This window comes from Triturus cristatus, chromosome 11 (assembly GCF_964204655.1).
Source record: "Triturus cristatus chromosome 11, aTriCri1.1, whole genome shotgun sequence".
NCBI lineage: Eukaryota > Metazoa > Chordata > Amphibia > Caudata > Salamandridae > Triturus > Triturus cristatus.
In genome coordinates, this window is record NC_140594.1 from 664,481,187 (window position 1) to 664,553,275 (window position 72,089).

Consider the following 72,089-nt stretch of genomic DNA (forward strand, 5'->3'; position numbering starts at 1 on the left):
AGTAATTTGTTAAGGGTTCTCCTTCATCCCTCTGCAGCTTGTATGTAGTAAAGATGTTTATTGATAAACATCAAAGACAAGCTTTTGCAATGCAACAGGTCTAACATTTGCGAGAGTTTAAGCTATTGGCATTGTAAATGACAATGCCTTTTATTTATGTTTTAAAAAACAACATATAAATATAAGGCATAGTCTCTTACAATGCCAATAGCTTATACTCTCACAAATAGGAGAACTATTGCTTTGCAAATGCTTGTAAAAGCACCTATGCCGCGCCTTCAGTTTAATGGTGGCCACGCCCCTTTGTTTAGACGCGGCTCATTAAAAGAAAGGTGCGCGGCCTCCATTAAAGTGAAAACGCGGTATGGGGCTCTTTTACAAAAAAAACATTTGTTTGTTAAGTTGACAAACAAATGCTTTTTTTTGTAAAAGCGCCCCATGCGGCGCTTTCATATTAATGGCAGCCACACCCCTTTATTTAGACGTGGCTTGTCTAAAGAAAGGTGCACGACCGCTATTAAAGTTAAAGCGCGTATGGGACACTTTTACAAAAAAAGCATTTGTTTGTGAAGTTGGCCCAATAAAAATGTAAAAGCGGGAACTCTTGCAGCAAAGCACTTCGTGCCTTCAATAGGGGAAAATCATTAAAGAAAATAGTGCTCACAGACTGTAGATAAAGCAGACTGTGTAACAACACAAGTAAAAAGTCCATTCCTTATGAGAGGTTACAAATGCAGACAAGGCAGTACTAAGGAGGGACTACTAAGCCTATTCATGAATCAAAAGCAACCATTTAGAAACAACAGTAACAGGAGCCAATTGAAAAGATGGGCGGAAAATTGACAGAGCTTCAAGCCCATACCTCAATACAGCATGCCTTGCAGAGGAGCACATGCACAGCCCAGGCGCGACCTGAAAAACCATCAAGAAAATCGACTGCTTTCTCCAACTCCTTTGAGCTTTTTCTCCTCAGAGATTCTTTGCCCATATTGTAGAACACAGCTTTTTGACACAACAGTGTTCTAGAGATAAATTAAACACATAACATCATCCCCCTATCACAGACTACCGAAGAAAACAAAAAAACCCAAATAAAATAAAGACGCACAAAGAAATTTGCATAAGATTGTGTACAGTAGGAATGTCGGAGTTGACAATTTAAACCATATGTGCAGCAAAACATGTTTGATTTAACAATATGGTGTAAATAACAACAATCATGAAAAATACAATCTTTCATCCAGGCAGGTTGCCTTCCGTTTGTTCTAGGATAAAAACATGGTTGAACATTTCATTGAGATACATCCTTCAACGATTTCTTGTCAGACACTGGTGCAGTTGAAGGGTTATCACAAAGTGACAAATACTCCTTGGATTCAGATGTGTTTAAAGCTCTTGCAAGACGTGTCATGCTCCAAACATCACTGAGTCTAAAATCACAACATTTCTTTTTACCTCTTTGACTCAATGAGGACACATGAAATGCAAGGTGCCTGTGGTGTCTTGACTTTAATACTTGTGTGTAAATAAGAAATGGGCCCCCTGCTAATAATAGGGAGTTCATATAGGCAAGGAAATGAATCACAATGCAAATTCCTAGGGCAACTCAAACATAATATATAACAGAACTATAATCTTTCTCTGACATAAGGAGGGACAGAAACAAACTGTGTATATTGCAAAGTACAACATTTATTTTTAATCAAAAATAGATAATAAATATATGTACAAATCAAATATGAAACAATCCACAAGCACACCACAACCATATCATCATTCACTCTTGTTGCACACTATTAATTCCCGACAATCAAATTGTATACATAAAAGGCAGATTATGTATAGGACAGATATCTATGAATTTGTCATATTTGTAATCATATCGTCTCTTTGATGATTTGTGATTAGGTCATTGATAACTGTAGGCCATAGATTCAAATTAATAGATAGACTATAAACTTGTGTCTGTGTCAATGAGTGGCTGCAACCCAGATGGTATCCTACATGTGTTTCGGCACAGCAGTGCCTTCTTCAGGAAAAGCCAAAGCAGATTAATTCTAATATTCTCAAAACGAAGTATGTCCCCCCAATTGATGGAGGGCTGAGTAATTCACAGGACTCCTAGAGGAAATAATGTTCTATAAAATCATGGAAGCTCACTGCAGAGGTGTTCGATGTGCAGTGATGAATATTTAAAGACAATCCCAAGATGTATGTGTAGCACAGACGGCATTTGGCTGCTTGTGCTTCTTTGACCCGTAGCATTTTAATCTTATAACGCCCAGACTCTGATTTCCGCTGATCAGTAGATCTTCTGCATCCAGCAGACAAGGAACTTTACAGACAGCCCTCATCTTGGGATTGTCTTTATAGGCGCCCATATCAAAGCAGCGGCCAACCACACTAAGGATCTCTTCAAAATGGACAAGGAATTCTCCAACCCAACATTCACAGAGAACACCATCCAATCATCATAAGAAATCTGCGACATCCTCTCAGACTACTTTTACAGCAAGATTGCAGCCATATGCGACAATTTCGACCCCCCCCCCAGCCTGCTACCCTCAACAAACCAGCCAACACCAGCCAAATGATCACCGGCTGGTCTCCACTCACCACCCAGACCACCAAAGCCATCATGCCCTCCATCCACTACAGGGGGCCCACCGACCCCTGCCCCACCTGCAATTCTCACCTAAGATTTTCGCAGGAGCGAGATGCAAGTTATGAAGTGAGTTCCCAACTTCCCTCAATCACCAAGAATGCCCAACAAGGTCACAGCCATAAATGGTGAAATGCGGGAAGAGGGGTAAAACAACAAAGAGAAAAGACACATGTCCACAGCGCATTCAGAGTTATCTGGTAAGCTTCGGAGTCTTTTATGTGATTACTGCAAGAAGGAAAAGAGTAAACTTGTTAGTGTATGTATATATTTTAGATCTAATATCACGCGCTCCTCTTCTAAAAGTATTCACAAATAGTAAATAACTACCTGTAAAAATCCCCGCTTCCACTTATGTTTAATGGTGATAGATGCAGAATCAGATTACCATCTATGTAAGTAAAAAGAAGATTAGAAGTGTATATACTTAGAACAGGATACGTATATATGTACTATAATATTAATGTACTAACCTCTGATAATCCCACAGTATCAATTCAGCTGAAAGCCTAAAAAATAAATATCCATGCCAAATAAAACCAGAAAGGAAAAAAGAACCATGAACTCCCAACAGGGAAATATGTCTTAGAGAACTAGAGTATGAATAAATACACAAAAAAAGGTGCAGGGCTAGTAATAGGGATTAGATCCTTAACTTCAGGATTCCCGAATTCTCTGTTTGTTATTCTCTTTCTTTTCAGGTTTCAAGTACACCACTTAAGAAAAACTGGGATCCCCAAGCGCCGCAGAGAAAAGTTCAGATAAGTAAAGCACACTGAATATTATGTGCAGAGCGTGTTACTGACTTGCTGGGAAGCGACAATACTTAATGACACTGTTTTCTCTTTCTTTTTTTTTGGCAAATATTTTTATTAAACCTTGACATGTTCATACATACAAAGAGCAAATCAATAGTCACTTCAATCTTTTTTACATTTAAATGCACTATACATCTTGGCCATTGAAGCCCCCATTCTTAAACCATACAAACTTTCCCCACCTCCCTTTCAGAGACCCTGGTGTACCCTCCCAGATGTTCTCTCCTTTCTTGGGGCACCCTCTACTTTGTAGATCACTGTCTCGGCTTGCCAGCACCAATCAAGGTCATTTTCCCATTCCTCCAATGTGGGGGTGGATGTAGCCCCCCACTTCCTAGCTATATTACGATTGGCTACCATTGCTGCCAATCCCAGCCAAGTTCTCACATGTCTAGGCCAGTCCTCATTCGCCTCCGAAATCAGGAGGAACCATTTGGGGTCCAGCGGAACCTCCAGTCCCACCACCTCTGACATTACCCGAGCAACCCTTCTCCAAAATTCACGAATATTCGGGCACTCCCACAGGAGCTGATAAAAGGATCCCTCCAACCCACATTCTCTATGGCAACTCGTGTCAGTACACCTGCCCATTCTTGAAAGCACTGACCTGGGGTAATACACTCTATGTAAAACTTTTAATTGGATGAGTCTAAATCTGACCCATTGGTCATCCTCAAAAGTGCCAACATCTTGTTCCCATGTTAGTCTGAGAACGGCCGTGGGGTCTGGAGCATTGTTGATGAATTTTATAAAATATGGAAATTGTCTTGTCTCGTATCTGCTCTGTGAGTACTCGGTCTTCTAACGGGCTGGCCTCTATTACTGTTTCTCCTTCCCTGATATGTTTCCTAAGTACATGGCCTAGTCGCAAGTATCGTAGCCATTCTCCTTGACCCATCAAATAATCCTGCTGTAGCTCTTTGAAAGTGACATACCCTCCCCCTCTCCAGACTTCTCCTAACGTCTCTATTCCTAGCAGTTCCCATTTAGAAAAACCCTTTAAATTGCCTACATTCTTCAGAAAGTCTCCAGTCCAAAGAGGAGTCATCCCCAAAATTTCTTGTCTCACCCCAGGTATTTTGTGGCGGCCTTCCAAACTTTCACCACCGTCCACGTGTGGGAGAGGAAGGAGTCTATCCACTCGCGTTGCATACAGAACTGCTTGTGGTCCTCGGGAACCCTTGGCCACTCTGTCTACTCTGTAGGCAGGCTCTGAACGCTCCCCAAACATCCAGCCATTCACCAGTTACGCAGCCCAGTAATAGCCTTGGATATCCGGCACCTCCAAACCTCCATCAAAAACTCCCCTCTGAAGTTTCCACAAAGCAATTCGTGGGGCTGCCCCACACCACATCAACGCCCTGATTTCTGACTTCACTCTCTTGAAGAACCCTGGGGACACCTCGAACGGCGTATTCTGTAACACATATAACAGGCGGGGAAGCGCCATCATTTTAAACAGGGCTGCGCGACCCAGCAATGTCAGCGGTAGCTTTCGCCAGTGCTTGGCGTCAGTAATAAGCCTATCCAATTGTCGCCCCAGATTTTGTTTGTAAACTCCCTCGGATCTCGTGTTACATAAATTCCTAAATACTTGAGACAGCTTTCGGTCAATGGAACCGAGCATCTAGAGGACAGGGCTGGAGGTCCCCCAGTCAAGGGGAATGAATATACGATGTTACATCGTGGTGTTTAAACCGTGTTACTTTTACGACGCAGGCATTACAACGCAAGTCGTTACAACGACTTGCGCTGGAGGGCGCTGGACTTAGGAATAGTATGATTTACTATTCCAACTCAAGTCTACGTACAGTAGGGAAGGGGTTGGAATAGTAAATCACACTATTCCTTAGGTTAGAGTGCCATCCAGCGCAAGTCATTGTAATGACTTGCGTTGTAATACCCGCGTTGTAAAGGTATTGCGGTGTAAACACTGCGATGTAACTGATGTTTCCCAAGGCAAATAGTACAGATTTATCCCAATTTATATGGTACCCCGAGTATTCTCCAAATATGTGAAAGCTCTGCAATATGCGGTCCACTGACTGTCTCGGCCTCCTCACAAATAACAATATGTCATCCGCATAGAGAGATATGCGATCTTCCCACTCTCCCCCAATTGGAATTCCCCGTATCAGTGGGTCTTGCCGGACCCACGCTGCAAGTGGCTCAAGGGCTAAAGCAAACAAAATAGGGGAGAGCAGGCCGCCCTGTCTGGTACCCCTATGTAAAGCAAAGACCGGGAGACCGTAGCGTTTACCCGCACTCTGGCTAAGGGTTTATTATACAAGAGTTTGACCCAAGCGATAAATTTGGGGCCCATGCCACAGTGCCTGTTTTCTCCTTCTTGTGTCCACAGGAGTGTCAGGAGATTCTTGCCGACTACTGGTGAAGCAAACACATTTTCAATCGAGGAAGCAAGAAGAGACGCGGAACTGCCGCCGATGAAGGAACGGTGACTCCGGTGTGGAGTGACCCGGAAGTAGCAAGCAGGTGAAAGTGCAGGGTGGAAGACATGGTCGTGGCATCTAGAATGTGAAGCGCTTATCCACCTGTGCCTGCCGTTTTGATGCTGTGCTTGCTCTGCCCTATCTACACACTCGATCGAGTGCGGAGCAAACCTGACAGTACACTTTCCCCCCCAGGGCTCCCCCACAGGTTTGGGCTTTCCAGGATTAGGTCTAGGGAAAAGACGTAACAATCTAGGAGCATGGACATGGCCAGCACGTTCCAATGTCCGGTCCCCTGAACCATACCCTTTCCAATGGATCAGGTATTGTAGCCTACGTTTCACTTGTCGGGAAAACACAATAACCTCCACTTCATATTCAGGCTCATTGTCAACCACAACAGCGGGGGTTGGACAGGTGATCTTGTCCCAGCTACTACAGGCTTCAATAGAGAAACGTGAAACACTGGATGGATCTTTAGAGTGGAAGTAAGCGCCAATTTCATGGCCACAGGATTAACCACTTTAATGATCTTGTAGGGACCAATGAAGTGGGGTTTGAACTTGTGTGTCCCTTTCATCGCAATATTATGTGTTGACAAACATACTTTGTACCCATTCACATAGTCAGGGGATGGGCGACTATGGAGATCCACATTTTTGTGTACACACCCTTTACTTTATCCAAACTTACCTGAGCTGTCTTTTGTGTGTTATGTATGCGATCAATTAATACCAGAGCAGCAGGAGTAGAGGTAGAAACAGGAGTCAGAAACAGTATGAAATGAGGATAGAATACATAGTTACAGAAAAAAGGAGAAAGACCTATGGAAGAATGCATTCCATTGTTGAAAAGCAAATTCTGCAGCTCATGTAAAGGTGTCCCAATCTAAAGAAGTGTGTAGCAATTGACATCTTGAATATTGCTCCAAACACTGGTTCAGTCTCTCCGTCTGACCATCTGGCCTGATGAAAGATGAACATCAACCTGTAACAAGGAACCCAAGCCCTTCCAAAATGTAGATACAAATTGGGGATCCCGATCTGATACAGTCACAGAGGGAAGGCCATGCGATCTTACAATGTGTTGTAAAAATAAAATATCTAAGTCTTTAGATGTAGGCACAGCTTTCAATGGAATGAAGTGAGACATGTCTACCATGACCAGAATTAGATCAAAACCTTGGGTGGTTTTTGGTAGTTCCTCGATGAAGTCCAAGGAAATGGAATAACACGGGCTAGAGGGTGTAGGCATTGGTTTTAATAGACCAACTGGAACTTGGTGAGAACTTTTACTTTGAGCTCATATATGACATCTTTAAATGTACTGTTTTGTATCCTCAGCAATAGTAGGCCAGCAAAAGGTCCTTTTAAGGATTTTGAAGGATTTTTGTACGCAGGATGCCCAGATAGCATGGTTGTGTGACACAATTCTAAAGCTGGTTTTTGTAGAGGTGTTGTAAGAATGACTAAACCTCCCTGAATGTAAAGAATGTTTTGTATTCTCACAATGTTATGTTTCTGTTCTAGATCTTCTATGTACTTACATTTTTGTGCCTGCAAATCCTGATTGATAAAAGTCTCTTCGGAACATAAAGACCCTAAAATGCGTTCCCTGGCTATGATAGGAGGATGATCACCAATGGTTTCCACCTCTTCATAACCAATGCGAGAGAAGACATCTGCTTTCCCATGCTTTTTTCCTGTTTGGAATTGTATCACAAAATCAAAATCTCTGCAATATTGGGTCCAGTGCAATAGTCTCATTGAAAGAGCTCTGGTTGCTTTAAAAAAAAACAAATTCCGGTGATTGTTAAGGACGGTAACTGTGTGTAATGCGCCGCAGAGAAATGCTCAGATAAGAAAAGTGCACTGAATATTATGTGCAGAGCGTGTTACTGACTTGCTGGGAAGCGACAATACTTTAATGACACAGTTTTCTCTTTCTTGTGTCCACAGGAGTGTCAGGAGATTCTTGTAGACTACTGCTGAAGCAAACACAGATTCAATCGAGGAAGCAAGCAATGCTGTGGAACTGCAGCTGATGAAGGAATGCCGACTGCAGCGTGAAGAGACCCGAAAATAGCAGGTAGGTGAAGTGGCAGGGCAGAAGACACACACATGACAACTAGAACGTGAAGCACTCTTCTGCCCGTGCCTGCCGTTTTTATGCTGTGCTTGCTCTGACCTATCTACACACGCGATTGGGCGCGGAGCAAGCCTGACACCACCTCCTCTTCAACCTTGTAGCAAACCCATCAGCACGGAACTCACCAACATCCTCAACACCTCGATCAACACAGCAACCTTCCTTGACAGATGGAAACATGCAGAAGTCAGATCTTTTCGAAAGTAACCCTCCCCTGACCCCAGCAACTTCAAAAAATTATCGACCGATTTCCCTGCTCCCGTACCTGACCAAAGCACTCGAGAAGGCCATCAACCATCAACTCACAAATTCCTTGAACATAACCAACTACTGGATGCCTCACAACTTGGATTCCGCGTTAACAACACCACAGAGACCGCACTGATTGCGGCCACAGACGACATCAGATCTTTCCTCGACTGCTGAGAAACTGTGGCCCTGATCCTACTCCCAAACAGTCTCCCACAACACCCTCATTACCAGACACTACAACATCGGCATACAGCAGGGCAGCCTCAGGTGGATCACTTCCTTCCTTACAGGACGCACACAGAGTATCCGGCTGCCTCTACTTACGTCCGCACCCAAGTACATCATCTGCGGCGTACCACAAGGCTTATCACTCAGCCCCACCTACATGACCCTCCTCACAGACGTCATCAGATCCCACGGCCTCAACATAATCTCCTATGCAGAAGACACTCAACTTATCCTCTTACTCATCGAGGACCCCACCAACATCAAAGTCAACTTCTCCAGTGCCATGACCAACGTAGCCAACTGGATGAGAGACAGCTGCCTCAAAGTGAACTCCGACAAGACAGGAGAACTGATTTTCAGAAACAAATCTTAGGCCTGGGACCATAGCTGGTGGCCGGCTCAACTCTTGGACCAACCCCTACACCAACAGACCATGCACACAACCGGGGAACATCATCGACAGCCAACTGACCATGAAACTACAAGTCAACGCAGTCGCCTCTTCCTGCTTCCACACTCTTTGGATGCTCCGCTGAATCTTTAGAAGGATCTCTATCAACACAAGAAAGACAGTCACCCAGGGCCTCATCACCAGTCGTCTCACCTACTGCATCGCTCTCTACACCAGCATCCCCACTAAGCTCCTCAGAGGAGTCCAGACCATACAGAACACCGCAGCCAGACTCAACCTTGGACCTTCCCAAATGGTCTTACTTCACCCCCCACCTCTGAGACCTCCACTGGCTCCCAATCCAGAAAAGATGGAAGTTCAGGATCCTCACACACTTTTACAAAGCCCTTCATGATCAAGGACCTTCCTATATCAACCATCGACTGAATTTCCATCAACTCGCCAGATACCTAAGTTCCTCCTCACTCGCCATCGCCCTCACTCCCTGCATTTGTCGCAGCTGTAGCGGCAGCCGCTTCTTCTCCCACATCGCCTCCAAGACCTGGAACAACCTGCCCCTCCACCTCTTGACAGCACCCTCCCTGGTGGACTGCAGCAAGAAACTCAAGACCTGGCTCTTTGACGGAGGCACGGCATACTCAGCGCCTAGATACCCCTAGGGGTGACAGTGCTGTGCTTTACAAATGACTGATTGATTGAGTGCACAGTTTCTTCAAAGCAGTCACATTTTTCCACAATTTTAAGTGACGCCAAGAGAATGTGTCTAGAAGAGAGTCAAGGATTCAATAGAGAAATCCAACACAGGTCTAACTTTGGAAAAACTTTCCTACAATTATCTGCACTTCTAAATATACACAAAAATTACACAGGTGCTTGAGCTGAGAGAAAGTGCACTGTGTTCTCACCTTTCGACGGTTTACGGGGGGAAGGGAACACTTCCCACGAAAAAGGTTTTCCATCTGTAGCAAAGGGTAAAAATAGTAATTGACCATTGTAAGTTATTTGATATTATAAGAACATTTGTGGGGTAAAGAAGAATGATTTAGTTAAAAATAAAGAGAAGATAAACCAGACTGTAAAGAGGTAAACTATGTAATTGAGAATCTCAGATGGAAGAAGCAAGACTATACTCATGTAAGAGAAATAGATGTTAATAAGAAGTAGAACATTTTCTTACACTTTTTAATATTTTTAAAGAGACTCTCAGGACTTCATCGTGGCAGTTTGTGTGACAACTAAAGCCTGTTGCCCATGGATATCTAGTAATTAAATACTACAATATATGCCAAGTACACCTTTTTAGACTTTAGCTTTCAGGATCCTGGTGGGTGAAACAGGCATGATTTACACTTGTAGGGGCAATTCTGACTCACTCTTGCGTTTTTCATTCAGCACTTCACATCGCGCACACATCTGGATGCACGAAACAGCCAATGGGATTTATTTGTCTATGCAGTAAATTGAAAAAGGTCTGCAACTGCATTGTTTCAGGCTTGCCTGTTCGGCTCAGCGTGCAGCGGCTCTCTAGACTCCGATTTGACTGGAGAGTATTTTCACAATGGCACTTTGAGAATGTGTAGTAGTACTCCTGTAGTACTCTGTTACGTACTCTTAAATGCCTTTGTGAATTGGACCCAAGACATCTGAAATGAGATGGGACTATAAGGACAATAGGACTGGCTTTTGTCCTCTTTGCACTTTTACTAATAGAAGATGGACAAAGTAGTACTGTTTCCTATACTCTTGCTTTTGAATCAGTCCCTATGTGTGCAAGTTTGTCACGCTGGTAGAGTAGGAGGATGCTAGACCCTGGCACATGCCCCAGAACATTTGTGACTGAGCCTTAGGGCATAAACAGAACAGAGACCAAAAAGCAAATGGCACCAGGTCTGTGAGGTAGGCTATAGGAGTGAGTTACCTTCATGGTCAGCTTCACAATGCAGCCAGTAGTGTGGAAAGAGCTGAAAGGCCTGTAACACCACATCCATGGGGACAACAAGAGAATAGGCCTGAGGACGAGAAGTGCAACACAGGGAGGCAATCCATCTAAATGTAGTGCGTTACTCAGGTGCGTCTTGAGCTCTACCCTCATCATTGGTAGTATTAGCTCATCGATGATTATTCACTTATCAAAGGGGTGTGTCAGAAAGTTGTGGAAATGTGATCTCAGACTTTGATGTAATGGATCTTGGCTTGGGCTAGCCAGGGGAAGCAGTACTCCGATCTGCCTCTCAGGCTGTGGATCCTCTGAGCAGGGCGTAAAATGGCAGAGACTTCTCAGTTACTGTCATAGTGTTTGGATGGGCACATTCTCAACCCAGAGGGAAGGCTTCATCTTTGTCCTAGTGCTCAAGCAACAACAGGCTTTCTTTCTCAGTCCTAGAATTGATTCCTGTCCATTAAAGTTGGGCAGCAACAGAGCCCTGCTCTTGGTCCAGTCTGTTCCTCTGTTCTTATGCACAGAGTTCTGCTGAATTACTATGGTGAATTGATCAGAGCAGAGGCATAACACAGACCCCTGCAGCCCCTCGGGGGGGCCATTCAGCACAAGGCCAATAAATATCTGTGAGATTTTGGAAACTCGAGGGCCCCGCTTCACATTCTTTAGGGGTGGGCATCATGTTGCTTGCACCACTGGAATTGCTATTCAGATCCAATTTATAATCCAGGGTTAATAACAGTGGAAGACTAGTTAATCAGATCTTATGCAACATATACAGATATGAAAGAAACTATGCAAAGTCAAATGCATCTTTCAACATACAGAGTCTGGTCTCATCGTAAACAATATATGCCCTAATGATGTGTTTTACTGAGGAACCATCCTTCAGCCCGCAGTCTCAAAAAAGACCAGCCTTTACAATGCAGTCACTACCCCGACTTTACCACGCCTTGCTGTAGGAGGCATGTTGTTTGACTGGTGGTGGATTTTTAAGTCCAACACCTTCCATTCTGTTGCACAGACTGGAGTTGGAATAGTAATTTATACTATTCCAAAGTCTAGCACCCCCTGAAGCAAGTCGTTGTAGCCACTTGTGTGGTAAAGTAACTTGTGGTAACGTCGCAGTCGGGGTAGTGACTGTGTTGTAAAGGCATGCAGGGTAAATGCGCCTGAGAATCCCTCATACAACTCTTGTACTAACGACACTACTCAGTTATGGCTGCTGCTAGGGGTGCAGCTCTTTTTTTTTTTACTTAAACTAAAATCCTCTTTCTTTGCTTAACCACAACATCACTTTAATCTTTCATTTTTTTAGAGAGTTTCTAAGTTTTTTTGTGTGATGTTAGATCGTATTATCATACCAAACTACAACTTCACTCTAACCCTTGTTTCTTAAGTGAATTTTTGGAGTGATTTGATCATATTCACCCATCTCCCTCACAGAGCAAAGATTTAGGCCATGTGTGGCGTGGGTTTGACTGGAGACGGCCATCTCACGTTGCAATTGGCCTTTTTCCGTGCACAGTGCAAGGTTAGCCAAAGGGCCTATTCAGCAACCAGGCCTTGTGTCCAACTCCACACCAGCAGCCACCACGTACAGGCGGGCAATCCACAATTGACCACCCTCCACAATTTTCTGATTCATTTTTCAATAATTTTTGGAGTACCACTGCTCTCCTATTGTACCACAGATTAATTGTCACCCGGTAGTACAACAAGACCTTGCAAGCTTCACTCAGCTTTTTGTATGTGTTGAAGACAGCATGTGTGCAGGACTGTATGGGTGGATGAGTGTGTGCATGGGTGTGTTAGTGAGTGATAGACTGTCTCAATAGTGTCTTTATGAGTAACTACATATGTTTTAAACTAGTATATGTGACTATTGGTGTATATAAGTGAGTATATGTGAGAGTGAGAGATTGAAAGAGTTCCTGTATGAATAAGTATGTGTTTCTATAAGTGATTGTTTAAAAGACTGTGGGGCAGATTCATGTTAACTGGCGCATCCCTGCATATCAGCAGGGATGCGCCAATTATTATGCGCCACAGCTGCGCCACCATGGATGCGCCGCATTTATAATGCGGCGCACCATGGGGCAAAAACGGCACAGATGCGTGACGCATCTGTGCCGTAAAAGTGACACATTGCTGGAGTTGCGTCGCAAGCGCGACGCAGCTCCAACAATGTTCTGGGGGGCCCTATCTGTACAATGCTGCGTCAATCCTTACGCCTGCTTCAAGCAGGCGCAGGGTTTTGACGCAGCATGGGCCTAAAAGTGACTGAGTGAAATCTTGTAGATTTCACTCAGCCACTTTTAGGAGGAATGCCCCCACCTGCCCTGGAACGCCTACATGTGGCGCAGGGCTGTACAACGTGACGCATCTCCCAGATGCGTCACGTTGTAAATACCCCGCACCATGGCGCAGGATTTGCGCCGCCGCTGCGTCACAAAAGTGACGCAACGGCGGCGCAAAAGTGGCGCAAGTGCAACATAAATCTGCCCCTAAGTATGTGTAAGTTTCTGTAGAAGTAAGTGTGGTGGTGTGTGTATAACTGTATATGCAAGTAAATGGATGTTTGATTCTTTATTAGCATGAGTGACTATGTGTGTGAGTAACTCTATGGATGAGTGGCGTTGTGTAACAGGATATATAGGTGTGTGAGTACATATGATGAGTGAGTACATGTATGAGAGACTGTATAGGACTGTTGGTGAATGAGCGGATGTGTATGTGGATCTTAGAATTACTGAATAGGTTGTTGTAACTGGTTTTGGTATGTCCATTGTTTTGAACATTGTAGTTTATATTTTTGAATGTGTGTATCAAAGGCTATATTAGGGGAAGAGGAGGTCTGCCACTCTATCACAAGGATGATGTCATCAGTGATGTCATTAGTGATGTCATTTGAGATGTCATCAGTGATGTCATGAGTGATGTCACTGACCATGTCATGAGTGATGTAATATGTGACGTCATCAGCAGTGCATTGCGGGCGCGCGAGTTATAGTTAGCTGAACTAACTATAACGGGGGAATTTCAATGGTTTTGTACGAGTGAAAAGTCCAGCTAACTATAACGCCCCTGAAACCTATGGTTTTTTCAGTGAATTTCTAAGGTTTTTTAAATGCCCACTTTACGCAGTTAGTGCACGCACGGTGGGCACGCGGTGCGCTACGCGCACCGCGTGCCCACGTTACGCTAGATGGGCCATGTACGCACGATGCGCTTCGCGCACCGTGCACACATGGAGGACATATGATGCACTTCGTTTTGAAAGGTAATATTTTAATTTTTCGTATATTTTATAAGCCTTGCACAAATGGTGCCCTTCGGGCACCATTTGCACACGGGGTGGAGAGAGTGTGGATAATTTTTTTTTTTTATTATTTTTTTGTTAAATATTTTAATATAACTTATCTGTAATACACCATGCACAATTGGTGCCCTTCGGGCACCAATTGCACACGGGGTGGAGAGAGTGTGAATAATTATTTTTTTAAAAATATTTTTTACCGTACGCGTACGGTAAGCGTAATCGGCGAAATTACCGAAAAAATAAAATTTCCGTTTTTGGCCTTGGGGGATCTCTGGGGACTCCCTCAACATGGCTATGTGTGTGGGAGTTGTCTAAACAGCCCCTTTACATGTTTTTGGGCTTTATATTTTAAAAATCACTCTCAGTGCGAGAGAGAAAATGGCGGCCGCCGCTTCCTGGTTTCGGCCGATTCGAATGTTTACTAAGATCTAAGAGCCAATGAGAATCGCGCTCGCGCACGCCACCGTACGCGTACGGTAAGCGTACCGGAAGCGCACCGTAAGCTGGCTCAGATATATATATTGATTTAAAGGCTATTTTCTCAGAATCTACTGAACAGATTTACACCAAACCTACAAAAGGCACTTCCTTGACCTGAGGACTACCTCTCTGCCAAATTTCTAGTAATTCTGTTCAGCCGTTCGGGCTGTAGCCCTGTCTAAAGGTCCTATGGAAAAATGCATGGGAAAAACGCGTTTTGGGACCCCCCTTTTATCTCAGCCCCCGCTTGACGAATCCCCCCGAGACTTTCAGGGTAGGAGCGGAGCGTAGCGCCCCACCTATTTTGAAAAATTCGCGAGGATTCGTCCACCGGCGCCAAAGTTATTCAAAATAGAATGTTGCGGATTTCCTATGGAAACGTGGTCCTAACTATAACTACCTACTGGCGACCGCCAGTAGGTAATATATATATATATACATGCATAAAATGTAAACCCAATGCATTTTGAGCAAGTCTGCCCTCCCTCAGGGGAAACTACAATCAAAAAACATCCCATAAATATCAACAGTCACCAACTTCAAGATAAACATAATGTCTAATAATGTGGTTCACATAACATTCAATCATTTGATCGAAAAATCAATGTCACACACATATGCTAACATATTCCAGTGCAAGTGTTAAACAAACATAACCAAACTGAAAATATTCAAAATAATGCTTTAAAGTTTCTACCGACTGCAAAACAAACATGCTCTATTTTCCGTTTGGTTATGTTCATGTAACACTTGCATTGGAATACGTTTCTATATGTATTTGACTTATTGATTTTTTGATCTATGGATTGAATATTATGTGTAGATATTTATGGGATTTTTTTAATTGTATTTCCCCTGAGGAAGGGCAGACTTACCTGAAATGCACTGGGTTTATATTTTCCATTGTATACTATGAAGAACAGTGAACTGATGAGTGGTTTGAGGAAAGCCCAATTGGCACCTTTGAAATTGTTGCTGAACCTTGTGAATGAACATATAGATGATATTGGATTACTGATGGCTTAAACTTGACTGACGAAGGAAATAAACTGTTTGAATTTGACAGGCAATCTCTTGTCAGTGCATTCTGTGCTCACTGAGCCTGAGGAGGTTTGAGCATTTTCCCAAGTGCACCTGCTTGCCAAGCCCCAACCTTCCCTTGTACTACATGTAAGGCACCCCTAAGGAAGACCCATGGGAAGGGTGCAGTGTATGTGAAAGGTAGGACCTGTGCTGGTATATTTTACATGTCCTTATAGTGAAATACTGCCAATTTCGTTTTTCACTATAGTAAGGATTAGCACTCCCATAGGTTATAATTGGAGCTGCCTTGTAACATCTTACAAGTGTAACTTTCAATTGGGAAAAACTAGAAATTTGGAGTTTGGGCTCTTTGTGCTCAGAATTAAGAAAAGCATATTTTAGTGAGGTTGGTTTTAAAATTGTGTGTTTGAAAATGCAGCTTTTAGAAAGTGAACATTTTCTTGCTTTACCATCCTGAGCCTCTGCCTGCCCATGGAATCAACATCTAGTTTAGACTGACAGGGGCCTGTTTGTGCGTTCACTCTAGACAGCCACACAAAGGGAGTTGAGGTGTGCCCTGCATATCATGATTGCCCATAACCAGGCTGATGGGCCTTCCTGAGCTAGAGTGGTGGAAGGAGTTGTCACTTACACCTGAATAGGGCTGTGCTTGGCCTCTCACACTGCTGTCTCCACCCCCCTGGAGTGTGTCTGGCGACTAGACCAGGCAGGACAAGAACTTTTGCACTGGGAAGACAATACTTTGAAGAATTCCTACTTTAAAGGCCAAAAGGGGTATAATTATAGGACCTAAAACCCAGACCTTCAGAACACTTCTGGAACAAGAAGAGACTTTGCCAAAGAGAAGAGCTGAAGAGCTGAAAGGAAGAGTACTGCCCCTTTGCTGAGTGTTGCTTTACTGGGTTAGCCTGCGGTTGCTGCTTCTACTTTGGAGAGGAAAAGGACTGGACTTTGCTGGGTATCCTGCTTGTGATGTTTCTCTAAGGGCTTGTGTGTTTACCTCCTATTGGAAGTCTCAGGTTAATCAAAGACTTATAATAAAGCAACTGTACTCCATTGCTGGGAGTCTTGAACCTGCCAAGTTGTGCTAATTCCAGATCTGGGCCACTGGAGGTGTTTGCTGGGCTGTATGCGTGATCCTTCTTCGTAATTTGTCCATGCAACCCTCTGAAAGCGAAAGCCTGAGGAGGAAATACCTAGTTATTTAGGCAACTTTCAGTAGTACCTGGTTCCTGAGTTTTCAATATCATCCTCATTGCTTTTTACAAGGATTGTCTTAGTTCTCTTGAGTCACACACGCTCTGGAGAACAGACCTGACAACACTTATTGCACCCTTCTACAGTTAGTCAAGAGAGGATAGGCATAACTTCCAATATTTTTCAGTGGGGTATAAAGCATCCCCCCCAGTCCAGGAGCATGCAAATTAATACGCCACACTTGGAGCTCTGAAACAGACATCCTTATTCCTCAGCATACAATCTCACACTGCACTCTCATTACGTCATAACCGTTAAAAACCACCCCTTAACACCTCCCAGCAAGTTACATAATTTCTCTTTTGAGTCCGCCCAGAACTAGAAGTGTCCTAAAGCAAATAGTCTCACGACACTACAGGATACATTTGAACTCTATCTGGAAAATCTATCACAGCCCGACTCAATGCAGCTGGGTAAAGGCAGTCAACAATTGTCTGTTTACTCATAGAGGCATATTCTCAAGGATCTATCGCCGAGTTATCAGCACATTAGCGCAGCCAAAGTCGCAAAAAATATATCGCCCCATTCACAAGCTGGTGTCAACAGCCGATCTCACCAGTTTTCAGGCGATAGCATCCTCAAAAAACATCCCCACGGATGACCCCGTCAACTATCGCTAATGAGATGCAGCGTAGGCCTTCCTGAGCAAAAAGCTGCGACAACACCACACCTCAACATTCTCAACGACCAGCCAGATCTGCGATAAGAACACAAAACAAGTGATAAGGCGCGTTAGCAGCAAGAAATTAACACCTGCTCTGACCTGGTGCAAAGTCGGACGACAACCTGCACCAGACAAGGGAGCCCAGACCACAGCCACACCTGGAGACCAGCAGACGCCATGGAGCCACTGATCCTGCAGCACAGAGCCCCAACAGGGCCACAACATCCACCACCACCACCCCCAGGACCGCCCCCCCCCCGGACCACCACAGAGGCAGCACAGACTAAGACAGCGGCCCTTCAGAAAATGCACCAACCTCACAGACCTAGCACCAGAGAATGTCATTGCCCACTACAGGCTCAAAAGGACAACCATCCTACGCATCCTGGACCACCAATGCCCACAGGCTGATCGTACCAACACACCGGACAACCAACATCTCTCCGCAGACAAATCTGCTGGCTGTGCTGCACATGTTGGCCTCTGGGACCTCCCAACCAACAACTGCCAGAGTCGGAGGAGTCTCACAGCCAGCCCTATCAAGGTTCATCACAACTGTCTTGGATGCCATCATCAGCTTGGTACCCCAGTACCCATACTCCCCCCACACTGCGCATGAACAGCTGGAGACCAAGCAAGGTGTCTATGCCATAGCTGGCTTCCCACACGTGTTAGGGGGCAATTGACTGCACACATGTCCTACTTGTGCCCCCTGGTGACACTGCACACAATTACCTCAACAGAAAGCACACGCATTCCATCACTGTGCAGGCAAAAGTGGACCACCTGGGAATCGCCACCAACTTCGTCGCCAACTACCCAGGCAGTGTGCATGATTCCTACTTCTACCAACAGTCCATCATCAACCAGCGCTAACAGGATGGCACCCATGGAAAGGCACTGCTCGTTGGTAAGTACCAAATAAACACACCACACCCCCCAACTCCACAATCAGACAAATCACAACTCTGGGAATGCACACGTCACAGACTCACATTCAACATGCCAAACAACATAGCCACCCACCAGACACAACAGCATAACTTACTGCGGCAACCTGGGCTAACCATGTACATGAGCCATCAATGGCATGGCACCTCAGCCACACAATGGCGGAATGTGGGGAAAGGTGGGAACCAGGCATGTGCCACGGAGGCAAGTGACCCATGAATGAGAAGGTACACAATGCCAAGTGTGGCGGAGATGTGGTCAACAGACTGCAGTATTCAGATCACAGACATATCCATGTCCACATGCACTGCTGGTGTATGGAGTATAGTGGACAGTGGACGCAACCATGTCACCCCAGGCAGTGGGGAAGATCCCGGAAATGTAGCTTGTGACGTCCCCCCGTGAGCGTTTTCAGAGTGGGCTGGCCCAGCGTACGCCAGGCCAGCGTAGGGGTGTGACTAAAAAGCACATAGCTCTGGGCGTGGTTCTCTTCCGGAATGCCCAACGTGTCTGCCAGGGCGGCGCCTCCCAGCCCTCCATGATGCCGACGCCGTCACCGTGAGCGGTGTTGCCTGCGAACCTGTGCGCCTGCTGCACCCCGGGCCACTGGTCCCTGACCCGTCATGCCCGCCCCTAAGCAATCAGGCCTCACTGCTCACCTGCCGACACCGGCGTGTGTCAAGGAGGGTTCACCACGTGCCGGCGCAAGCCCCAAGCCCGAGGCCCGCGAGCTTAGCCGCCTCCTCAGTCCATCACGGCCTCCGCGACACAGGCCCGCAGTACTCCTTTCTCGTTGACATACTCCACCGGCCTACACAGCTGCGAGGTCGGTCACACATTTGGAACCGAGTCTTGATTACACAATGGTAGAGTACACACGTTATGGCAGAGTTTATAACACTGTGCTCCCTTCGATGTGGTGCCACCAACTCTGTGCCTAGCATCCGAACGACACCTGTCTGTGGTCCCTTTCTGACTACTGACTTCGGCCTACACTGCGGTCAAGTAGGTCACACAGTTGGAACTGAGTCTTGATTTGTGTATGGCAGAGTTCATATCATTGAACGCATGGAGAGGAGTTAGAGGAAGACGTGGTGCAGTCTGGAGGAAAAAAGGATCCTCTTTACGGAGGTGATCGAACACTGCCAACAACTGCTCTGGTGTCACTAACTCTGTGCATTGCGAGCCAACGAAACGTGGCTGTGGGCCCCTGCTGACCGCTGCCTCGGGCCTACACTGCAGTCGAGTAGGTCACACATTGGGAACTCAGTCTTGATTTATTTATGGCAGCCTTTATATCATTGTACTGGCCTCATCGCAGACTGCATACCCCTACAGCTCCGGTGCCACTAAGTCTGTTCCCCGACAGCCATGGACACTTTTTGGTTGAACTTTGGTGGCGACTGAGTCTATGAACTGGGGGTGGTCTTCATCATCATGTCGGTGATACTGATTTTGGGGCGAAATGAGGCTGTAGCATTCCACTCCTCAAGTTGCAGCTTCCGGATAGCTTCTACCCTCTGCATCATGTCCTGGAGGACACCTTCCACTGTCACCCGCAACCCACCGCCACATTCACCTCTTACATTGATGAGGACCCGCTCAGCTTGCGTGGCCCATCTCACTGCACCACAAGTCACGTCCCGTGGCGGTGTGCCTGTGCCGGCAGCAGTGCATTCAGGGCCACTAACTCTGTGCAGCTCAAGTCAGGGACCCTGTCCGGTAAGAAATTGGATGGCCTCTGAGACGATGGCCTTGGGGTCCTCAACGCCATGTGTCTGTAGCCCTGCCCTGTCCGCTGCCTCTGGCCTCAACTGTGGTCCACTAGGGCTCACACATCAAATTGAGTTCTGACCGGCCCAGACGTCGCATCACCGCAGGAGCCACACGCCACCACTGCCAGTACCACTTCCAAACGCCAACTGCCAGAGTCGAAACAGCCGTACTGGCAGACTAACGGAGTGGCTCACACCTGTTGGGGATGCCATCAACTGCCTGATACCCTGCTCAGCACTCCAGGTGCCACTAACTCAGCGCACCATGACTCATGGACCATTTCTGAATGAGTTGTGTGCTGTGGTGAGGTCACTCAGCAATGTCACCTCAGGCAGTGTGGGAGACCTGGGACGATGATGAGGAAGATGATGCATGTGCAACACACCCCACTGCAGTTGCATCAGGAATAACCCGAAGGGACACAGTCCTAGACATTTTTTAGGTCTCGCTTACGTAGCGCGCATGCGCTACATAGGAGACCTTTAGCCGTCGTTCAGCTCTTTTTTGAAGCACATACTCGTGCTTGTGGCGGCATACACCTTGCGGGAGCGCGCAGCGGCATGCCACAAGCACAAGTATGTGCTTCGAAAAAGAGCAGACTGCGCGCGCGCGCACGCACCACTCCCGGGCCAGCAAACACATGATTGCAGTGCCAGCAGTATGTTTTTCTTTTACTGTGACAATCACAAGTGTGGCGTGTGCTTTAAAATATCCGCATTGCTTTAAAATATCACCATTAGTGAATGTGCTTTAAAATAGCCGCATTGCTTTCAAATATCAGCCTTATATCCACATCGCTTTAAAATATCAGCATTAGTGACTGGGCTTTAAAATATCCGCATTGCTTTCAAATATCAGCCTTAGTTATTCACTCGTGCACTCGCGGGCTCACCTCCTGCTCTCTACCTCATCTCCCTCTCTCTCCTCGCCCACTCGCTCCACCCTCTCCGTCTCCTTTTTGAAGACCGCTTGTCTTTCATTTTTTCTAATTTTTTCATTGCCTCTCTTGGGCAGCATGTGTTTATTTATGTTCGATCAGACTACCAGCAGCATGTTGTGTACGGCAATGACGTACGCTCTCGCTAGCAGCACGTGCACAACAGTGAGGGTGTATGTTTCTTCTGGCAGCATGAGGAGTGCATCAGCTTTGATGTATTCTCTCTGACAGCATAGCGGCGCGCGCTTCTGATATATATTATCGTTGACTGTTTGCACTGACGTGTATCGTGCACATACATTGTGGATGTAGGCTCCGAATACTGACCTGCGTTTTGTGTCCGTGTTGTTTTTGTAGCCCTCTGATGTGTGCACATTTTCTGACAGTGACTGCAAGGGGCTGCATGTTCTTTCTAGTTGCCTGGGTTGTTTGTTCATCAGGAATGTTTGTCCTTTATGGCTCCTCGCTGTGCGCATCAGTGATGCACATTATGTGGGACGTCGTGGGCTCTGCATTGTCAATGCGTTTCCCGCCTGCCTGCATTGCTGTGCCTTGGAGATGTGTATTTTCCTCAGCCGCCTGAGGGTGGGTAGGATAGAAATGTGTTATTTCTGGCAGTGTGACCTTTGACGTGTGCGATCATTGGACGCTGGTTACATCGCAGACAGTGTATCGGAGATCTATGATCTCCGGCAGCGCGGACTTGCACCGGAGATGGGTGCCCTGCGCTGTAACAACAGATGGTGTGCAGTGTTTTATTTGTATTCTCTCTAGCATGTCATGTGCACAGAAGACGCGTGTGCTCTCTACCAGCATCATGCACGTTTTCTTCTGCCACAGCGGCCGTGTAGTGAATTCTCTGTCCATAGGGTCCCAACTCCTTGTGAGATCTGGGTGATGGTCGGGAGATGATGTCACTCTTGACTTGGGTACCGCCAGAATATTGTTGTGTACTTCAAGCAGCGGCACATCGATTTTTTTTTACCATGCCGTCCCTGGTGCAGATTGCAGCTCTGTGGCAGTGGACGCCTTTATCTTGCTGTGCTAGGGACCAGGAGCAAGGTTAACACTTCCCTGACACTGTGCCGGGTGCGTCCGTGTCTTACTGTGTGGCCATGATGCATCACCCCACATCAATCCTATAGCCAAAACTGGGGGTGGGAAGCTGTTTCGGCTGGTGTCGCACAAAGCTATTTGTCTTGCTGAGCTAGGGATCATCTAAAATGAGGTGTGTGTGTAAAGGTGCACAGCTCAGATATGAGAGGAGATGCAGTGTGGTAGTAGTGTGCATTTTTTCCTGCATCATATGGCTTGAATCCCATTTGGCAGCGCACTGTATGCACACGCATTCTTTGTAACTGCTTCCTGCAAAGGTGTGTCTGTCCACATGTAGCTAATTGGTTGTTTTTCTATTTCCGTTTTAATGGTGTTCACTGTTCAAGTTGTTGCCAGCACCAACCACTCCGTGCGTGCTGGCTTACACTCACCCCACACCCATCCAGCACAGGCATCACTGTGCATGTGACCCTGCCAATAAAGGGGCCGGGCGCACGTGCCCATAGCTGGTTCCACAAACTATCTGCGTGTGTCCGTGTGGTCTTGATGTATGCATGAAGGCCCCGGGGCCTGCAACATTACATTGCCACCTCCTGTCGCCGTTGCTGCCTTCCTGTTGGCAGCGGGTTTGTGCTTGGTTTGGCTTTTCTCATCATGCCAGCGCCTTTTGTCCTCCTCCATAGACTGCCTCGACACTCCGACTGCATTCACGTTGTCATTTTGACGTTCAGTGGGTGGTAGTGTTCTGTCACCTCCGTGACGCTGATCTGGTCTTCCTGTGGACTGCACCCCGTCTGCCTCTTCCTCTTCTCCTTGGCCTTCTCCGACCACGAGGTTCCTTGCTGGTGGTCTGTGGGGCTTGTGGGGTTCGCGTTGGACTCTGCACTCGGTCCAGGTGCATCCATGGTGCTACGCAGTTTCTTTTTTTCTCCCTTTTTTTTCCTCTGCTCTTATAGTGCATTTTCCCGCATGATGAGTGGGAATTGCAGGCCTGTCGCTGGTTTTCGCTGAGTTTTGTATCGCTATTGGCCTTATTGCTGCTTTTTTTGAGTTCATGTTTCGCATTTTTGCGGTGTCGCGTTGACATTATCACGGACATTTGACACGTTTTGAGAGCCTATCGCATATTGGCGCCGGCTTGAGTATACCACATTACCACAGTGTTAATTTCCCGCGATAGACTGCGATGTGAAGAGTTGCGTTAAGGTAATTTTGCAATGAATATCACACGTTCTTGAGAATATCCCCCATAGTATTCATAGTATTAACTAGAAATCCATTCCTCCTCGGGTGACTGGTGAGTACTGGGAGAGAATACGTGTGCTGTCTCTGCATCTCTGGACTCGTTTGGCTGACTGGCAGCTTACACCCAGGCAAAGACAGCAGAGAATGTTAGCGGAACCTCACCGGGGGCTCCTGGTTTGTTCCTTGAGGGAGTAACTGACAGCACTCAAATCCCCATTCTGCAAGCAAAATCCCAGTGTCCATGCAGATTTGTGCCTAAATAAATGTGCAGCAAGCTGGAGATGGACAACAGCCTACCGGAAAACAGAGTCGGCATTGTGCTAAAGTACAAAATCTAACCAATCAGGATAGAGCAAACTTTCCTTTCTTAGAGGGGTCTCTGGCAAGGGCGCTCCTTGCCCTCTAACCAGAATATAATTCAATGGACACTGCTGACAAGCAACTGGCAAGGTCCAAATCACAGATGCCTAGGTAGGTTTTTGGAAGGAACGCTTGTACATTCTCTCGACATAGAAGTAGCAGCAGAAGTGAGGAATGACTGTCCTTGTTGCTTTTTATGGCCAGCATCCATCCTTCATCCTGCAACCACCATCCTTCTAAAAATATCAATGCATGACTGAGAACATTGTCAACTCTAAGGCGACACCAATGAAGTGAATACAAAGCATTAATGAAACATACATATTTTGATATTTAGAATGAACATTATTAACAACATGCATGTCTGCGGACATTTAAACACTCAAAACAAATTGACATAATGGGGCTTCCATTTACCCCAAGCCACCTGACCTCATTTATATATTAAGACTAGTAGTTCCTTGACGCAGATGCTGCACCCTACAAACCCCAAAAATGCTGCCACTAGGCAGGGCTTGTGCGGTGATGGCCAAGAGGGCTTACGGGGAATGGGTTGGAAAGCAATGGCGCACCTCCCCACCTCAGTGACACCAAAGAGTGTTTGTTAGGTGTGGACTTACGTTGTATCACGCAAACTAGATCTTGTGTAAGTCACAAAGCTATAGGTGCAATGTATGTACTTTAAAAAAATAAAAACAATAGGCACGTTTTTTTAATTAAATAAATATATTTTTTAATTGCGCTGTCATACCATTGCTTGCCTCCCTCCATGCTTGTTTCGGATTTTTTTAGCGGGACAACACAGACCCTTCTGGAGAAGTTGCGCATGCAGGGAATGTGCATAAACGTTGTCCGGAGCTGCTTTTAGATCCTAGTGTAACTCTGCAACATGGAATATTAAAATACCACGAGCGCTGTTACCTTCTTTTATCCGCCTGCACCAGGTCCCGCTCCACCAACATAAAAGATACCATTGATATTGACATTGCATTCTTCAATCACATATCTTCAATTCACAAAAACAAATTTACGGCTAAAAATGTATGCCTGCCAAGTATCTACCAGAGCAAACCTAGGACTTACTACTGCATACATGTACCTCACAGCTCTGTCTAAATATGCAGCAGTGAATCACATGCCAAAGGTGTAAAGTGTGTGGACCAACCATGATTTGCCTTGAAACTTTGTGAATCCATACGAACTTGTGAGTTGGAGGGCATTCTCAAACCTCCCTCTCTGAAAATCTTCAGAGATTTGCTCCTGCAAATCATTGGAGTAAATCTCCTTCTATGGTCAGAAGGGAAATGTATCTCCCCAAACATTTAAGGGGGTGAAAGGGTTTCTCCAGGAAGGAAAATGTTTGTGGAGAAAATCAAACGTCTACAAAGCAGTCTTTCCCAATGAAGAAGTGACCTGTGTATGCCATCTGCTTTTTGCAAATAGTAACATCAAAAAATGGTACATGACTAAAATATCACATGGCATTACCTGCACTGTCAAACACACACAAGACCTGTCACCCAGGTCTCTTAGATTCACAAATGTGGAGGTGGAACTTTTTACCACTTTTCTTCACCAATCACTCCTCACTTTCTTACGAGGTAGTGTCCTTCCACTTTGTTTGCTTTATTTTATAAAACAATGTTTTTTGTCAAGTGACAGTCCTATATCCCATCCAATATTTAAAAAAAATGGGAATAATGGAAGCTCTACGAAAAGACCACACCTGCAGATGTGTTTATATTACAAAAATTGTGAATCTAAGAGCCCTGGGTGACAGGTCTTGTGTGTGTTTGACATAAACTGAGAGGAAGGCGACCTGCTCATTTTGTTCCCTCTACAGCTCCTTGTTGGTATAGTAAATTACCTGCACTGTGCCTGTACGAGGTCTGCGGCGGGTGCTACTTTCAAGTCTACTACTCACAATGTTTGTGGCTTTCAAAAAGTAGCAAATGTGCACCCATTTATTAGGAGAATGTCTATGGTACAGATTTACCACTTTCTTTGTAATCAGTCACTCTACATTTTTAAGTTTCCGATCAAAAAAATGAACAGAGCAAATGAAGCTACATACTTTTGGCTTCTTATGTAATAGGGAAAAGAGCAAATGATATTTGCACAGACCCAAGAATACCCAAAATTGCATATTATTATCGCTATATTTATGTATTAAGAATCGAAGAAAATACAGGTCCTTCACATTTTTTAATTTGAAGAATGTGGCAACCTCCAAGGCAAAATAATTGTGTTCCATTTTTCTTACATGAATAGCAAAAACAGTGCCAAATCACTATTGTTTTTGCTTGCTGAAATGAGTATGAACGTACAAATTTAAAAATGAAAAGTCTGTTTGCAAGATTAGGAGATAAACCAACAGACATGGCAGGCCTGACTCATAGGACTCCCAGATCCAACTATCAAGCCAAGAATGCATATATTTGGTAGGAGTCACAACTCAAATCCCCTACCCCCGTGAAGGGTGCGTCCCTGCTTTCAATTGTGAAACGAGAGGGATTTCGGTAACCATTTTTTCTTGCATTACCATAACAGAAAAGTGAACGTTAAAATTTGTGATAATTGACATTTGTAAAGATGAATGCTCAATATGTAAAGATTCCTGAGGCTCAAGAGACATCTGTGAGAGAAAGAGTTTGCAACTTCCCACATCTCTGATGTTTGTTTGTGTACAAATGCCTGAAGTGTCTAGGAAGTTTGCACTGTAGGAACTTGCCCAGATGCTCCGGGGTTATCAGTCATTGCTCTGTGAGTCTGCGTAAAGACACATGAATGTAGACAGACAAGACATGGGTTAGTCATTCTCTTGAAGGCATGACCCATACTTGGGAAAGATGACTGGACAAACTCTAAACCTTAAGCCCTCTGCTTGTGGTGACTTAACAGAGACTTGGGCGGTCAGAGAGACTGACCCAGATAGTAAAAGGAGCCTGACTCACCCTGCGAAAGCACACAAGGGCTATTAGCTGGGAAGGCAATGATGCACCATTATGTAATTCCTGCCAATCATGTCACTGAAAAATGACTCCGCCCACCAGCTTGCACGTCACATACCAAACACAAGTCCTACAGCCAATTGGAAACCACTTGTTCCCAGCCCTTTAGATACTCCAGGAGGAAACTGCTTAGGGCCTGCCCTTAGTGTGTAATGGAATATAGGTCTAAATGCCAGGGCTATGTGTGACGTGAGATGAATAAGTCCTAGGACATGCGGTACCTCATACTTTAAAAGAAGTGCTATTAATGTGTAGAAATAACAGCTGCTGGGGAAGCATTATTTTCGAAGCAATCTACGTGCCTGTGCTGTAATACCGAACATTCCAATCACACCTCTCTCAGAAGAAGAGGCTGTTCCCACAGAGGAACGGAATGTCTGACCTGCACAGGCATGAGAGACAGGGTTAAAAAAAATCTCATTCTTTTTAGTAAGAGACTGATCATCTAGGTAGCAGTGCAGCTGTGGGGTGGTCTTTCCCCTTTGAAATGTACAAAGGACAGAAAATATTCCGGCTGTGTGTGGCTACACACTGTCCTGAGGCAGCTCTGAAACTGATCACCGGCGCACTTTTTTTTCAGTTGGAACACATCAAAAAGAGCTGATGATCACATCCATGAAGAATTCTTTGGTGTGAGTCTACGTTAATAAGAGACATAACATTGAAAGAGTTAAATGAAAAGCAATTGTAATGACCTGATCTGTAGATTTTTTCTTGGAAATGTAATGTTTTATGAACTGCAGGGTTTGTTGGAAAATAAATCTTGTTTAATGAGGTGTGATTTAAAAAAAAAAAAACAAGCATTGGCATAGCCAATAGGTCTCGCCTTAGGGACCTTATAAGTGTTTAGCCATGCAACAGTTGCATAACTAAATACTTATAAGGACCCAAAAGCGAGACCTATTGGCTATGCAAAGAGGCCGTGAAAGTGAAAGTGATCACGATCAACATCAAAGCGGCCGTGAAACCGAAAGTAATCGCGGTAAAGCGCGGCGCCCGCGCACATGCACTGTGGCTCTAGGCTGGCCTGGTAGCACTTTTGGGAGCCCTCTCAATAAGTCTCGCCAGACCAGCGCATGCGCTGGGTCAGGCGAGACCTAAAAATTAACAGTATGTGTTAGTGAACAGCAAAGCAAATCTGAAAAATGTCATAATTCCACTTCTGTCTGCCAATGAAGAAAGAGAGGTGAACAACAGCAAACCAACTATACTTCAAATATATTATTCAACCCCAGTCGCACAACAGGATCACTTGTATGAGGCTGCTCGACCAACCAATTCTCGACTTTAACCCGCTCTGGGCATGGAGGGATGGGCGGCTAACGTCTAGGCTTCCAATTACCAGAGTGAGTCCTGGCTACATCTGCAGTGCTGCTGCCCCCATCATGCCAACGTCCAACGTCGCCTTCTGCTCCCACTTTGCCGGGGCAATTTCCTCAGGCAGTAGGGAAGCTTCAGACCTGTTATGTTATGTTATGTTAATTGATTTTCTATAGCGCTCAACTCACCCTGGGGCATCTCGGCGCTGCCTAGAAAATAGTAACCTGAGTATGGAAAGAACAAAGAGCGAATCAGAGAAAGCAATTAGAACAGAATGGCTTTCAACTGTTTCCTAAAAATACAGTAGCTGGAAATTTTACGCAGGGCCATGGGGATCTCATTCCAATATCTTGGAGCGAGATATGAAAAGACCTATGCTTCACTAACAACACTGTTGAAATCTTAGCGAGGGTAGGGAAATTCACTAACATTGTTTTAACCGCACTGCACACAGCCCAGTTCCATGAATTTTGCTAAGGGTTCCACGAGGGCTACTTCGGCGAAGACAATCCAAGCCCTTCAAACATGTAACGACTTTATTAAGCGAACATGAATACAATCTTTGTAATGGCAGTGCAGCAGTGAACAGCAGCCTGGAGCAACACATGGGACAGTGGCTGAGACATATTAAAAGGCCATGCAGGCCGCGAAAAGGCTTTTAGCCCCTCAGCACTTTAACCCGTCGCCTTTTAAAACTATTATTTTATTCTACTTTTCTTGTAAAGTCTTTTTAAATAGTGGCACTTTGTGCAAAGGTTTTTATTAACTTTGCACAACAATTAAAAGCAGCAAATCAACCCCCAATTTTTGTAGGTCAGTTTCGCTCCAACTCAAATAAAAAATAAATAAGTGGATTTTGTTTGTTTCACATTCATGGAATATTCTTGTAACCCCTGATCCTCTTAATGGACGCACAGTCAAACCTCCCCGTGCAGGAAGGCAGCATTGTGCAGAGCTTGAAACAAAACGCACCATAACTGCTCTTCTAAATCTGCCTCTTGCGTGGTAGCCATTGGAGCAAAACGTGTATGTCCCTCCAGTCGAAAAATGGCAGCATCATACGAGCATGCAGTGATTCCATAATGGCCAATAATTGTGCACCTACAGGAGAAGTTTGTGCTTTTTCCTGCAGAATGAAGTAAATATCGATACTCGGCAATTGCATAGAGTACGTACAATGAGTTTTGTAAGAACCCGCGAGACCTCAGCCGTGGTCCGTGGAGGGAGTTCCGTGGGTTGGAAAGGCGGGGCGGGGTAGGGGCAGGGTGGGGGGTACTAAACACCGGAATATGGATAATTGGAGGTAAGTAAACAATTAACTAAATAAAACACATTTCGTAGCGTGCGCTGCATCACAAAATGCGATGCAGCGCGCGCTACGAAATTCGTTTTATTTATTTAATTGTTTACTTACCTCCAATTATCCATATTCCGGTGTTTAGTACCCCCCACCCTGCCCCTCCCCCGCCCCGCCTTTCCAACCCACGGAACTCCCTCCACGGAACGCGGCTGGTACTCTGGGCAAAAGGCAGTGTCGCTACTGTAACTTCATGGAAGTAGAGCATCCCCAAGAAAAGCACCCTCTTGGGTTGATGTGCTGTGAGTCCTCTGAAATAAGACCTCACACGGGGAAGCCCATCAATTTGCCTGGGATTGCGAATAATGCACTTTCATGTAGTTTCTGTAGAGGGGCAAGACAACAGGTGCTGTCACTAACTTGTATCCAGCCTTTGCTGCTGCCCATTTGCTTGATACTTGGCTGGTGCCCCAAAGGTATGCACCATATATGAAGACAGCATTCGACATGCAGTCTTTACAGGCGACATCTGCAGTTCTTAATCTGAAAAATAATAAGTGCTGGTGCCCAAAATTTTCTCAGAAGTGCGCAACCAGAGCTGATGAATGTCAGGATTGCCCAAATACCAAGGCTGTGTAGTCTTGATTCCACCTCATGCCCCTTTCATCCACCAAAAGACACTCTGTGCCCCTTTATTTTACTCTTACAAGTTCTTTTTCATCCCTGCATTCTCTCTTTGTCACTTTTCTGTCTTGTCTTACTCCTCCTTTTGTCTCTCTTGCTCTGAGTCAAAGTCTGATGAGGAGAAGTAAGTGCGGGTCCCCAAAAATGAGGGCTGATTGGCCCCACCTGCAAGCATAGGCTCAAATCAAGCACTGAATGTATACCAAATCTACATGCTAGTACCAGGCACGACTGAAAAAACCCACATGCTTTTTTAATGCCTCTTCATAGAAGAATCCAATGTCGCCAAAAAATTAGGTTGGCGCAGGAGGACCATTGCATGTGGGGAATGGCGAGTAGAGGGCCGATCCACTCCAGAAGTGCGGTGTTTCCTACAACAACTGTTGGAGGGTAGAGGCATAACATACTGGCTCTTTTCCATGGGTGCTTGTTTAAGGTATCGATTACAGCACCTGATACTCACAAATCCATTTACCAAGAGACTGGCATCATCGACTTCAGCCCCTATTTCCTATTAAATGAAATATCTAAACATTCTGGGAAGGTTGATGTTCCTTATGATCAGAGAATGCTATAATTGAACATCTGGAATTCTGCTGTGGTGGGAGAAGAGCTTCTCAAGCCTTCTTTATTCCATGCAAAGTTCTTCTTAACCATAGAAGGGAAAGCTCCACAGGGTTCTTGTAGAGCAGGTGTGCAACCAGGGCTGGTGTTTGTCAGTCTCCCAAAATTGGGGGGACATCTCCTGAAGCCTGCACTTTCTGCAGCATAGTTGAGGATCTACCTGAAGTGCCTAAACGCCTGTCTGCTTGCTGAGAGAGAGTGAAGGATTGTGCCTGGCCAAACTTGAATACTGTCAAGGAGGAGAAGCCCAGCCTGTTCCATGTATGAGGTGTTCCCAGAGAAAGCTGCCTTTCCCAGAGTGTGAACTCAGGAGTGACCTGTGTCATAAGGCGACCTCCCAGTCTTTTTGCTCAGTATTCATGTGTTGGAAAATGGCTCTCTCCGATGGGTCACCACAAACGTTTTGCCTTCCTCTTCCTATTTTTCTGCACTTCTTTTTGTTGGCTTTTCTACTCTGAGCACATTACCACTGCTGACCAGATCTGAAGTGCATGTTCTCGCTCCTCTAAACATGGTATAACCGGTTCAAAGCTGTTTTGCATATTTGATTAACTTGTAAGCCCCTTGTAAAGTGGTATACCATATTCCCAGGGCTTGTAAATTAAATGCTATCAGTGGGCCTGCGCACTGATTATGCCACCCACAGAAGTAGCCTTTCAAACCTGTCTCAGGCCTGCCACTGCAGGGCCTGTGTACGCAGTTTACTGCCACTTCGACTTGGCATTTAAAACTACTTGACCAGCGTGAAAACCCCCTTTTAGTACACATAAGTCACCACTAAGGGCAGGCTCTAGGTAGCCCTAAGTGAAATTTGCTGTGTAAATGAAAGGTAGGAGATGTACTGGTATGTTTTGCATGTCTTGTTAGTGACAAACAGCCTATATCGTTTTTCACTACTGTGAGGCCTTTGATTTTGTACACTGTTTGAGTAACAGTATATTTATTTCCCTGGTTTGCAGAGTGGGGTGTGGCCCTCTGGCCACTAGACGGCACTGTGGTAGTGCGATTTCTCTATGGTGTGTGATGCACGATTTTGAAATTTTCTCTCAGGATCCAAAATCGCGTGCCGCTTACCTGCACTTCTTACTGCCACTGGAGAGTGATGGCCTCGTTTTGTGAGGGTCTGTCCAGGCTGTGAAGCCTGCTTTTGTATTGAGACACCCTGTGCAGTGCCTGGGTAGGTTTGCATGTGTTTTCTCTTGGGGTCTGTATTAATTGGCCGGTAGCTCTGCCCTGAGGGGATACACCTTCAAGTGGCGTAGTTGCCCTTACAGACTTATATTTGACCAGGGAGGGCAGTGTCCCCGGGGCTTGGACCCCTACTGTCTGGTGGCTCAGCCCCATATTGATTTTTCTGGACCCCAGCATTACAATTTGCAGTGCTCTGCCCTATATTGCTTCACTGGTCCCCAACATCAATTTTATATAACTCAAATGTTCTTGGTGGATATTTCTCTATGCCACATGAGTGCTTCTTCAGGAGCAGCAGTGAAAGCGCCACCTGATTCCTCCTAGGGCTGTCAGTATATCAGAGCAGGTGGATATGCAATGCGATGAAGACCCCCTGGCCCAGTTACCCTGGGATGATGAGTTTTATGATGTGGTAGGTGTGTCCATTTACAGAGTTGTAGAAGAGGCTATGGCCCTCATGGAGCACCTCCTGGCACAGTAAATTGCGCAGGGATGCGCTAAGTGGGCTCAGAACCCAGCTGTTCCGGCTCTAAACCCCGCGGCTATGGTTTAGCCTCAGGATGATCAGCCTGCCCCACCCAACCACCCTTGGGAAGACAGGGTGGATCACAACACCTTTGCACTTCTCCGTGAGACGTTTTTGGCACCGAACCAGTCTCTTGTGGTGGCATCTAGCATCGCTCTCTTACCTAAGGATGCCTCACATTTGCTTACGGCTGATCAGCCCGGGGATGATACCCAAGGGGACACAGATTAGGGACCTGGCCCCTCCTGACAGTGGCGCCCTTCTCCTCCATCTGTGCCCATTCAGCCCCCAGCTGCTGAGGATGGGTCCGACATATGGGACCCGGAATGAGTTCTTCATCCTAGATCATCTGAGTGAACTTGCATGAAAGCGGCAAATCATGTCACAAAACGAAGAAGGGCCCCAATGGGGAAAGAGGCCCATAGCCATCTTAGGACAGAATGCCCTCATCCCTCTCTGGATGGCAACTTGGCACAAAGCCTGGAGTTGGATCCCAGGATGGCACCTTTTTAGCCAAGTTTATTAAGGACCCGAAGAAGGGTATAGACAGATCCTGGAGGGCGTGCCAGGACAAACTCTTGGACGTCCTTGGCCCTATTATGATGATCCTGGATATGGCACAAGATGCCAAAGCTTCAGGCACCCTCATTTCCCCAGAGAATCCCCTAGTTGGGCTCAGTTGTCAGTGGTTTTCCTGGGAAACGCCAACTGCTCGCTTTCATCCAAGCGTTAATGCTTGTTCCTCATTAAGGTAGGCCCCAAGTTAGGGGATCTGGCAGATTCTGAAGCTGGGGTGGTAGCCCAAGGGGGACTGTTTGGTGAGCACTTTATAAAGGAGCTTGGTACATTTATAAATCCGTTTATTTCTTTAGATAAAGCCCAGTCCTCTATTAAGAAGGTGTTCTCCTCCTGGGTTTTCCTTGAGGCCAGCCGAGGTAGGGGCTGATCAACTGGCCAGTCCTTCCAAAATTCCAGAAGGCAAGGCTTCAGGGGTGGGCAGTTCCAAGATCAATCCCACTATGGAAATTTCTATCCAATCTGCGCCAGAAGGTCAAGAGGTCGATGTTTCAAAGGGCTGATGCTGCCTCAAATTCAGGTAAGTGTCTCTTCCTCTTCCTTCTTAAAAGTGGGGGATCGGCTGGCAAACTTTTTAAATGTGTGATGGAGCCTCATGAGTGATGCTTCGGTCTTACAGACTGTTCAAGGCTTCCTCATAGAGTGTTGTAATCAATCCTGTCCGGAGACACTACACAGACCTATTCAGTTTTCAAGAAACGAGGCAGACTTGGTGGACGCGGAGGTTTTCTCATTCCTGGAGAAAAGAGCTATTTGCCCTACCTCCCCTCACCTTCAGGGTTTCGTCCGCAATATGTTCTTAGTCAACACAGCAAACGGAGGTCAGGGCCGGCTCTGAATATGCGCAAATTTAACGAGTGGCGTGTTTACTGCCATTTCAAGATGGAGGGGATGCACCTTCTTCGGAATGTCTTGTGCCCAGCGGACTGGATGGTCCGACTGTATTTGAAAGATCTCTACCTAGCCATTCTGACTTTTCCTCCTCACAGGAGGCTCCTACAATTTGTCTGATGGGAACAGATGTTCCATTTCAACGCTCTTCTTTTCGGTCTGTCCTCCGCTCCGTTGTGCTTCACGAAAATGCTTTGGTCCGTCGTGGAGTTCTTGCGGGGGCAGGGGATGCGCTTTATCGGGTATTAAGACTATATGCTTAATTTGAATCAAGATCCCTTGCAATTGGAGCAACATTTACAGCATGCTGTAACCATGTTTGAAAGTCTTGGGTTTGTGGTACCTTCTCAAAGGGCAACCTTCTTAGGTTTTGTCATAGACTCTACCGAGGTCACCCTCAGCCTTCCTTCTCGGAAGATATCCAAGCTTAGACACGACCTGAGCTGAACCCTGACCAAACAAAAGGTCTCCTTAAGACAGATCGCATATCTGGTAGGTCTGCTGTTGGCTTCCATTCATGACATCTTCCCTGGATCGAATCACTGACAGAATATCGAAGGTCAGAATATCGGCCTACAGAAACATCGACGCAAGAATATCAAAGTCAAGAATATCGACATCCTATCTACATTATGGTATGTACAAAAATATCCCCCAAAAAATATCGATGTCAAAAATACAAAAATATCGTTGTTAAAAATATCGTTTTTTATTTAAGTTAAAAAAATGTAAAATAATACATATAACTAAAATAAACATGGTTTAAAATATTTTAAAATGTTTAAAAATTATAAGTAATATATATAATGTAAAAATAAATTAAACATGTAGATATAATATATAATATATATACTTACTAATAATTTTCGAAATTATTTTAATAACTTATAATTTAAAAAAAGATCATATAAATTATAAATACATCTATACACAAAACAATAATATAAATAAAATTAAATAAATATATATAACAAATTACATTTAAAAAATATATTTTTAATATTAATTATATACTACATTAACTAAAATAATACAAAAAATATTAGATAGCGGAGGTAATAAAATTACTATTCCAACTCCAAACAGTGCAACAGTAGGGAAAATGTTGGATAGCGTAGGGGTAAAAATTACTATTCCCACCTCAGTGAGTGCAACACTAGGGAAAGTGTTGGTTAGCGTAGGGGTAAAAATTACTATTCCCACTCCAGTGAGTGCAACAGTAGGGAAAGTGTTGAATAGCGTAGGGGTTAAAATTACTATTCCTACTCCAGGGAGTGCAACAGTAGGGAAAGTGTTGGATAACGTATGGGTAAAAATTATTATTCCCACTCCAGTGAGTGCAACAGTAGGGAAAGTGTTGGATAGCGCAGAGGTTACAATTACTATTCCCACTCCAGGGAATGCAACAATAGGGAATGTGTTGGATAGTGTTGGAGTAAAAATTACTATTTCCACTCCAGTGAGTGCAACAGTAGGGAAAGTGTTGGATAGTGTAGGGGTAAAAACTACTATTCCCACTCCAGTGAGTACAACAGTAGGGAAAGTGTTGAATAGCGTAGGGGTTAAAGTTACTATTCCCACTCCAGGGAGTGCAACAGTAGGGAAAGTGTGGGATAGCGTAGGGGTAAAAATTATTATTCCCACTCCAGTGAGAGCAACAGTAGGGAAAGTGTTGGATAGCGCAGGGGTTACAATTACTATTCCCACTCCAGGGAATGCAACAGTAGGGAAAGTGTTGGATAGTGTAGGGGTAAAAATGACTATTCCCACTCCAGTGAGTACAACAGTAGGGAAAGTGTTGGATAGCGTAGGGGTTAAAATTACTATTCCAACTCCAGTGAATGTAACAGTATTGAAAATGTAGGATAGCGTAGGGGTTAAATTAAAATACTTATTATTTTTTTTATTTTAAAGTAAAATAAATAACATGTTAAAAATGTATTAACTAAATAATTAACCCCTTCGCTGCTAGGCCTTTTCCCCTCCTGTGCTAAGCCTTTTATGGGCTATTTGGGGTAGTGCGCGCTTAGGCCCCTGTAACTTTTTGACCACATTAGGTATCCACGCCAAATTTGCGTCCTTTTCTTCCAACATCATGGGGATTCTAAAGGTACCCAGGGTTTGTAGATTCTCCTAGAGGGTTCCCAGAAATTAGTCAAAATACAGCAAAATTTTGTTTTTTTTGTGAAAAATGGGAAAAACGGGCTGTAAATGAAAGCTTCTGGGTTTTTCTCTGCAAATGGTATCAAAAAAGGGTTTGTGGGGCTGAAATCACCATTTCTCCAGCTTTTAGGGAATGACAGAATTTTGTCAGAAAACCAACATTTTTTACACAGTTTTGGCATTTTTCTGAGACATACCCTCTTTTTGCTATTTTTTGTGCTTTCAACCTCCTTCCAGTTAATGGTAGAAATGGGTACAGAAACAATAATGGACTCTGGAAAGCTATACATTTTTGAAAAGTAGACAAAATTCTGAATTCAGCAAGGGGTCATTTGTGTAGATCCATCAAGGTTTCTTTATAGAAACTAACAGTTAAATATAGGAAAAATTTAAAATTAGTTGAAAAAAGCAGCCTTTTGAGCCAACGTTTTCACCTGTAACTTCTTCTAATTATTACATCTCTTAGAAAGCAATGTACCGTTACATCCACTGGACCTTCCTGGTTGTGGGGATATATAGGACTTGTAGGTTCACCAAGAGGCCAACGAACCCAGAGTAAAAAACTGAGCAGCATTTTGTAATGGTTTTTTTTTTGTTCCGGGTCTATAGCAATTATTGTGGGAAAATGTATACATGGAAAAATCGGTATGAAACACACCTATGTATTTCTGAAATGGGAACAAGCTACAGAGTTTATAAACAGTGCATATTTGCACATTTTCGAAATTGGGAATACTCATACTTGCATGACAATTATTGGTCATTTTTCAAAATGACTTTTTTTTTACACAATGTCTTTCATTTGGAAGGGAGAAATGCATCCAAAATCAATAGGTAATAACAGTTGCTTTACAAATCTGAACTACCCTAAGTCTCCCGATAAAAATGGTACCTCACTTGTGTGGGTAGGCATAGTGCCCACGACAGGAAGTGGCTCAAAACCTAAGCTGAACACACCACATTTTCACACTGAAATTTTACACTTTTTTTGTGAAGAGTCTAGCTGTAGTTTTTGAACCCTAGCCCTGCCGGCACCTAGGGAAACCTAGCAAACCTATACATTTTTGAAAACTAGACACCCAGGGGAATCCAGGATGGGGTGACTTGACTGCCTCCCACCATGGTCTGTTACCCAGAATCCCTTGCAAACATAAAAAAATGACAAAAAAAACACATTTTCCCCACATTTCTGGGATGGAAAGTTCTGGAATCTGCGTGGATCCACAAATTTCCACCCACCCCGCGTTCCCCAAAGTGATACGAGAAAAATGGTACCGCACTTGTGCGGGTCGGCCTAGTGCCCGCGACAGGAATCGGCGCAAAACGCAACGTGGTCACACCTCAATTTTGCAGTGAAAAATGACCCTTTTTTGGCAAAGTGACTAGCTGTAGTTTTTGAACCCTAGCCCTGCCGGCACTTAGGGAAACCTAGCAAACCTATACATTTTTGAAAACTAGACACCCAGGAGTATCCAGGATGGGGTGACTTGACTGCCTCCCACCATGGTCTGTTACCCAGAATCCCTTGCAAACGTAAAAAAATGACAAAAAAAACACATTTTCCCCACATTTCTGGGATGGAAAGTTCTGGAATCTGCGTGGATCCACAAATTTCCACCTACCCCGCGTTCCCCAAAGTCCTACGAGAAAAATGGTACCTCACTTGTGCGGGTCGGCCTAGTGCCCGCGACAGGAAACGGCGCAAAACGCAACGTGGTCACACCTCAATTTTGCAGTGAAAAATGACCCTTTTTTGGCAAAGTGACTAGCTGTAGTTTTTGAACCCTAGCCCTGCCGGCACCTAGGGAAACCTAGCAAACCTATACATTTTTGAAAACTAGACACCCAGGGGAATCCAGGATGGGGTGACTTGACTGCCTCCCACCATGGTCTGTTACCCATAATCCCTTGCAAACATAAAAAAATGACAAAAAAAACACATTTTCCCCACATTTCTGGGATGGAAAGTTCTGGAATCTGCGTGGATCCACAAATTTCCACCCACCCCGCGTTCCCCAAAGTCCTACGAGAAAAATGGTACCTCACTTGTGCGGGTCGGCCTAGTGCCCGCGACAGGAAACGGCGCAAAACGCAACTTGGTCACACCTCAATTTTGCAGTGAAAAATGACCCTTTTTTGGCAAAGTGACTAGCTGTAGTTTTTGAACCCTAGCCCTGCCGGCACTTAGGGAAACCTAGCAAACCTATAGATTTTTGAAAACTAGACACCCAGGGGAATCCAGGATGGGGTGACTTGACTGCCTCCCACCATGGTCTGTTACCCAGAATCCCTTGCAAACATAAAAAAATGACAAAAAAAACACATTTTCCCCACATTTCTGGGATGGAAAGTTCTGGAATCTGCGTGGATCCACAAATTTCCACCCACCCCGCGTTCCCCAAAGTCCTACGAGAAAAATGGTACCTCACTTGTGCGGGTCGGCCTAGTGCCCGCGACAGGAAACGGCGCAAAACGCAACGTGGTCACACCTCAATTTTGCAGTGAAAAATGACCCTTTTTTGGCAAAGTGACTAGCTGTAGTTTTTGAACCCTAGCCCTGCCGGCACCTAGGGAAACCTAGCAAACCTATACATTTTTGAAAACTAGACACCCAGGGGAATTTAGGATGGGGTGACTTGACTGCCTCCCACCATGGTCTGTTACCCAGAATCCCTTGCAAACCTAAAAAAATGACAAAAAAAACACATTTTCCCCACATTTCTGGGATGGAAAGTTCTGGAATCTGCGTGGATCCACAAATTTCCACCTACCCCGCGTTCCCCAAAGTCCTACGAGAAAAATGGTACCTCACTTGTGCGGGTCGGCCTAGTGCCCGCGACAGGAAACGGCGCAAAACGCAACGTGGTCACACCTCAATTTTGCAGTGAAAAATGACCCTTTTTTGGCAAAGTAACTAGCTGTAGTTTTTGAACCCTAGCCCTGCCGGCACCTAGGGAAACCTAGCAAACCTATACATTTTTGAAAACTAGACACCCAGGGGAATCCAGGATGGGGTGACTTGACTGCCTCCCACCATGGTCTGTTACCCAGAATCCCTTGCAAACATAAAAAAATGACAAAAAAAACACATTTTCCCCACATTTCTGGGATGGAAAGTTCTGGAATCTGCGTGGATCCACAAATTTCCACCCACCCCGCGTTCCCCAAAGTCCTACGAGAAAAATGGTACCTCACTTGTGCGGGTCGGCCTAGTGCCCGCGACAGGAAACGGCGCAAAACGCAACTTGGTCACACCTCAATTTTGCAGTGAAAAATGACCCTTTTTTGGCAAAGTGACTAGCTGTAGTTTTTGAACCCTAGCCCTGCCGGCACTTAGGGAAACCTAGCAAACCTATACATTTTTGAAAACTAGACACCCAGGGGAATCCAGGATGGGGTGACTTGACTGCCTCCCACCATGGTCTGTTACCCAGAATCCCTTGCAAACATAAAAAAATGACAAAAAAAACACATTTTCCCCACATTTCTGGGATGGAAAGTTCTGGAATCTGCGTGGATCCACAAATTTCCACCCACCCCGCGTTCCCCAAAGTCCTACGAGAAAAATGGTACCTCACTTGTGCGGGTCGGCCTAGTGCCCGCGACAGGAAACGGCGCAAAACGCAACGTGGTCACACCTCAATTTTGCAGTGAAAAATGACCCTTTTTTGGCAAAGTGACTAGCTGTAGTTTTTGAACCCTAGCCCTGCCGGCACCTAGGGAAACCTAGCAAACCTATACATTTTTGAAAACTAGACACCCAGGGGAATTTAGGATGGGGTGACTTGACTGCCTCCCACCATGGTCTGTTACCCAGAATCCCTTGCAAACCTAAAAAAATGACAAAAAAAACACATTTTCCCCACATTTCTGGGATGGAAAGTTCTGGAATCTGCGTGGACCCACAAATTTCCACCCACCCCGCGTTCCCCAAAGTCCTACGAGAAAAATGGTACCTCACTTGTGCGGGTCGGCCTAGTGCCCGCGACAGGAAACGGCACAAAACGCAACGTGGTCACACCTCAATTTTGCAGTGAAAAATGACCCTTTTTTGGCAAAGTGACTAGCTGTAGTTTTTTAACCCTAGCCCTGCCGGCACCTAGGTAAACCTAGCAAACCTATACATTTTTGAAAACTAGACACCTGGGGGAATCCAGGATGGGGTGACTTGACTGCCTCCCACCATGGTCTGTTACCCAGAATCCCTTGCAAACATAAACAAATGACAAAAAAAACACATTTTCCCCACATTTCTGGGATGGAAAGTTCTGGAATCTGCGTGGATCCACAAATTTCCACCCACCCCGTGTTCCCCAAAGTCCTACGAGAAAAATGGTACCTCACTTGTGCGGGTCGGCCTAGTGCCCGCGACAGGAAACGGCGCAAAACGCAACGTGGTCACACCTCAATTTTGCAGTGAAAAATGACCCTTTTTTGGCAAAGTGACTAGCTGTAGTTTTTGAACCCTAGCCCTGCCGGCACCTAGGGAAACCTAGCAAACCTATACATTTTTGAAAACTAGACCCCCAGGGGAATCCAGGATGGGGTGACTTGACTGCCTCCCACCATGGTCTGTTACCCAGAATCCCTTGCAAACGTAAAAAAATGACAAAAAAAACACATTTTCCCCACATTTCTGGGATGGAAAGTTCTGGAATCTGCGTGGATCCACAAATTTCCACCCACCCCGCGTTCCCCAAAGTCCTACGAGAAAAATGGTACCTCACTTGTGTGGGTCGGCCTAGTGCCCGCGACAGGAAACGGCGCAAAACGCAACGTGGTCACACCTCAATTTTGCAGTGAAAAATGACCCTTTTTTGGCAAAGTGACTAGCTGTAAGTTTTGAACCCTAGCCCTGCCGGCACCTAGGGAAACCTACCAAACCCAGACATTTCTGAAAACTAGACACCCGGCGGCTTCAAAGGAAGTATGGCTTGCGTGGATCCCCCAACGTTTCCTTACCCAGAATCCCCTGCAAACCTCAATTTTTGCTGAAAAAATCACTTTTTTCATACATTTTGGGGTGGGAAAGTAGTGGCATCACCGGGCTCACACAAATTTACCACCACCCAGCATACCCCAGGTCTCCCGGTAAAAATGGTGCCTCACTTGTGTGCGAGGCCCAAGTACCCGCGGCAGGCAAGGGCCCAAAACGTAGTGAGGCGACATCAAAATGGCCTATGGCAAAACCACCTGGTTTTGCAAGGGGGTCACTTTGGTTTTTGGCCCGGTGCTCGGCGGCCATCTAGGGAAACCTACCAAACCCACGCATTTCTGAAAACTAGACACCCGGCGGCTTCCAGGGAGGTATGGCTTGCGTGGATCCCCCAATGTTTCCTTACCCAGAATCCCCTGCAAACCTCAATTTTTGCTGAAAAAATCCCTTTTTTCACACATTTTGGGGTGGGAAAGTAGTGGCATCACCGGGCTCACACAAATTTACCATCACCCAGCGTTCCCCCAGGTCTCCCGGTAAAAATGGTGCCTCACTTGTGTGGGAGGCCCAAGTACCCGCGGCAGGCAAGGGCCCAAAACGTAGTGAGGCGACATCAAAATGGCCTATGGCAAAACCACCTGGTTTTGCAAGGGGGGTCACTTTGGTTTTTGGCCCGGTGCTCGGCGGCCATCTAGGGAAACCTACCAAACCCACGCATTTCTGAAAACTAGACACCCGGCGGCTTCCAGGGAGGTATGGCTTGCGTGGATCCCCCAACGTTTCCTTACCCAGAATCCCCTGCAAACCTCAATTTTTGCTGAAAAAAATCACTTTTTTCACACATTTTGGGGTGGGAAAGTAGTGGCATCACCGGGCTCACACAAATTTACCATCACCCAGCGTTCCCCCAGGTCTCCCGGTAAAAATGGTGCCTCACTTGTGTGGGAGGCCCAAGTACCCGCGGCAGGCAAGGGCCCAAAACGTAGTGAGGCGACATCAAAAAGGCCTATCGCAAAACCACCTGGTTTTGCAAGGGGGTCACTTTGGTTTTTGGCCCGGTACTCGGCGGCCATCTAGGGAAACCTACCAAACCCACGCATTTCTGAAAACTAGACACCCGGCGGCTTCCAGGGAGGTATGGCTTGCGTGGATCCCCCAACGTTTCCTTACCCAGAATCCCCTGCAAACCTCAATTTTTGCTGAAAAAATCACTTTTTTCACACATTTTGGGGTGGGAAAGTAGTGGCATCATTGGGCTCACACAAATTTACCATCACCCAGCGTTCCCCCAGGTCTTCCGGTAAAAATGGTGCCTCACTTGTGTGGGAGGCCCAAGTACCCGCGGCAGGCAAGGGCCAAAACGTAGTGAGGCGACATCAAAATGGCCTATCGCAAAACCACCTGGTTTTGCAAGGGGGTCACTTTGGTTTTTGGCCAGGTGCTCGGCGGCCATCTAGGGAAACCTACCAAACCCACGCATTTCTGAAAACTAGACACCCGGCGGCTTCCAGGTAGGTATGGCTTGCGTGGATCCCCCAACGTTTCCTTACCCAGAATCCCCTGCAAACCTCAATTTTTGCTCAAAAAATCACTTTTTTCATACATTTTGGGGTGGGAAAGTAGTGGCATCACCGGGCTCACACAAATTTACCACCACCCAGCGTTCCCCCAGGTCTCCTGGTAAAAATGGTGCCTCACTTGTGTGGGAGGTCCAAGTACCCGCGGCAGGCAAGGGCCCAAAACGTAGTGAGGCGACATCAAAATGGCCTATCGCAAAACCACCTGGTTTTGCAAGGGGGGTCACTTTGGTTTTTGGCCCGGTGCTCGGCGGCCATCTAGGGAAACCTACCAAACCCACGCATTTCTGGAAACTAGACACCCGGCGGCTTCCAGGGAGGTATGGCTTGCATGGATCCCCCAACGTTTCCTTACCCAGAATCCCCTGCAAACCTCAATTTTTGCTGAAAAAATCACTTTTTTCACACATTTTGGGGTGGGAAAGTAGTGGCATCACCGGGCTCACACAAATTTACCATCACCCAGCGTTCCCCCAGGTCTCCCGGTAAAAATGGTGCCTCACTTGTGTGGGAGGCCCAAGTACCCGCGGCAGGCAAGGGCCATTCATACACCTTTCATACTTGTGAGACATACAAAACCATTCACACCGCCAGCCGCGGGCCCATCACATAACAAAACTCACACCAGCACACAGTGCCATTCAAGGGCCCATCACTTTCACACGCCCACAACCCAGACACAGCAACTACACAGGCTGATGGATTGCGTGGAGTGGCAGCTAGCAGTGTGTGTAGTGACCAGCAGAAAGTCACTACTCACACACAGCCAGCAGAGCACCAGTCCACACACACCGCTAGCCAAACACCAGTCCACGCACACCGCTAGCCAAGCGCCAGTCCACGGACACCACCAGCCAAGCACCAGTCCGCACACACCACCAGTCCACGCACACCGCCAGCCAAGTACCAGTCCACGCACACCGCCTGCCAAGCACCATTCCACGCACACTGCCAGCCAAGCTCCAGTCCACGCACACCACCAGCCACGCACCAGTCCACGCACACCGCCAGTCCATGCACACCGCCAGCCAAGCACCATTCCACGCACACCACCAACCAAGTGCCAGTCCACACACACCAACAGCCAAGCGCAAGCCTACACACACCGCCATCACATTTAGGATTTTTTTTAGAAAAAAATAAAAACACAAACAAATTGCAAATAGATACAAATCTTCTAACAGAAAATCAGCAACTAAATACATTGCACTAACACCAACCTTGAAACAGAATCAAATTATCCAAAGAATACAGACCAGGCAGTTCACTTTACCACTCAAGAATCCTCCCAAAAATTCTTTTGTGTGTGGTACGCTCAAAAACAAGCAGAGAGACACAGTGCAGGATGAGAAGGACAGTCGGGGCAGTACATATGACTCTCCTTCCGCAAACCTTTTCGCCAACAGACTCTACATCTCCTACTGGGAAAATCTTTTGCGGGTGTGGGAGGAATGTGATCTGGAAAGTGGCGTTCTTTCAATCTAGCAACATCCTCCACCAGTCCAACTCTAGGAACACTTGCCTGTTCCACTACAACAAGGCTGCCTATTACAGACTCCTGAAACTTAGCAAAAGTCATCTTTGACTCAGGGCAAGAATCCTGGAACACAACAAAAGCATTAAACATTGCCATGTGGAAAAGATGGATAGCCAACTTCTTGTACCAAATGTAAGCCTTACGAAGAGCAGTGTAAGGTTCCAACCTCTGATCTACTCTGTCAACACCACCCATGTGCCTATTATAGTCTAAAATGCACACAGGTTTGCGCGCTTCAGCGACCTGACCCCAAACAGTCACAGGTGCAGTGCTTTCATCATGGATGGTAGTCAGCATGTAGACATCTCTCCTGTCTGTAAACTTCACAGCAAGAAGCTCCTGGCAACGCAACGCACTGCACTGTCCCCGCACAAGCTTTGGACAAACAAGTTCTTTTGGGAAACCTTTACGGTTAGAGCGGATTGTGCCACAAGCAAGAGTGTCCACTTTGGCCAATTCCCTGAACAACCGCACACCAGTGTAGAAGTTATCTACATATAAATGGTGGCCTTTGTTAAAAAATCCTCTTCCAAGTTCCCAAACAATTTTCTCAGTCACTCCAAAAGTGGACGGACAACCAGGGAGGTTAAACCTAGATTCCTTACCGGTGTACACCCTGAAATTAGAGACATATCCAGTCCTACTGTCACACAGCATATACAGCTTTATTCCATAGCAAGCCCTCTTACTAGGAATGTATTGCCTAAAAACCAAGCGGCCCTTGAACAACACCAAAGACTCATCCACTGCAATTTGTTTCCCAGGAGCATAGATCTCAGGAAATCGATCAACAAAGTGATCAAGGACAGGCCTAATCTTAAAAAGACGGTCACAGTCAGGGTGATCTCGTGGCAACGCTAAACCATTATCAACAAAATGCATCATCCGAAGCAGTAGCAAATACCTGTCACGACTCATGACTGCCGGAAAAATAGACGTTGCCATCAAGGGACTGCTAGACCAATATGAAGACATTGATGGCTTCCTTAGCAAGCCCGTCAAAAAAGTTAAACCCAAGAACTTCTTCATCTCTTCAACATTTGTGGGAGTCCACCGGGTAGCTCTAGAGTGTGGCTTAAGACTGGCACAGTTGTCCCTCAAAAACTGTTCGGCATACAAATTAGTCTGCTCAACAATCTCTGCAAAAAACACATCGTCCATAAACAACTGAAAAAAATTGACCGGCAAAAAGTTTTCAGTATTCACTCTAGACCCTGGAACACCAGTAAACTCTGGCAATGCCGGCTGCACCATGCCAGGGGCAACCCAGAGGTCATCACTTTCAAAGGGAAGCCTTGCAGCCCCAGCCTGCAGCCCAGAAGCCTCTTGCCGCACTACACCAACGGGAAGCCTTGCAGCCCCAGCCTGCAACCCAGATGCCTCTTGCCGCACTATCGGCACATCAGTCTCCTCCTCTAACACAGGCACTTCATCCGCACTAAGAGTATCTTCATCATCCGATGACTCCATACGGAGAGACAACTCACTGCCAGAATCGTCCCCTGCCTCCTCTCCCTCAGATGCAGAGTCAGTCTCTGAACCAATATCAGAGGAAGACTCAAACAGCAAACCAACAACCTGCTGACCAGTCATCCTGCGGCTAGCCATTATACTTACTAAGATAGAAGACTGCACAAACAAGTCAACAACAACCAACAATGTGCAAACCAAGTAAGTAAAGAAATGTGTACCTTTATCACAAAGATCAATGTACTCAAAAACTATACAATCCAATTACAAGAGACAGCTGCACTCACCAGAAACCAACTCTGCAGTGACACAGCAAAAACCAACGATATCAAACTAGAAAGAAGAAAAAAAAACAAATTACTCACAAGACAACAAAATACACATCGAGCACCAATGCAAAAAGTTTTTGACACTCAAAAAACAAACATACTGCTATTATTACACCATTTGCAAAAAAAATTCATGCAGAGAAATCAAACACATTTACATTGTACAAAAAAGAGTCTCTTACCAAACTACACAAACAGCAGAACCGCCAGAAACAACACGGCAAACTGAAAAGAGCAAAAGCCTTCACCTAGAACAAAAAAGTAAAAAAAAAAAAAACATTACTATTGCGATTCACAAAAAATAAAACAAGAAACATTACAACATGCTATATTACTACCCAAATGGTCAATCGGGTTATGTTCCAGGTGGGGCAGAAAACAGCAGGGAAAAAACAGAAGGGAAAAAAAAGGCTACTCTGTCCCGGGGCGGGTGGGCCAAATACATATTATAAAAATTGCCCCCTGGAAGCGACACAAAGGGGTTTTCTGCCCCCCCCTGGGGCCAGAAAAGTCTGTGGAGTAATTATCCCCCAGGGAAGCGACCCTTGCCCAAGGGGTCGCTTCCCATAACAATATTACGAAATTCCCTGGTGTCTAGTGGGCTTTTCTGCCCCCCTTGGGGGCAGAAACGGACCGAAAGTGGACCGATCTGCCCCCAGGGGGGGCAGAAAAGTCTGTGCTCAAATTCTCCCCCAGGGAAGCGACCCTTGCCCAAGGGGTCGCTTCCCATAACGATATTACAAAATTCCCTGGTGTCTAGTGGGCTTTTCTGCCCCCCCTGGGGGCAGAAACGGACCGAAAGTGGACCGATCTGCCCCCAGGGGGGGCAGAAAAGTCTTCCACAAATTCACCCCCAGGGAAGCGACCCTTGCCCAAGGGGTCGCTTCCAAAATGGCCAAAAACAACATCCCTGGGGTCTAGTGGGGGCATTCCTGTCCCACGATCGCGACGCTGTGCGCGATCGTGGCAAGGAATGCCCAGCATTGAGACATCAGGGGAGAGGAAATACTCTTTCCTCTCCCCCGATGCCTCAAGGCCCTGGAATTCCGCCCCCCCCCCGCAACACAGCACCAAAACACTAACACTTCCCGTTGGACGCTCTAGAAGAAATGAATTCCAGCGCGTCCAACGCTTCCTGATGACGCCGGCCGCTGCCATCCCCCTCTGTGGGGGCACGATCGATGCCCCAGGGGGGGAGCGCCAGCGCTTCCCCCAGGGGCTGTGCTCATGACGGAGCGGTTCCGTCATGAGCACAGCTCAACCGATGCTCATGACGGAACCGTTCCGTCATGAGCATCGAAGGGGTTAATAATAAATACCAATAAAATGTAATTAATATTTACTTCAATAACATTACATTACTTTCCACCCTATTCCCCCATAAACACAAAACCAGCTCTTCACAAAAAAGAATACAATTTATTTAATTGTCAATGAATCAATTAATAATAAATTAATTACCAATTAATAATTAACAATAAATTAATTAACAATAACAACAAATAAAAAATGATAATACATTAATTATAATTAATATAATGATAAATTAATCAATTAATAAAAAATAAGTACCAATTGATAATTGATTAACAATAAATTAATTATCAATAACAATAAATAAAAAAATATGAATTATATTAATAATAATTAAAATACTTCCCACACTATTCCCCTATAAACCCACAACCCGCCCTGATACTGAAACACAAAATTTACTTTAAAAAAATTTCTAATTTCTAAACATTTAATACATATATTTAAAAATAATAAAAATACATTACAAAAAATGTTAAACATACATATAACATACATACTTAAATACATAACACTAATATAAATATCGATATTATTGACAACACTATTTATGCTAACGATATTACTTACTTCGATATTACTAACTTCGATATTACTTACTTCGATAAAAAAAAAACGATATTACTTACCTTAAGGTCGATATTCTGGTCACCGATATTCTTGACATCGCTATTCTGTCCCTACGATATTAAAAACTCGATATTACTGTAGGTCGATATAAAAAAATCGATATTTTGACTGCTCACCCCCTGGATCTTTGTATTGCTGAGAATTGCAGAGATTTAAGGCAGTGCATTTGAGGAGTGACCTCTCATATTCTCACTCAGTGATTCTGTCTGACAAAGCGTGGGAGGAAATCCTTTGGTTGCTCTTCCACATGTAGGCATGGAATGGAAGAGCAATTTTCGGCTCGGTTCCTGACATTGTTATAGAATCCGATGCCAGCAGATCAGACTGGAGCGCTCTGTGTGGGGATTTTTCCACTTGTGGGTCATGGTCTCCTTAGGAGCAGGAATTGCAAATCAACTGCTTGGAGCTTCTGGCCTGGTCGTTTGCGATCCGGTCTTGGACCAAGGACAAGATTCAATCATGTGTCCTGTTTAAAATGGACAATGTTTCGGGCGTCAGATACTTATGTTACCTGTGCGTGACCCGGTCTAAGGTTGTATCTGATTTGGTGACAAATCTTTGGCAATTCTGCCTCAATCATCAGAATTGGCTAACAGCGGAGTATCTGCATTTTTGAGATTCCAGCCAATGGAGGCTGCATCCGGAACTTTTTGCCACACTTCAAGCTCAGTGGGGTTCCTTTTCAGTCCATCTTTTTGCCTCTAGACTGGATCACTAATTACCCTGTTTCTTCAGTTGGAGGGCGGACCCTCTAGTGACGGCTACGGATGCGTTCCTGCTGGATTGAAGGAAGGAGAAAACATATGCATTCCCTCCATTTGCAAGGATCACGAGGGCTACAGCTCAGATCAGAATGCCGCAGGCAGAGGTGGTACTCATCACTCTGATTTGGGAGTCGCAAGTATGGTTTCCAGTTCTTCTGGAACTTTCTTGGGATTTTTTAATCCTTTCTCCTCCATTTTCCAGCAATACTTCTCAACCCGGATCAGATCCCGCATCAGATGGATCTTGCGGCTGATGGCCTGGAGGATTGCAGGAGTAGATGGTCGATCCCAGGACTTTCTGCACATACTGAAGAGAACTTGTCCAAGGCCTGGTCTGATAGCACGGTCAAACGATACCAGTCTTCATGAACGAGATGAAGCCAGTGGTGTTTGCAAAGGGGTTATGATCCTGTGAGCACCGAGGTAGTCCACATCCTGAATTTTCTGGCTTGTCTGGCCCGACAAGGCTTGGCATATCGTTCCATTAATGTCTTCTGCTCAGCAATCTCAGTGAGTCATTTGCCAGTGGAGTGTTCCCCGACTGCTTTTAGGTATCTAGTTATCCCTGCCTCCAGAGCCACAGTATGCAGAGCTATGGGATGTTAACAAGGTGCTTCACCTTTTCATATCGTGGCAACCAAATAGGTTTTTGTTACAAACCTATTTGTCACAAAAGAAAATGCAATCTAAGCAGGCAATGCTTCTCTGCTTGACATCATGCAGACGAGTTTCTGATGTTAGGGCCCTGGATATCTCGGGCCAAGTCTTTTCCCCTAAGGGGGTGTCCTTTACCATTTGTAGCCGCACTAAATGCCATACTAGGGTTGTTGAGTATCCAGCATTTACTGAGTCTCCTAAGCTCTGTGTGGTACAGTGTTTAAAAGTCTACGAGGGGATGACAACAAAGTTTAGGCATCCAGGGGAGAAACAGCTCCTTATTGCTCTACGGAAACCTCACTAGGTGGTTTCATTGCCCACTATCACCAGTTGGGTGCACTGGGTCATTCAGGAAGCTGGCATAGACCGAAAGCGGTTTGGGGCCCATTGCGCTAAAGGGACGATGGCCTCCAAGGCTTTCAGTCTAGAGGCCTGCCTAGAGGATATTATGAATGCCGCTGATTTGTTCCCAGAGTCGACCTTTAGGAGATTCTACTTTAAGGCTATCATAGATATGGCTCATTTGGTAGTAAGTAAGCTTTGAACCAGCATAGTCCAAGCCTCTGGTCCTGGCATAGAATAAAAAATGTCCTAGCTAACGTTACGGAAAGTTTAAATCCTATTAAGGACACTGAGGCGAGGATTATCTCACCCAAGGATACAAGATCTGAGACACCTTCCTGTAGCTAGTAAGTAATAAGTTTCTGTTTGACTTAAGATGTTCTAGTTGCTAAAATGTTGCTGTTAAGCTTGCTCTGAGCATTTGGATATAATGTATCTTTGATGGTTGTGACTGTCTGGAGTCCCATTTTTGTTATAATTGCATTTTTTCGTTTTCGGGCAGGGACAATGGAAAGCAGGATGCATAGGAAAAGGATGATGGCGTGACTCGTGTGATGAAAGAGGATTGCCAGAACAGGGACAAGGGAAGATCTTGGCTTTGAATGGTGGATGGAGCTGACTGGACGATAATTGCTGTTCTTTGTTTTGCCGACTTCCTTGTAGTTTCTGGGAAATGTGGTTCTTGATATCTTCAAAATGACTGCTGTGAAAAATAAAGTGAAGAAAGTAAAGCATAATCCTCCCCTCGGAGTCCTAAATAGAATTTGAACTTTCTGTTAGGTTAGCTAGGAAATTTTCTATTTCTTAATAAACGTTTAAGCTGCAGTTACTGATCAAGGAAGAGTAGCTTTTTCATGTTTCATATGTTTGCAATCCTCCTGACTGGCAAAGTTGGAATTTGCATTACTATTTTAGAAATGGGACTTTTAGAAAGTGGACATTTCTCTCTGCTTATAACTCTGTGTGCTTGACAGCCTGTCTCCAATACATGTCTAGGGTTGGTGACAGCTGCACTCCCTCTAGAAAGCCACAACACAGGAAGGATAGGTGTGTCTGAGTACCCATCTACATACATCTGCATTCTGATGGCCTTGCCTGGACAGGATGGAAGGGATGAGCTAACACTCCACTTGAATAGGCTGTGTCCTGTCCCCACACAAAGGACTGATTACCCCCATCACCCCTCCCCCCATAGATATCCTGGCAAACAGGACTGGGTTAAGAGGGATACCTGTGCACTACAGAGAGCTGCTTTGAAATCACCCCCACATCAAAGGCACTTTTGGGTATAAGTGCTGGGTCTCTGACCCCATCCAATCAGACACTACTGGACTTGTGAAAACAAGCTGGATCAGCACACAACTGTAATTGAACACAGTTTTGAAAACATACAGTGATGCATAAAAGTCATTGATTGAACATCAACATGGCGTCTCCCAAGTGAATTAAATAAGACTTCGGTTTACTAGAAACATATCCTTCCATTATTCTTTGATTCTTTTGTTAAAAACACAACACAGAATTCATAGCCAACGTGGTGCGTTTCGTCCCAATGGGACTTCTTCAAGGCTGTTATGTTTTTAAGTAATCTGCACAAATGGTACACAACAACATTACTTGTCAAAGGGAAGTGCCTTTGCGAAGAGAATCTTGGTATTAGGAAAGAAGAAAGAACACACTACTACTATATGTCCTGAGTACTTAAGTACATAAGGGTATTGAGTAACCCAAGATGCATAAGGTATCACTCAGCGGCGTGGACCGAAGTCAGGATACAAAAAATTACGTCAGACGTAATTTTTTGTATCCTGACTTCGGTCCACACCGCTGAGTGATACCTTATGCATCTTGGGTTACTCAATATCCTTATGTACTTCAGTACCCACGACCTTCTTCTCTCTGACTTTGCTGAAGGAGATCACTCCATGTGATCTCCAAGGGCTTATTGATTTGCCTCCTGTTGCTTGAGACTCAGGGATATCAAAGTCTCTACCCCTGCTTCTGTGCCTGGATCACTGAAAGTGGCCCAGATACTTGCAACACAGATTTCGACTTATCTCCTGTCTGCATATAGAAGACATGCCGCATTGACCCGGTTGCAGGAGTATAATCGGCGCATCGCAGCAGAAGCAGCTCTTTGCCCCCAGAGAGCAATGCACCAAACAGTGTATTGCTGCTGCTGCAGCTTGGTGAGATCAGAGTATCACCTCGACCATGTGAGAGAACCCGGCGCATCTCTCAATGCTTCTCTGTTCCGGCACTTGTCTTCGGAACTGATGCATCATCTTCACTGTGTGGAGAAGATCGACGCATTCTCTACCAGTGAGTCTCGACATCGGCGCATTTCGCTGTTTGCAACCAGGAAAGGTACTTTGTTCACCAGGGCCTGCATGGGCCCTATAGCCGGCCAGCGCTCCGTCATAGTAGGCCTCAACTTTGACTTTGCCCCGGTCCAGTGCAAACTAAAGTAACCCTTATAGCACTACTTGCTTCTAAGCACTTTACTGCATTTATTGTGGAGGGAGAGACTGCTGGCATGTCCTACACATGAGCCACAGCCATGAGGGTAAGAGCTGGTCTGTTCCTGCAACACTGCTCAAACTCACAAAGAAATTTTCCCAAGAAGGGCTAAAGAGACATTGAAGTTCCACAATTCACCTGTGAGAGAAATGAATTTGTATCTGTGCCTAATCCTTGCCTAAAACCTGTAGTGTGCTGGGAACTATAGATACAGGGTCTCAAGCCATATCAGTAAGAAATAGGGAAAATCAGAAGATGCACAACCTCACTGTCTATTGCAAGGTAGATTTCAGCACTGTTTGTCTTTTCCATTAATTGTGTAGTCTTTAGTTCTATAGTGTAATCAAAGTACTTTCTTTTCTCATAAAAGACAAACATTGTTCTGGATATTATGTTATTATGTCTGTTGGCTGAAATTGAGTTCTGAGCTCTTTCCCCCCACACTTCCACCCTAAGAAACATGTGACTTCTTGCCCTTACTACCTTCAGAGTGAAGTGGGTTAAGAGTTGTACTTGGCCCAGTTGACAGACCAATAGAAGGATGGACCCCAAGACAGCAGTGACAAATAACCTCAACTATCACTGTTGTGGCCTAGTAGCCCCTGTTTGTCCAATGCCTCCCACCCACAATTGGGTTGTGACAAAGCTGGTTCCTTATTTTGCTGGGAGCGCAGACACCACAGAGATCCCCATTGCCTCTTTATCTTCTGGGCATGCTGAGAGGTCCCCTTGGCTCTGGTATATGTAGCTGTGTTGTGGGGGCTGCTGCTGTCTCTCTTTAGCGCTTCCTTGATTTCTGTTGTGGTCTTGCGTGCAGTTGCTTTGGGGCTGGTACCTATAGAGCACTGTACAATTGCACAGGAGCTATCGTTTAGCCATATGATTCAGGGCAAGGGGACAATGCCTAGGTGACAGCATTGCGACTGGGAGGACAACTCTTGACATGGCACCATAGTCAAAGTAAAGTTTCAGTTACAAAGATCCCAATTAAATACGACACCTGTTCTATTTTATTTTTCTATTTCAACCAAAAGTATCCATTTTCTTTTACTTCCAGTGTAGCTTTTTTTGATCCTTACCCTTTTTTAGGTATTACTCTGGACAGCACATGTACTATTGCTTTCAAGACATTTATTGTTAGCTTAAAGGGGGCTTAGAACCAGCTCAATCTTACCATTTGTTGGCTTCATTGTCACTTTCATTTGCTGGCTCATGATTGGCCAGCGCATGCCGGTTTCATGTTCTCATCATTTGTTTCTCCCTTGTGTGGAGCATGGACAAAGTACTGATAGTTTTTTTTATTAGTGTCCTTTCTCTGCTCGTGCTGGGATTGAGGTACTTTTTTTTTCTTTCGCCATCGCCATTGTTGTTGCTTGCTCACCCATCGAACCTTCTACTTCATTGCTTGCCTGTTGTTGCTTGCCTCATTGCCCGTCCCACTCACTGCCTGCCCATCGCAGCATGGTCCATAGTTGTTGCATCTCACACTGTCATTGCTTGCCCGTTTTTGCTTGCCCTGTGCCCCCACCCCTCCTATGTCATTGTTTGCCCCTTCATTGGTTGCCCCTTCATTACTTGCCCATTGTTGCTTGCACCATTCTTGTTGCTTCTCAGCCAACCTCCCCCATTAATGCTTGCACCGTGACACCCATTCCCAAGCACCTCACCCCCTCACACGTTGTTGCTTGTCCCATCTCGTCCAGCCCCCTCCCACCCCACCCCAACCAACACCTTCTGCCACAAAAATAACCATTGATTGAGAGCTGTTTGGCTTTAACAATGTGTTAATGTGCACATAGTATGGAGAGAAGGATGTTCCTTCAACCTTTTATGTGTCAGCTATTCTGAGGGCAGTAAAATCACTTACAACACAATGCTTGACAGCAGAATACATGATCAGGTTAAGACAATCTACTGCCCCTGTTCACGCCCCCCAACACACACGTCCTGCCTAGAAGAGAAGAGACAGACAAACATACATGCGCCTGAGTTCCTTACAAGGCCATTTCTAAAAGGTTGTTAAAATGGGCACACAGGTTTTAGAAGTCATTTTAATCTTTTTAGCAGGCTGCCCTGGGTGGAAATGTGTTCCCGTCCCCACAGTGTAAACACAGACACATTCGACCCGCATGCAAGAGCTGAGGTAAGGCGGCCGCTCAGGTCACCACCTGCATTAATGCCTGTCTTAGCTGTTCTCGCACACACTGCCTGCCAGCCAAAGCATCATTTCCTAGCACCCCAGAGATCTGCCGTCTCAGCCTCCTAGTTACACAACTGACGCAACACTTTACCTATTGTGCAAGCGCACTATCGGGGCCAGGATGTTGCGTAGCTGCTTTTCCTCTCCCAAGGTCACAGACGTCTTGGGAATCAAAAACCGGAACTAGAAACATAAAAGTTGACTCATAAACCACACAGAATAGTTTGCCTTTTTCGAATTCTGAGTGGAGTAAGAAATAGCCGCAAGTATTTTAGGTATGCCAGGAGAAGGGGAAATTGTTTACTGTTTATATGCGAGGAATCCAAGGCAGGCTGCGCAGGCGAGAGGCCAGGGGAGAGGAATGCGTCAGGCCTGTACTGACACCACCGAGGCAGCCTTCTTCCTTCCCAAACCAGGCAAGGGGGGGGAGCTATCAAAATAGGACACTCTCCCATCACCGAATACTGCTGCCGTCCTACTGCAGGCCTGTATCTATCTGCATGTGAACCCCGGACTCGCCCAACCCTACCTACTGCAGGCTTGTATCTATCTACATGTGACCCCCTGACTCGCCCAACCCCACCTACTACAGGCCTGTATCTATCTACATGTGACCCCTGGACTCGCCCAACCATACCTACTGCCGGACCGTATCTATCTACATGTGACCCCCGGACTCGCCCAACCCTACCTACTGCAGGCCCGTATCTATCTACATGTGAACCCCAGACTCGCCCAACTCTACCTACTACAGGCCTGTATCTATCTACATGTGACCCCCGACTCGCTCAACCCCACCTACTGCAGGCCTGTATCTATCTGCATGTGACCCTCGGACTCGCCCAACCATACCTACTGCAGGCCTGTATCTATCTGCATGTGACCCCGGACTCGCCCAAACCTACCTACTGCAGGCCCATTTCTAGCTACATGTGAGCCCCGAACTCGCCTAACCCTACCTACTGCAGGCCCGTATCTAGCTACATGTGAGCCCCGGACTCGCCCAAAGCTACCTACTGCAGGCCCGTATCTAGCTACATGTGAGCCCCGGACTTGCCCAACCCCACCTACTGCAGGCCTGTATCTAGCTACATGTGACCCCCAGACTCGCCCAACCCTACCTACTGCAGGCCCGTATCTAGCTACATGGGACTCGCCCAACCCTACCTACTGCAGGCCTGTATCTATCTACATGTGACCGCGGACTCACCCAAACGTACCTACTGCAGGCCCGTATCTATCTGCATGTGACCCCCGGACTCGCCCAACCATACCTACTGCAGGCCTGTATCTATCTACATGTGACGCCGGACTCGCCCAAACCTACCTATTGCAGGCCTGTATCTATCTACATGTGACCCCGGACTCGCCCAAACCTAGCTACTGCAGGCCCGTATCTATCTGAATGTGACCCCGGACTCGCCCAACCATACCTACTGCAGGCCTGTATCTATCTACATGTGACCCCAGACTCGCCCAAACCCACCTACTGCAGGCCTGTATCGATCTACATATGACCCTGGACTCGCCCAAACCTACTTACTGCAGGCCCTTATCTAGCTACATGTGAGCCCCGGACTCACCCAACCGTACCTTCTGCAGGCCTGTATCTATCTACATGTGACCCCGGACTCGCCCAAACCTACCTACTGCAGGTCTGTATCTATCTAAATGGGACCCGCCCAACCCTACCTACTGCAGGCCTGTATCTATCTACATGTGACCCCAGGACTCGCCCAACCCTACCTACTGCAGGCCAGTATCTATCTACATGTGACCCCCGGACTCGCCCAACCCTACCTACTGCAGGCCCGTATCTATCTGCATGTGACCCCCGGACTCGCCCAACCCTACCTACTGCAGGCTTGTATCTATCTACATGTGACCCCCTGACTCGCCCAACCCCACCTACTACAGGCCTGTATCTATCTACATGTGACCCCTGGACTCGCCCAACCATACCTACTGCCGGACCGTATCTATCTACATGTGACCCCCGGACTCGCCCAACCCTACCTACTGCAGACCCGTATCTATCTACATGTGAACCCCAGACTCGCCCAACTCTACCTACTACAGGCCTGTATCTATCTACATGTGACCCCCGACTCGCTCAACCCCACCTACTGCAGGCCTGTATCTATCTACATGTGACCCCCGGACTCGCCCAACCCTACCTACTGCAGGTCCGTATCTATCTACATGTGAACCCAGGACTCGTCCAACCTTACCTACTGCAGGCCTGTATCTATCTACATGTGACCCCCCGACTTGCCCAACCCCACCTACTTCAGGCCTGTATCTATCTACATGTGACCCCCAGACTCGCCCAACCCTACCTACTGCAGGCCCGTATCTATCTACATGTGAACCCCGGACTTGCCCAACCCTACCTACTGCAGGCATGTATCCATCTACATGTGAACCCCAGACTCGCCCTACCCTACCTTCCGCAGGGGTGTATCTATCTACATGTGACCCCCGGACTTGCCCAACCCTACCTACTGCAGGCCCGTATCTAGCTACATGTGACCCCCGGACTCGCCCAACCCTACCTACTGCAGGTCCGTATCTAGCTACATGGGACTCGCCCAACCCTACCTACTGCAGGCCTGTATCTATCTACATGCGACCCCAGACTCGCCAAAACCTACCTACTGCAGGCCTGTATCTATCTGCATGTGACCCCCGGACTCGCCCAACCATACCTACTGCAGGCCTGTATCTATCTGCATGTGATCCCGGACTCGCCCAAGCCTACCTACTCCAGGCCTGTATCTATCTACATATGACCCTGGACTCGCCCAAACCTACTTACTGCAGGCCCTTATCTAGCTACATGTGAGCCCCGGACTCACCCAACCGTACCTTCTGCAGGCCTGTATCTATCTACATGTGACCCCGGACTCGCCCAAACCTACCTACTGCAGGTCTGTATCTATCTAAATGGGACCCGCCCAACCCTACCTACTGCAGGCCTGTATCTATCTACATGTGACCCCAGGACTCGCCCAACCCTACCTACTGCAGGCCAGTATCTATCTACATGTGACCCCGGACTCGCCCAACCCTACCTACTGCAGGCCCGTATCTATCTGCATGTGACCCCCGGACTCGCCCAACCCTACCTACTGCAGGCTTGTATCTATCTACATGTGACCCCCTGACTCGCCCAACCCCACCTACTACAGGCCTGTATCTATCTACATGTGACCCCTGGACTCGCCCAACCATACCTACTGCAGGCCTGTATCTATCTTCATGTGACCCCAGGACTCGCCCAACCCTACCTACTGCAGGCCAGTATCTATCTACATGTGACCCCCGGACTCGCCCAACCCTACCTACTGCAGGCCAGTATCTATCTACATGTGACCCCCGGACTCGCCCAACCCTACCTACTGCAGGCCCGTATCTATCTGCATGTGACCCCCGGACTCGCCCAACCCTACCTACTGCAGGCCCGTATATATCTGCATGTGACCCCCAGACTCGCCCAACCCTACCTACTGCAGGCCCGTTTCTATCTACATGTGACCCCAGGACTCGCCCAACCCTACCTACTGCAGGCCTGTATCTATATGCATGTGACCCCCCGACTCGCCCAAACCTACTTACTGCAGGCCCTTATCTAGCTACATGTGAGCCCCGGACTCGCCCAAACCTACCTACTGCAGGTCTGTATCTATCTACATGGGACCCGCCCAACCCTACCTACTGCAGGCCTGTATCTATCTACATGTGACCCCCAGGACTCGCCCAACCCTACCTACTGCAGGCCAGTATCTATCTACATGTGACCCCCGGACTCGCCCAACCCTACCTACTGCAGGCCCGTATCTATCTGCATGTGACCCCCAGACTCGCCCAACCCTACCTACTGCAGGCCCGTTTCTATCTACATGTGACCCCAGGACTCGCCCAACCCTACCTACTGCAGGCCTGTATCTATATACATGTGACCCCCCGACTCGCCCAAACCTACCTACTGCAGGCCTGTATCTAGCTACATGTGAGCCCCGGACTCGCCCAACCCTACCTTCTGTAGGCCTGTATCTATCTACATGTGACCCCTGACTCGCCCAAACCTACCTACTGCAGGCCTGTATCTGTCAAGATGTCACCGGTGATTCCGCAGGAACGTCATGGAACAGAAGTATGGTCCACAACTTCTCCAAACTACCTATTGCGCTTGATAACGTCTAAGCAACAATCGTAATCCGGGGAAGAAGGGAAACAAAACAAGGAAAGAAGGGGAAAAAATCCCTCGTTGTCACCCAGTAACTGCGGGATGTCGTCAAGGCAAAGCAAAAGGCTGTGATAAGAGGGAACACTATTCAGGAAACAATCATGACACACCAGTTTATATAAGCGTATATGTTTTCTCTTCCTTTACCTAAATACTCCCTGCTTGTGTGCAGGTAAATTGGTGAGAGTCGTAGTGCAACAGTGTCTATCTACAGCTACAACACCGTCAAACATAAGGAATGCAGTTAGTAAATACAGGGTCTGCGGGGACAACACTACTATATGTGAAGGAAGTGCCCATCTATGCAACAGACGCACCTACAACACTGTGAAAAAGGGTTTGTAGAAGTACAACAAAACGTGACCTTAAACTTCAGGCACTTTAATATCACATAATTCCCTTGCAGGCACTCTAAAGAAACTAGAAGAGGAATTCTCCTAAATGTCCTCGAGCACTCAAATGAGGTAAATGAGGGGTTTAATTGTATGAACAAAAAGAAAGGGCAGCGCTAGGCGCTGTTACCGTAACCACGGTCTTTTGAGTGGTAAAGTCCTTATAATCCTCGTCTTTAGCAGGAATCCAGAAATCCAGGAAAATGAGTAACTGGAGAGCCGAGGAGAAGACGACCCGTTCGGATCACCAACCCCGCCGAAACCAACGAAGAATTGAAGTGGCGCGACGCACCAGAAGTGATTCAGGCAGGCATGCAGGATCAAGGATGAAACGCGAAGCGCTGTTACACAGGAAAGGCCGGGTTTTGAACTTGCCTGACCTGTCGTCGCGCATGCACGTCTTCGGCTGGCGGCCATTTTTGTAGTCTGACTCGGCAATCGTGACAGTATCTATCTACATGTGACCCTAGACTCGCCCAAACCTACCTACTTCAGGCCCGTATCTAGCTACATGTGAGCCTCGGACTCGCCCAACCCTACCTTCTGCAGGCCTGTATCTATCTACATGTGAACCCCGGACTCACCCAACCATACCTACTGCAGGCCCGTATCTATCTACATGTGAACCCCTGACTCGCCATACCCTACCTACTGCAGGCATGTATTTATCTACATGTGACCCCCCTGACTCGCCCAACCCTACCTACTGCAGGCCTGTATCTATCTACATGTGACCCCCCAACTCGCCCAACCCCACCTACTGCAGGCCTGTATCTATCTACATGTGAACCCCGGACTCACCCTACCCCACCTACTGCAGGCCGGTATCTATCTACATGTGACCTCGGACTCGCCCACACCTACCAACTGCAGGCCTGTATCTAGCTACATGTGACCCCCGGACTCGCCCAACCCTACCTACTGCAGGCCAGTATCCATCTACAGGTGACCCCCGGACTCGCCCAACCCTACCTACTGCAGACCTGTATCTATCTACATGGGACTCGCCCAACCCTACCTACTGCAGGCTCGCATCCATCTACAGGTGAACCCCGGACTCGCCCAACCCTACCTACTGCAGGCCTGTATCTATCTACATGGGACTCGCCCAACCCTACCAGCTTTTCAGAGGCTCCGGTCTGGTGATTTTCCATCCGAGCATTCTCCCATTGCCAGAGATCCGAGATTGTCCCGTGTCTGGTGCAAATAATCTAGGGCCAGATGTACTAAACATTTTAGCAGTCACAAAAGCTCCAATTCGGCGTTTGTGACTGTTAAAATGCTTTTTCTAATGCATTAATCTCTATTTAGGCGTTGGAAACGTTTTCCCCACTCGTAAAATGGTATTAGGAATGGATACCGATTGAGTAACCGGAAGGGGCGGGTTATAGACATTCCTATAAATCCCAAATCTGTATTTAATATATCAAGCTTATTTTACGGGCACCTCGAAGGAGAAAGTAATGCATTCCCAAAGGTGGGCGGGAGGGTAGAGGCGGAGGTCCTCTTTAGACCCCTCCCTATTTGTACTTGTAAAAAAAAAGTTTGTTGACCACTGTTGAATCCTAAACAAAAAAAAACATAAAGTTAACTTTAAAGAGAGCGGGCTGCATTTAAAAACACATTTGTTTTATTGAAAAACAATCACAGCCATGGTGGACTGCTGGCCCCAGGAGTGGCCTCCAATCACAGGGTGTCACAATTTGTGACTTGGCCATTAATATTCATGAGGTTGGATGGATGATGAACCACTATGACTTGGATTTTTTAGAACTGACCAATTCATACAGAAGTAAATCTTTACTGGTCACAAAAATGCTGGGCACAATTTGTGACCAGTATTTTCCCAGAAGGTTTTCAGCCCTAAATTCTGTGTTTTTTCACGAATTGCATTGTTTGTAGTCTTAGACTTATAATTGGGTTCCAGTTTAAGGGCATGTTGATTTATTAGTTTTGATAACTACCTGTCTTGTGGGGACCAATAAAACATACATTCTGTGAAATATGCAGACCATTTTTATGATAAAAAATGTGTTTTAAAATTCCCAAAATGTAATAACTAGTCTATAAACTGTTTTATATCCGACAAACACATACCAAAACTTTTCTTTTACGCAAAGACAAAACTCGGGGCTTGGTGAACTACTCTGTCCTGAGATAATAAAACATAAAATCTCATGTGTAGGGTTAATTTACAGGACGACTCTGTATAACAGTGTTGCAGCTTATACAGTTCTTGAATTTCCTTTAACAAATTATTTTCCAGTACATCAGTTTAATTGATTATCAGCTTGTCGTTGTGTAGCCTAGAGCTCAGAGGTTCGGGAACTGGGTTAGTTTTTCATATCCTAATGACAAATGCTATTGGGTCACAGCACCTGTTATTTTAGAGCGCTTGGATGACCTTATAGTCTTTCAGTGCTATAAAAATAATTACATTTTTCGGAGGATGTGGGACTTTTGCTGCTGCCTCTTGTTGGTCCCTGTACAGATCTGGAAGAGAATGATGGGTTGGGGCAGTGTCGTCTTAACGCATGGGCACGCTGGGCAGTTGCCCGGGGTCGGCCCATGAGCATGGGGGCCCCAAGCAGACCAACATTTAACACAAATTGTTCGTTAAATATTTTTATTCCTGTGAGTGGTTGTGTCGGTTGTGTCGGCACTGCTATGCCTGGGGGCCTATAATAGTGTTAAGACGGCCATGGGTTGGGGAAAGCTGTACTTTTCTTAGCCTGTAGCTGGTGCATGATCACTTACAGGCCCTGATTCAAAATAGTTGGGAAAATTCTGACCTTTGTACAGCCATTTTTATGCCGGTATCAGAAGAAAGTGTTGTGCCCAATTTGCAAAACTCATTAATTATCGGGTGAGATAAAGTCTGCGATTTTTCCCAGGTGCCACTTAGCAAGTCAAACTTGCTGATATTTTCCAGGGCAAATTGCCCAGAAAATACTCAAACTTGCAGAGTGTGGCTTAGAGTGCACAACAATTCCAATGTTATGCTGGAGGGCTTATCTTGCAATACGCAATCTTTATACGATAAATAAGGAACACGGAAGTATTGGATTTTATCAGATGCAATATAAATTGTATCTCTCAAAGGAACACTTGTAATCATGGTTATAGTCTGCAGTCGCGGCCGGTATGACTCGTGGGTGGGGGCGGGGGGTAGCATGGGGATGGGGTCGGGCATAATTTGAATTATATGAAAAAAAAAAATAACTTACCTTAGCCGCCCGATCCGTCCCTTGTCCTCTCTGCTCCTCGCAGCAGTAGGCAGCAAGCAGGCAGCCTCCCTCCCCTCCCCTAAGCCAATCACAACGCTGCAATGGCAGCGTGGTGATAGGCTGGGACGCCGACCGCACAGGAGTCTATGGGGAGGCTGTTTTTTTCCATGCAAGCTGCATGCAGCCTATGTGGAGAAAATGGCAGAGTGCGCATGACTGGTTTGGTCGGCCCCAAAGGGCCAACCAAACAGTCAGGGCCCGTAACATTGGGCTAGCCACTCCTTCCCTGCCATGTTGCAGGACCACCCACCCGCCCGCCCCAACCAAACCCTTCTGCTTTCTCGCAGTGCGAGAAGCAGTAACATAAAATGGTATACCATTTCACGCCCACATGGAGAAGCCGCCCCATATAGTCTGAACTAGTGCCTTTAAAGGCACATGTTCAAGAATGAACATGATGTAATTTAAAGCCACAGGTAGGTTGCTTGGGGGGCTTCTGGATTTGGTGTTTGACCAAATAATTGTGTGATTCTGGGGTAATTACTATATCCTCCTGTTTCTTGTATTGTAATTATATGAAACTGATTAATATAAAATGTGTAAATAAGAACTGCACATGGCATAGTGTATTTTATAATGTTCTGCTTTGTCTACGTATCTCTTCATCACAAGAACTTGGCTTTTATAATTTGGTCCCATGTTGACAAAGCACAGAACTGTTCTATGCACAGCATTTTATTTTTGAGTGGTCCTCCTGCCTAAAACGTACTCTTCGAAGTTTTCTTCTTGGAGCATATCTATGCTCTAGAAGATACCTAACATGAATATTTGCTTTAACTATTTTCTTAAATTATCCCTCACCTCAGAGTAGGACAATGGACAAATATAGTGCTCCATTTCTCTCCCTCAATTAGCCAGCCAACCCAATCCACTTAAATTGCCTTGTATTGAGGAGGCAGCTTTGCTATTACTTCATAGGTCCCCATAAGTATTTCCATCAGCCTTCTCAATATATACAGTCTATAGAGACACATGCGCTTGGAATGCATGAAAACCTCAAATATATGCACAATGTGCATACCCCGGATGTATGCAAGTTTGTACACCCCCAGGAATTCGCACAGTATATAGACCTCTGTTAAATGCAGAGTGTATTCAGCAGATCTCTGATATATACAAAGTATGCCTAGCCTCAGGCCTATAGACAGTAAGGAGGCCTCTCATAAATGTACAGTGAATACATCAGCCCCCTGACATTATGAAGAATCTAATAAAGGATTGTAGTTCAAGCCTCAAAGTATGTCTTCATATGGAATATATAGCAAGGACGATGGCTCAAGTTTTTAATTCTTATAAATTAGCAGATTAAGTACTAGCCATATAGTCATATTCAAGAGGCCTCTATACTGTTAATTTATCTTGGGCTCCAATGCTATGAATATATATGATGACATCATGCCATGCATACATGGATATTCTCACACTGTGCCTATTTAAGTGGCTCCCATACAATTTATATAGCACAGACATACATATCATAAATATATATGAAGCCTCTATTTGTGCATATTTCCGAGGCTTCCATGCCAGGCTTATGTCAGAGGTTTCCATATTGAGCATGTATCAGAGACCTACATACTTTGCACTATCTGAGGCTTCTGTACTCTACATACATCTGAGATGAGAGGTGCGCGTACTGGGCACATGTAGAGGACCTTTATACTGTGCATAAACCTGAGTCAGTCCTCTGATATATGCACATTAAATAAACATATGCAACTGTACACAAGAGGTAGTAGAAATAATTACAAATGTGTTTTTTCCACTTTATAGAGAGAGGAAGCCAAATTGACATGCATACTAGAGTGAGTCACATACGTACATTGTCTGCTAAAAACACAGGCCCAGATTTACGTACAATTCATGTAATACAGTGAATGAAGTAAAGTTGCTGTGCTGTGTTGCGTGAATGGCAAAGAGCAGAACAGCACCATCTCTACTAAGATGTAGCGCTGTCCTCTCCCTGCGCTGGTGCACTATTGGCTGCCATGCACCAATGCAGAAAACCCTGCATTATAGTGCAAGAGTGGGGGCATTGTGTGTAGCATATCTTCTAAACTGGAATGAGTCTCTTCCAGTACAAAAACTATGCTTTAAGGCATTTCCCACTTTACATGTGTGCTGTAGAATGCAGCACACATGCAAATATGTAAAAACAGGGAGAAATGAAAGCATTTCTCCTGGTTACATCTGCCTCAAGGGGGGACGGATTTTGGTGCAAATCATTGTGATCAATTCTTTAAAGATAGGGATTTGCATCAAAACCCAGTGGTGGTTCCATCGGAATGTCCATGCACCACCCATTGAACGCCCCCTTGAATCAAATGTACACAAGGAAATCTCATTGTGCAGCTTTGCATTGGGTTACAATTCAACAGAAATCGCGATTTCTGTTGGATTGTAAATCCCAGCACAGCACTTCATGTCAAGTTTGCATTAAAAACATAATACACACCTGAAACAAAGTGTTTCTAAATCTGGGCCACAAGTATTAGGTTCAGCATTGTGCTCAATTTTCATTTTTACACACACAACACTTAAATTGCCTCCATTTGAATTTGCAGAAGGTGGTGTGACAATCCAACGCAGACATAAACTTCAGGCATATTTGCCTATCATCCCAAAACCTCTTACATAAAGCTCATGAAAAACGAAACCTCAAACCAGGTCACCGAGCCAACTAATGATCAACCGCCAATGGATCATTGCTATTCGAACCCCATAGAGAGGACAGCCTTTACAGAAATTCCTAACATCTTGAAAGAAATAGCCTGCTGCTATGACCACCAAGCTGGTTTCAGACTTGTGAGAGGAAGTTTACCCTAATCTCCATCTTGGAAGACCTGAAAATGGCAGCATACAGCAATGTAGTTGGTATGATAATATTACTACCAATAGTACCTGTTGGCTTCCTTTAATGCAACTGTTTATCCCATCCTACTACTGAGGTTAGAAGATCTTTGTATTTAAAGAACCATCTCTGATTGGATCATCTCTTACATTACACCAAGCATCACTGACCTCACTCTATGCTCTTCAACTCCTTTCGTCCTCCCTGAATCTGACTTCCCTCAATGTTCCATCATCTATCTACTCTTCTTCAATGGTTACTTCAACCAACTTCCTGACCACATCAAGTCCTTCAGCGAACCTGTTCCGTCTATGCAGGTGACAGCAGGCTCACCCTAAGCTCGAAAACATAACACACCTGCACTCCGATAGCCTAAACCTTTGCCTCTGAGCCGCAGATCAATGGAATTAGGTGAACTGTCTGAAACTCAGCTATCAAAAAAGAAGATCCTCCCTTGTGGGAGCTGGGAGAATGGCTTTCCTGTGACCATCTACCCCAGGGAACATTGACCACCTCCAGCGACAAGTAAGAAATCTGGGAGTGGTCAAGGACTCCTTAGTATCGCTGGCGCTACAAGTGAATCAAGTTGCTAGAAATGCCCTCCACGCCATGTGAACCGCGAGGCACATATTGCCTTCTAGATCTTTCTAGAAAGTTTATGCCACCATGCCCTGATATTGTCTTGCCTCAGACTTATGCTTTGACAAACTTCTTAAGAAAACTACAGAGAATTAAGATAATAGGAGCTAGACAACTTCTACACATATCTCTCTGCACCCACTTTATTCCAGACATTAATGCTCTCCATTGATTACCTATGACAAGACAATTCTCTTTGAAGCCACTCTGTTTAGCCCATGCACCCATCCACAGCACAGTACCATCCTCTATATAAGTGTACTTTTGGTGATACACACAAATTAGGAGCCTCTGCCCAAGGTTGGCACCTTCACTGTTTGTCCCAGCTTTCACGAAAAAGTGAATTTACAGTACACCATTGTCTGTTCAGAAAGTCGAAATCTACAGCTTGCTACTGCCAAAGATAAGAAACATATACAATCACATTTAATTCACAAATGTAGAAAAGACCCGTCTCTTTCCAAACAGATGATTCTGTCATTTTAAATTATCCAAATCAATGCCAGACCCTAACTGCTTCCATGAAACACAAATCAGCAGTCATCCAAACAGGGATGATAGGTATCAAAATATGTGACTATTTGTCACCCCCTTTGAGTCACTCCCTATGCAAGCACAGCAGCAGAGCAGCACTCCTCCGCCTCACCCTGAATGACATCAAAGCTCTTGCCACAAACCCACATTCTAATAACCAAGCACAAAGAAAGGATTAGCAGTCACAAGTTCAAATCTCTGCAAGGCTAACTGAGGGGCATATTTACAACAAAATGTCATAGGGCGGAGCTGCACCAATTTTAGCAGAGCTGCGCTCTGACATATTCAAAATGCAGGGATGCGCCCTATTTATTACAAAACAGCGCACCCCAGCGTTTTCCCTAGTGGTAAAATGAGCTGCATAGCTAGAGCAAGGACTTCAGGCATTGAAAGACAGACTGTCCCAAAGAGACACTACCTTGTACGAAGATACAGAAATGCTAATAGACCTCACATGTCTTGTCTTAGAGAACAATGTCTTCCTCCATCAAGGAGTCTGGTTCAGACAAGCAATGGGTGTTGTGATGGCGTAAACATTTTCACCATCCTATGCCAGCCTTTACATGGGCAAATTTGAACAGAAACACCTTTGGTCGACGGTCCACCAGAACTAAAAGAACATATAATTTACTGGGGACGGTACTTAGACGATATTTTCATGATTTGGGCGGGTAGCGAGTTACAGCTAGTACAGTTGACAGAACATCTCAACAATAACACGTACAATTTGAAATTTACTCATAAGTTTGACAGGTTAGAGATAGATTTTTTGGACATGGTAATATACATCAAATACATTAAAATCTGACTCTACAGAAATCCCACAGCATGTGTAACGCAATCTTACATGCTAGTAGTGCTCATCCGATAACCCAGATAAATGCCATCCCGTTTGGAGTAATGACTACGATTAGGTGGAACTGCAGTGAGGACGCCATTTTCCACAGGGAACTTGACAAATTGGAAGAAAGGTTTATGTGCAGGGGCTACTCGCAACCAGTGCTTGACCAAGCCAGACAAAGAATACTTAAGACCTCTAGGGCTACATTACTTAAAACAAAAAAACAGGGGCTGCAAGAAAAAGGACACCAAACTAACTTTTATCACGGGATACAACACCCAGAGTCATGTCATTTACAAGATCTTACTCAGACACTGGCACTTGCTGACAATGGACTAATCGCTTGAGAAACACATTCCCAACACATCTAGAGTTGTACATAGAAAGGGGAAAACCTTGTGGGAAATTCTGTGTTCTACTTGTTTACCACCCAAGACTCCGCGCACCACATGGCTCCCTGGTAAACCAAAGGTCTTCTATAAATGTGCACAATGCAATGTTTGCCCCTTTGCATGTAACAAACTCACGGGATTTCAGTATAACACTGCCCAACACACTCAACACAGCAATTAATTAATTACTATTCCAGATTTGTTGTGTATTGCATTAGGTGCCAATGTGTACTTATATACATTGGTAGCACAATACGTCCCTAATGGAGTGAATTCAGGAACACATGGGGCCATACGTAATAACAGCACGGAGTATCCTCTTGCGGTCCACTTTAACACAATACATCCTTCCATGACAATGACCAATATCCAATTTCATGGGATAGTGCAAATACCTTGCCACCCAAGGGGTAGAGACGACACTAGCGCTTAGACGAGCAGAAACACAGTGGATTTTGAAGTTACGGGCTGTGGATATGGGCCTGAACATTGATAGGGAACTACATGTGTTTCTAACAGAATAACATTTCTGCACCAACGCATGGTTAGCCCTGATGACAGAATGTTACTTCTTAATGTGTATTACAATGTACATTTATAACATTGCACTGTTTCTGTTGGGAATGCGTGGACTTGATGTATACTGACTATCACTTCACTATTACTGTTTTCTGTTCTAAGAATGGATAGCTCTGTTACTTGTGATAGACATTCAATATGGACAGGTTACCTCAACCAATGTGTTAACTTACTACTGTATACCTCTTACAAATGGGCTTTGGGACACACTTGGTGTCGTCTGTCACATCTATCCTATTCCACATCTATATTTACAGACGCATAGCTCGCACTGAACAACGGACTTATGAGACTACTTGTTATTGGACCTATTGATATACTTGGTGCCTTATACTTTTTGATCTGTATAAAACTATGGACTTTTAACCTTTGAACTTGGATCTTAGCACTCTGCTAGTGATCTAATATCACATTTCCCTTCACTTATATATTCCTTGCTATATCCGCTGTGATCGGGTACCCACTCCGAATGGCCGCCATGCACTTGATACAAGCGCTGGAGTCCCTCTTTTACTACTTTTCAGGCTTCCTGTTGTCACCTTTATTTTCTTGAGTGTCATATGTCTAAATAACTGAACGAATAATGGTTATAGATCTCTTGCGTACGTGAATGAGGGTTTTTTATCTGTATATTATACGAATATTGCAAACCCTGGTTACTCAGGTCAAGTGATCCATTCCCCATTTGATATTTTGAGTATAACTAAAGAAGCTGAATGGATCACGAATCCTTCTTTCTTCCCCTTTTTTGATTATGATAGAGTCTTTGCAGCGAACAGATGTGGGAGTAACTGTTAAAGACACTCTGTATCTACTTATGCCCCTTAATTAGGAGAGCATAATGGCTGAAAACTTAGGTCTTAGCTACTCAACGGAAGAAATAAATGCAATTCTTTCCCTTTCCTCATTACTACAAGATAAGGACTTGACCCAGACCCTAACACAAACAACTGACTGGGAGGAACTGTCTGAGGTCAAAAAAGAACTAGTACGGACTGCCATCCATGGCGTAATAATGACAGAGTATCTCCGCGCCAACGCAGCATCCAAATGACTTTGGGTTAACAATGCTCCCTGTCTCTTCCTTCAGGACATAGTCTTTCGGAAACACTGGTCGGCGATTTCATGGAAGTGTACTAGGGACTATTTAGTACTAATAATTTAACAGCCACCAGACTAACAGAAGAACTCACGATCAAAATCCAAGTGAGTGAGGCAAAATTGAAGAACATGGTACACATCACTGTGTACAAAAAAAGACTCGAGGAGATCAATGAGAAATGAATGAGACTAAAGAATACATTACACAAAACAAGATACAGAAACTTGGAAAAGATTTGAAAAGGTTTTCAATGGAGCGTATGCACCTTTACAGTTCAGAAGACTACAAAGCCCCAGACAACATCTCTGATAACAATTCCATTACAGGGACTTCAACAGACAGCTCAGATTGGAGCGGAGATGATTCCTATGCACCTAGGAGAAACAGAGGACAGAACAGACGCCAAAATTGGAGAAGACCCAACACCTGGTATACCCCATACTATGGCAACCAACCTCAATCAGCACCCTTTCAACTATTCAATCCAAATTTCCAAGGGTGGATAAATCCATATTTCCCAGGCCCACCAACAATGGGATCACCAATGTTACCACCGATGAGTCAAGGCTACACACAAAGGACGCCTTTTTTAGGGAGAGGCTAGATCAACCAAAGAACAAGGCGAAAAGGAGTGACCTGGACGGACCAACAATGATAGGTCCACACCAGGAGCATGACAGGAGCGAAACCGGGAACAAGCGCGACATCCTCTTAATTAATCTGACAGATATAACCTTAACAAAAGAACAAGAAAATGTCCTGAACAAAGGACTAGGATATGTACCGACACCTCCCCTTGATACGTTTAAACTACGTTTAAACTACAATGTGAAATGGCTGAATTTTCCAGAAAGCTTAAATTGAAAGCCTTCTTCAACAACCAAGTCAGAGACGGAGACACAACACTACGTCAAAAATCTAACTTTTGTCCCATGAACCATCAGGTCCCTATAGAAATACTAACCTTTGAACAGGCAGTAATGAAGGAAGTAGATGACTTAAAAGATCACACTAAAAAACCCTTCATGAACATTTCCAAGTTGGAACAACAGGCGCTTGATGAACTTTGACATAATGGAGACCTTTACAGTCAATAATGCACAGAATTGCTCTCAGATAAGACATTCTACAAAAGGATCACTACAGATCCAACAAAACGATTTCAAAGAACTATCGAACTTATGGTCAATGAAGCAGAACTTAATAATTGCATTTAAAAAAACACAGCAGAATTTCTAATAACAAAAACACCAAGGATGCCATACTTTTATTCTCTCTCCAAGATCCATAAAGAACGAAGGCCCCCACCTTGACACCCCATTGTTGCAGGGATTGGTTCTATCTTAGAACCATTATCACAATTCACTGATCAATATTTAAAACCACTGGTACAACAAACCCCTACTTACTTAAAGGACACCAGAGATTTGCCGAATCTTCTGAAAGATCAACCATACTCAGAAGAAAGGATGCTACTGGTAGGGTTGGACGTTGAAAGTCTTTATACGAGTTTACCCCAACAAAAGACTCTAGACGCGTTAGAAACTTTACTTTTCAACAAACAATGGGATTACAAGACACCCAGACACTTTGTCCTTGAATGCTGCAGGTTGGCCCTACCGGAAAATTATTTTGAATACAACAACACAATGTATTAACAATGCCACGGCACTTCAATGGGCAGTACATTTGCTCCAAGTGTGGCGGGACTGTACGTAAGCAATTTTGAGGAAATCCACATACAAAACATCACAAATCCATTCCTACAGAGGATTCTTTCTTGGAAGCTTTATATAGATGACATCATCCTGATCTGGGAAGGCGACAGAGAAAGCCTAACCAACTTCCATCAATGAATAAACACCAGGGATGAATGGCTGAAGTTTACATACACAGCAAACAACAAAAAAAAGGATTTCCTGGATATAACCATCTTTGTAGAAAATGACGTGATTCAGACAAAAACCTTCTTCAAACCGACTTCGAAGAACAGTCTACTTTCGTACAAAAGCTTCCACACACGACCGCTTAGAGAAAACCTTCCCAACAGCCAGTTTCTGCGTCTAATATGGAATTTCAGTAACATCCAAGACTATAAATGCCAAGCAAAGGACCTTTGTGATAAATTGAAGAACCGTGACTACCCAGAAAGAACTATCAACAAATGCCAGAAAAGGGCTAGAAAACAACAAACAGATAGTCTCCTGGAAACCATAAGAAAAGAACCAGAGAAGGATGTGGTAACCTGCATCAGCACTTACAATGCAGCCTCAAATAACATCAAAAATTATAAATAAAAACTGGCAAATCTTGACCTCCGGATCCTTAAACTGGCCTAAACCTAGATTCGCCAATAGGAGAACTCGAAATTTGAAAGACATGCTGGTGCATACCAGACCACCACCGCAAACATGAAATGAACCACCACCGAGGTTATGGAACAACCCACCTGTGATTGGACATTACCCATGTGGTTCCTGCTCTGTTTGCCATTTAACAACTGTAACGAAAACTGTACAACTACTGCCAAACCTCAAATAGATGATCAGATACCATACAAATTGCAATACTACACATGCAATCTACATGATCACATATCCCTGTACACTACGCTACATCGGGATGACTTGTCGCAAAGTTAAACAGAGAATATGCGAACATAA